Genomic DNA, 72,089 nt, shown 5'->3' on the forward strand with positions numbered 1-72,089 from the left:
AAGGATCTTAAAAATGAGATCATTCTGAATTATCCAAGTGAACTTTAAATCCAATAATAAGGGTTCTTATCAGAAGCAAACAGAGGAAAGACATATAGGAAAAAAAAGAAAGCTATGTGAAGATGGAGGAAGAGACTGGAGATAAGCAACCACAAGCCAAAGAACTCCTTGATTTACCAAAAGCTGGAAGAGGCAAGAAAGGATTCTCCCTGGAGCCTAATAGAGATTGGAGTACAGCCCTATCAACTCAAGTTCAGTCTTCTGGGCCCCAGAACTGTGAGAGCATAAATTTCTGCTGTTAGATGTCAGTTTGTTATAGCAGCCACAAGAAACTAATACTTGTGGTTAAATTACTTTATGTAAGTGAATTTACCAAAGGTTACCAGAATAGCATCTTTATTCACTGCTACATTGACTAGTGAATGCAAAAACAGAACAAAATCAGTCTTTCATGGTCATTACTAGAGAATATTTAACATATTATGGAGCATCGAGGTTGGAAAGATTTATATATTCACTATTTATTCAATAATTTTTGAGAATGTACTAAAGCATTCTTAAAAGGACATAGTAGTAAATAAACAAACATACAAGTTTCCTGCTCTTGTGAAATTTACATTTTGGGGATAAAACTAAATAGAAATTTGTCATAAGAGCACATTTGAATTTTAAAACAGATTTAAAAAATCTTTTGACAGTTGCCAGGTATCATTAAGATACAGTAGAGGAAATCCTTTCTAAACTAGTGTAATGATACCATGTGACCCCCTTTTTTTTAGTTATAAAAGGACTTTTGAAGGTCAAATCAAATTAATGTGTGCCTCTGTTTCTCAGAATGCTCCATTATGAGAAGTTGCATTATGTATTCCATTATTTTCTAATAAATTACCATATCTTCAGAAAACCAAATGGGAAAGTAAAGAATAAAAAGAAGCAGCTGACAATTAAATGTTAGAATAGATGAAAATAAATATTTAATGGTGTGACTAAGTATAAGGGTATGGGGTTATTAGAAAAATGTTGAATTGAGAGTTTTTCAGGGGGTATTTTAAGCTTTCATTTCCTTTTTGTTCATGCCAAGCAACCTCAGGCAATTGAGACTCGAGAGATTTCGTGGTATGAACTGTTAGGCCATAACTTAGTGAACTAAAACACAGCATATGGCAATTAGTGGCGTGTGGTTTCCTTTAAGCTATTCATTTGGCCAGTGTAACAGGAGCACCTACATTCCTTCAGCTTATCATAATTTGGTGCAATGGAGGGGGTCCAAGGCAAAGAAGGGCATTGCATAAAAGAAGTGTTCCAAAACGTACAGGTACTTAGGTGATAAAGAATGAGGAGCAAGAGCTAGATGCACAAAACTTTTACCACAAAATGCAAATTAGACAAAGAAGAGCAAGAGCCAGAAAAGATACATAATCCAAAGAAATAAAAGTCCTCAGGCATCAAAAACTCTTCAAAAGTTCTTTTGACCTATTACCCTTTACCATTTCAAATTTTCACTTTACGAACTATAAAAGATGTTTCTTGGTTTATGTTCTTTTGGAGGAGTTGAGTAACTGTGAACTGTTCTCTTATATTTAAATTCTAGAGGATTCCTCCTGCCATGATTTTAACTGGATCATATGAAAAAATACCATACATCAGAAACTAGAAAGACATCTTCAAGACATTGGGACAGATTCCCCAGTGGAATAATTGCCTAACAAGAGATCATATCCCACCACCTTTCACTGGAAAGTTATCTTCCTTTCATAAAATATAGTATTGTATTTTTCTCTAAAGCTTTCACAAAGGTTGGGATGTATATACCCTTTGTTAAGTTAGCAATCTAATCCTGATGAGTGTATTTCTACTTCAATATTGCTGATCAATCATATTTACTGATACTAAAAAATAAATCTTCAGCAAGTCATTTTTGTGTTCTGTAAATGTGATTGCTTCTATAACCAAAACTGTAGTCGTTATAAAGAAATGGAAGACTAAACTCCAAATGTTTTCATGCTTTCTTATTGCTAATTCATAGAAACGATCGGAAGAAGGAGTTGTTGTTACTTGTTGCCCATATGTGCTAGATAGTGTACTAAGTAATTTACATGATTATTTCCTTCTACATGGTGACCTTGGTAAGTAGATATTATTGCCTCCATTTTATAGGGAAAATTGCTCTTTCATCACCTAAAGCTGAGAGTTGTAGTGATGGACTATGTGCTCAGTATTTCCAGATATAGTTATTCAAATCTGCATTTCTTTAATGAAAAATGTTCTGATTTTAAAGTGTTTTCATATAGTTAATTTTTAAAGAAATCACATGTACAAAACAACAACAAAGCGCTCGATAGGTCTATGTTGAGCACCTGAGATTTTTGAATAATAATCATCCTTCATATGGAACATTCTATTATTAAAAACTTCTATCTCATACTATCCACATCAAAATGAGTCAGTCTATATAGCAAAGAATCATAGGACCATCCATTCTAATGGATTCATCTTATGAATGAAGAAACTGAATCCTGAGAAGGAAAGTGACTATCCCAAGGTCACACAGCAAAGAGCAAAGATGAAATTAGAACATAATTATCTTCTGAACCCATTTGCATTTTCCTACACTCTACTAAGCTGCCTCAAAAACAGGCCTGGTATGGAAGATGCAACATGTCACTAAACAGGTCATTTGTTTATGATTTTTCCTTAGCTAAAGCTAGATCATTACATAAAACCAATGTTTTTAAACTGAAGTCTATGCACATATAAAATGCATTCATTTTGTTGCTGTTTTATTTAATAATGGGGAATGTGATACCAACACAATATATAGAAAGTGATGACAACAATAGCTTGATAAAATACTATATACATATATATTGCTTGTAACTTGCTGATGGCTTTATTTCATAACTTTAGTCAAAGAAATAAAATTACTTACATACTTCAAATGAAATAAACACAGAAAGTCATTTATATTTTGTAGCACTCACAAAATTTTTGCCTATGGTTCCTATTTTATTCTTTTCTTGGTTTGGGGAGCTGACTTGCATACTAATGACACTATGAATGCAATCCTCTGGTGCCTTCTGGTTCTCATCATTCATTATTGATGCGGTATTTTTGCTATGTTTTTCTTTCATTCTCAAAGTTTATGGCCCACAAAGAGCTATGCTTTAAAGCCCCATCAATGTAATTGTATTATTACATTTATCTACTCGGAAATGCCTTGGACAGTCATTAGTCTTTTAGGGCTTAGACTTTTATGGTATCTGCTTAGATTTTTCCTCATTATTTACTGTGTATTTGTAACTTTTTCCTTTGAGTTCAGTTATAAATCAAAATATTCTAGTGTGGACATGAGCATGTCTTAAAATCTCTAGAGAACATATATCCCATTTTCTTTTACTGTATTTTAGTGAAAATATGTATTGGATTTTTTTTAAGATTTATTTATTTTAGAGAGCATGCGTGAGGGGGGAGGACAGATACGTGGGGTCGGGGGGAAGGATTCCCTCTCTGTCTGAGGGAGTAAATCTTGAGCAGACTCCCCATTGAGCATGGAGACTGATGTGGGGCTCAACCTCTTGACCCTGAGTTGACATCAAGAGACACTCAACTGACAACTATCCAGGTGCCCTTTTATTTGAATTTTTCAATGAGATATATTCAATTTTTAAAAAGATAATAATAAGTGAATTGAAAAAGGAAAAATATTAAATAGGCTTGTGTAATTAAATGTTGATATATAATATGTAATATCTATATATGTATATATATATGTTTATATATACATATACTCCAATACTTATTTCCTTGGGAAATTTAAAGTTACTTCCCTTCAGTCTTTAACTTTTCAGATTCTAGAGAATTTAAAAGTTAATCATATTTAAATTCAGCTAGTTAGAAACCTTTATAAAGGTAAGACATTGAAAACAAATTTCTATTATTTGCTCAGTAAAGCAACGTGGTGGTAAAATAAAATACATGATCTCAGACAACAAATCACTGGAAAAACAAGCCTACTATATCTGAAGTCCCTTTTCACACTGAGGAGAAATAAAGATAAGCCCTAATTAAATGTTTCTTATGTGATAAGCCCATTGTTAAGCAGCTTGCCTCTTTCATGCTATAGAATTCTCACAGCATGAGTGTCATAAAAATTTAGGGGATGGAGAGGAGTCTACTTGCTAAGGAGTAGTGGGAGGATTTGGACTAGAGAGGTAAAATGGGTCAGCAAATGATGGCCAGCTGAGGGATTTCGAACTCATGCTTGGGATAGATTCTCCTCAGCTTCAGGTGCAGAGAAAGGAACATGGTGATTTAGAAGGTATGTCCATCATTTGGAGAGCCACTGGAATGCCTAGAAACTGAAATCCATAAAACTATTTTTATAGCAAAATGGAGCTCATGGTGGGTTAATGCAAAATGGTGGGAAGAGACAGAAGACTAAAGAAAAAAATCAAGTTAAATCATGACTTTTATGTAACTTGACTCCTCTTAGTAAGGAACGATAAGAAAATGTTTCAAATTTAGCATAATCCTTTTAAAAATATTGAAATAGATGTGTTTCTGATAGCATATGTATGGCAGGTAGGTGATTATGGGCAGGGGGAGATAGGGAAAACAAACAAACCAAAAAAATGATTTAAGTTGTGGCAATGTAGAGTTTATTTTGATGGTAAAAGACTCAACAAGAGATCCAAGGGAACTTATGAAGTGTGTGTTTGTGTCTGTAATGGAAATGTGGAAGCCAAAGAGATATGCACAAAAATACAGTTTATAAAGAGCAGGGGAGGAATGACCACAGAAGCTTAAAGAATATCCACATGAGTTTGGGATGAGAAAAAAAAAAAAAAAAAGAAGGAAAGAAAGAAAGAAAAGACAGTAAAGCCTCAAATGGAATAAAAATCACAGCTCAAGAAGATGGAGCAGAATGTATATTCCTTTACTTGTTTCCTTTTCCTGTTTTTGTCATAGATTTAAACATATGTTGATTCACATAACGTTTGCTTAGAGTGTTTTCTTTGATTAAGCTATTATGTATTGAGCATCTGTAAACATTTTATAAAGTAAACAATTTTACTAGGTGCTATTGATTTTAATAGAATGGGAATAAGATCTGTCTGATATACAGACAGGCAAATGGACAACTTTATGTTTTGTGAGCACGGCCCTTTACTTTCTCTCTTCATATGTAGTATTTACAGACTTATTCACAAAGCAGTTCTGCCAAATTCTGCTCTGGTTACAAATAGAAAAAGCACCTTTTTATCTCCCATGGAGACTTTCTGTAAGTGTTGAATGTCAGAGTTTGGCCTGAATTGCACGTCCCATAAATAAGAAGATAATCTAACTAAAATGTTGGCTCAAAAAATCTTCTCACACAGATTTAAGGAATTTATTTCTCCTGCTCAGATTTATGAGATGTCATGCACTGTCCTTCCCTAAATGTTTTTGGATAAAGCCAGGCACATTTCTCTGATGACATGTCCCTTGGATAAAGGCTTAATCTTTCTGATTTCTAGAGTAGTTCTTTAAGAAGTGATTTTATAGAACATGAACATTTAAACTTATTTTTATAATTTTGTTTTTCTTCTTAGTTAAGCAATCTGTTCCCTTACTTCCTGCCTAGCTGCTTATGTGATCTTTTATTTCCTGAAAATTTAAAGCTATTAACATATTTATATATCATTATGTCTATATTTATATCTTTATAATATTCTTATTTCATCAACACATTCTAATTTATTGAGTTCACATTTTCATTCATTCCTCTCTCATTCTACTGACACATCTTTTAAAATCTACTAGTTTATCCCCTCTTCACCTCCATGTTGTTTCTTTAATTTCTCTGGGATGCCCTTTGAACCTTCCTCAGAGTGGCATTTCCTGATGCTGGTGGAGTGTGGCCTCATACCATACTGCTGGATTCGAAGTCTTGCTCCGCCATTTACTACCTCTGCAGCTGTAGAAATTTACTTAATTTTTCTCTGCCTTAATTCAGAGAATAACAATTATCTTCAGATTTTCTGCTTGGGATTAAGTGCTCCAAATCTTGGTGACTAATATTTTTTATAAGAAGCTTCAAGTGTGCTGTCCTCTTCTGATTCAGCATTAGTTTTTGCCTCCATCCAAGAAAAAAAAAATTAGTAGAGAAAAAAACATAAGTGAAGAGTGCTCATGAACAAAAGTTTGGAGTAGGCCATCCATGATTTAAAATATATATTTCCATACTCAGAATATCTAAAGTATTTCAAAATTTGTAGTATGTATATTTCACCTTTAACTAATTTTACAGAATTGAGATTGCTACATTTTTCTTTTAGTTATTTTACATCTATTCCAGGAAGAAATATTACCTTTTTCTCCAGGGGCTAGTTTTTGTTTGTTTTAGGGTGGGCTACTTTTGTCAAAAGATGTACAATATAGATTTCAAATCAATTTCTTTTAATTCATTTTGACTCCGCCTTCCCCTAGTGTAAAGTGCCATCATGTCTCAGGTATACTATTGCAGAAGGCTCCTAGCGGTGTCCTCATTGTCAACAGGATGTCAGAGTGATCTTTCAACATGAATTCTGAATCTGCCACTCAACCTGTTAATAACCCTTTCCACACAGATCTCCTAAATTCTCCCAGTGTTCCAAACACAAAGCACTTTATAAACACTGAGACTGCATGTAGGTTTTTCTTTTACCTAAAAGTATTTTCTGATCCTTATTTTCCTCATCCTTCTCCCCTTTGCCTACTATCAAATCCTGTCTCTTTCATCAAGGTCAGTTTCTGTAACTTATGTTTTTTTTGTTTTTTGTTTTTTGTTTTTTTTAAGATTTTATTTATTCATGATAGACACACAGAGAGAAAGAGAGGCAGAGACACAGGCAGAGGGAGAAGCAGCCTCCATGCGGGGAGCCTGACGCGGGACTCCATCCCGAGTCTCCAGGATCGTGCCCTGGGCCAAAGGCAGGCGCTAAACCGCTGAGCCACCCAGGGATCCCCAACATGTTTTTCTAACACTTGAACTTTTTCTTTATAGTCTTATTACAATTTTTAATATTAAATTACCTACATGATAATTTGTTTCACTCTGTCAATCCAAAAAGTCTTTAAGCTCCATGAAGGTAGGCTTCTATTCAATTTTGAAAGGATAGTATTAACATTTAATAGTTTATGACACCAAATAATTACTGAATGAATACATTTAAATATTCTAGGATTTGTATTTATCTTAGGGGTATTAATAAATTCAGAGTGTTCGGCAGACCATGATAGCTTTTTTGAGTTTCAAGATTTTTTTTTTCTACTAAAACTTCTTTGAATTTTGTCACTTATAAAGTTCCCTTAGAGCTTTGAAAGAAGGCCAAAGTAACAAGAAGGAGCATTCTGACATCATAAAAATAATACAGAGCTTTATTCTTCTTTTATCACATATTCTCTTTGTTTTTCCACATTACAAAAACATAAAGCTACTTGATTGATTCATGCTTTATGCTTTCTTAGGGTAATAAAAATTTGAAAACATCCCATTTTAAGATATTATGTAACTACTGATTTCTTTTTCCCACATTATTGAATATTTGTTTATTTTACTTCCTGTTGTGAAACTAGCTCTTGGTAAGTTACCTCCTCACCCAGCACTGAAGCTATTCCTTCCCAATATCAGGATACACACAGAATGTTGGCATCTGATACCTCTTACCTGCAACAACATTGTTATAAAATTTATCTCTGAACTAAACCATACAAATACGAAAATAAAAGAGATGGATGCTGTTTTGCAGTCTGTCTTTACATTGAAAAACAGATAAAATACTAGAAGGCTAATATATTTCAAATGCTTGATGTGCTAGTAGCTGAAAATAAAGTACAATTTGCTAAAATTAAATCCTAAGAATGTCTTATGTTGCTTTAAGAATACATATTCAAAAAACTATAATGTGGTTTAATATAACTAAGATTTCCAAACTATTTTTGCATTGTTGGTCTTTTTTTTTTTTTTTTTGCACTGTTTGTATACCTGTTGTCACCACAGTTTTCTGTTGTTTCTTCAGAAGCCATTTTATGCAAATGACAGTACTATACAGAGGTGCTTCTTTTCTCTAGTCAGCTTTATGATATTCATGTGGTTGTTTTTCTATGAAATATGTAGTTTGGCTTATTTTTAATTTGACATCAATCTTAGCTGCCCATCCCCCTGCTGGGGGATTAGATTAACCATTGTCTGTACTGGTGCCTGTTCTTCCAAAATCATTCTGGTACAGAATTACCAGAGAGATGTACATGGCCTTGGGCAAGTCATTTAGCTTCTCTGTACTCTCCTCTCCTCATTTATAAAATGAGGAGTAAATGGCCTTTCTTTACCTACCTACCAGGAGTGCTTTAGATACAATTAGATAATAAACTTGAAAATACGTGGGAAGTTTGTAATAAAGCATAAAAATTGGTGTCCATCGAAAAGAGCCTCAGTGTCCATCGAAAGATGAATGGATAAAGAAGCTGTGGTCTATGTATACAATGGAATATTACTCAGCCATTAGAAACGACAAATACCCACCATTTGCTTCGATGTGGATGGAACTGGAGGGTATTATGCTGAGTGAAATAAGTCAATCGGAGAAGGACAAACATTATATGGTCTCATTCATTTGGGGCATATAAAAAATAGTGAAAGGGAATAAAGGGGAAAGGAGAAAAAAATGAGTTGGAAATATCAGAAAGGGAGACAGAACGTGAAAGACTCCTAACCCTGGGAAATGAACTAGGGGTGGTGGAAGGGGAGGTGGGCGGGGGTGGTGGTGGGGGTGACTGGGTGGCCGGCACTAAGGGGGGCACTTGACGGGATGAGCACTGGGTGTTATTCTATATGTTGGTAAATTGAACACCAATAAAAATAAATTTATAAAAAAATAAAGCATAAAAATCTAGTGTAAGGAACGGAGTAGGAAAACATGTGCATAGAAGCTTTTAAGGAGATTTTTGTTTGTTTGGATAATTATACTCATAAATTAATTTGCTATCAAAAGAAAAAATGGTGATTTGAGAGTACAAGGAAACTATTTTCTATTTGTTATAAAATGCTGAATACCTAGTCATTATGGTTTTTTAAAAGCTATATTCTATTTTAAAGTGAGATTTTCATTAATTAAGTCTGCAGTAGAAAATAATATGTGTCAGAGGCCAGGCTGTAAACTCTAGGAGGTCTTCTGTGACTAAGAGAGGGACAGATTTTTTTTTTTTCTTTTAATAGAGGGACAGACTTTTAGTGGAAAAGAACATTAGGTAGCCATTCTGTACAGGCAGGGAAAGAAATAAGACAAAATAGGAAGACCTCATGAAAAGCTTCTAAAACAGAAAACTCAAGAAAAAGCCTTAAAAGGTCAATTCTTGGGAAACATTGTTTAATAGGAGACAAGCATCAAATTTTCAAACAACAATCCCATGCTTGCTTCTGATTTTCATTTCTATTCTTTTTCCTTTTTCTAGGTAATTAGGATAAGCTAAAGGAAAGCAAAGAAATTTACAGGATAAATGTGATCTTTGCCAAAGAGATTGTTGACACTTAATGGTTTCTTTTTCTCGATCAAGACCAAAGGTTGAAATGAAGGCTATGGCAAGGACTTTTAAGATGAAGTTCATTTGATATGCCAAAGCATACTGGATTTGTGATAAAGGGTCACTTGATGAAAATAAGGGCAAGTTAAATCCACCATGACCTGGAAGAAAATCATGGTTAAGCAATAAATGACAGTAATTAAAGATAATGAAATGGAAACACAATAATATGTAGGTATGTGTAAATGGTGTAAAACCCAATTCTGTAGAATTTAAGTATGGTGTACTTCCTTACTATGGTTTCAGTTGTTTCTTCAAGGAGTTCAACTTTTATTGAATATGCATGGAGATGTGAAAGTTGTGCTTTCGATATTTGATTAACCATACCTAGAGAAATTATTTCAGATTTATTCTAAGGATGCATAGCTGGGTCAAGCCTGTCAGCTTCCCTGCCTGAAATGCAGTAATCATTCTAGTCACATAAATAAGAAGGTGGATGCAATGGACAACTTTACCAAGACAAGGGTAATCACCTGGATTTTTAAAGAGTGAACATAGACTTTGGGATTCTAATAATAGAATTCTGAATTCCTCTCTGAAGATTATCTTCAGTATATTGGGGTTTTATTTACCTTTTCTTTTGTAATCCTGTCGTCCATTTCATTAGGCAGACCAACAATATCTGAAAATGATTTAAAATAGTTTCTTAGAACCTATTTCACTGGTCTGAAGTGTTTCCAATTTTGTGTTGTTTTTATATTAAAAACTGTATTTGCTGTAAATAGCTACAACAAACAAAAAGTAAAATAACTATAATGTAAAAGCAAGAATCTTGTATGATTTATATATGTATGCTTATCTGTCTTACACATTTGAAAACTAATTTCTAGAGAGCAGAGGTAATAATTTGCATCTTTCCTCCATAAAAATAAACAAGGTGCACTGAAGTCTTTATTTGCAAAACAAATGAAACAAAAACCAAAAGCCCTCGGATATCATGGATTGAATAAAATATGCTTTAAAGGCATAGGAAGAGGGATTTGGGGCTTGTTTTTAATCACTTGACATAGGAACAGATCATCTTCGGTGTATAACCAATTTTTGTCTGATTACAAAAAGAACTAACATTTTAAAATTCAATAGATATACAGAGATGTATACCAGGAACTCCTACAGACTGTATAAGTGATGTAAAATATACAGATGAAAACCTTTAACAAGCACTCATTTGATATATTTCTTTGTGATTACATTTAACTTTTATTGAGATGTTTCCTATCATAGAAAGATTTTATGATTATGAACCATTTGCAGTTGCAAGGAATTTTCAGGTTGTATTGCCATTAAATTTAGAATATAGAAAGGAAGAGAAAGTATCATGGTGTACAGGAAAGACAACACACAAGGAGCAAGAAAACTGTTGTAGGTGGGAAATATTTATCATTCTTTGCGTCTAAAATTTAAAAAAAAAAAAAAGGAAATCGTCAGGATGAATACTTTTAACCAAAGATGACTGAAATACCTCATTTGACACATTGTAAAAATGCTTCAGACACTTTTCTCCCTTTAATTTGACTGATTTTTTCCCTCCTAATCTGTTATTTCTCTTTCCGAAAATGTATTTAATTTCAAATAAGAATCACTATACCTGTAGTGGCAGGTACTCTTTTCTCCCTCCCAGAAATCTCCTCCTTGAGCTTCCTGCTGACAACATCATTGATAATCACTAAGGATAAAAGTTTACAAATTTCAGTCTAACTTTTGAGTGCCTTATGAACATAGATTTGTAAATGAGCCAGCTTATGACAAAAAAAAAAAAAAATCGGTAGCAGGTTTGTGAAGCAAATTAACTGGGGGCCAAATTTAGCCTTCTAAACTCATTTCATTTGCACCTCAGCTTGGACTTAAGCCATTAGCACAGCAGGAAAAAGCAATGGTTATGCACCAGGCCACCCGCACTTCCATGCATAAGATTTTGCAGAATGACAGAAATAATGAATGTAATTAAAACAGCATGTAGCCAAGAAAAAATAATTAGTATACAAGTTGGATGGCTCTGGGAGGCCCATGACATGACAAAAACATTTTTAAGGATTTTAATGATACCCTAAACTAGTTTAGTTTCCAAATACGAGCTCATGTATCATAATATTTGATGAAAGAATCTTCCTAATAATTACTTTCAAGCTGTAGACTTAAGGTGTTCTAGTTTAATAACTTCAGTTTTAATCTCAAATTTTTCCCACTTACTCTTTAAATGACACCTATGAATTATTTAATTATTATATTCAAGAGGAAGGAGTAATATAAATGCCCTACAGTCAGAAAATGATAAAAGTTAGTTGAGATTTTTGGAAGTTGTCACTAATGAAATTTGAAAGCATATTTTTTCATAATTATAAATCAAATTTAAACACCAACCCTAAATTATTTATTTTCAATCATACAGGCTATAATGTTTAAAAGCTTTTTAATCTTGAAAGAGAAAGATAGAAATCTGAACTTCCTCACGGGAGATTGTTTTGAAAAATCAAGTCAAGCACTACTGATAACAGTGCTAACTCTTTAAAATCATGAAAGTGTAGTACATTCTGGGAAGCATAAGTCTTTAAAGATAGAAGAGACATATATCTTACAACAATGCTTTTCATTACTTAGAATTAAAAAACACTAAGTTTTAAATAAAGATATATTTCCACAATGTAGGACATCTTTTATTCTCTAACTTAATTATTAACACAATATTACATCTTTTTTTTCCATATATCTGTTTTCTGGAGTAAAACCTAAAATAACTTCTGTTTTTTGGTCATACTCTTTAGAATTCTCAGAAATTACAATAGAAAATAAAGCTAAATTGGTTGGGACTATGGAAAAATGTGACAAAGTAGATAGAATTTGATCTGCTCTTTAAATATAAGTAAATTGCAGAGAGATTGCAAGGCAAGGGGAGAGTTTGTCACATGTCTGGAAGTGGAATTAGGGAAGATAAAGGAAAACTCAAGATCTGAGCCTTCGATGCCTAAGAGAATGATAACTCTCTGATAGATGTATGTACAGTACATTATATTTGTTGGGAAAATGGTGAAACTAAGATGTTGAGGTTGAAGAAATCATGAGATATTCAGGATGAAATGTTTACTAGATCTTTGAATGTAAGACACTGTATAAAATGAAGACCTCAGAGATGACAGTTGTTTGCAGAACCATTTGCTCAAAAGTATTACTCAATAATTCAAATCCTTTTTAAAATAAGAAATCATGTATAAAGGCAATTTTTCAAAGTATCACAGATAAACATATATTAAAATATTATTATTATAGTTATTACATTTTAAGTACTCTTCAACAAAATAGTACCATTGCTTCACTTTTCCTGCAAGAAATAAGTAATTTTATATTTACAAATAAAATTTAAGATTCCAGTTCAGAATAATTGTGCATAATCATACCAGCTGTAATTGTTACATTATATTTAGTGTTGGAGGAAAATCCAATTTTGAAAAAAAAATTATTTTGGGAAACAAGTCAAATATGAGAATGTGAGCCCTATGGATCACAACATGGACCCTCTTCACCAGTTTTTCCCAAATTATACTTATAGACATAGAATGTGGGTAATAAGGTGACTTGTGCTCTTTAGAGTATGAATTGCATACTGTTCTTCCTTTAAACAATGAGTGCTATAAAATATATCACGGACTCCTTGCCCTCTAGAAGATTACAGTCTATGAGAGAGCAGAATTCTGCTTAACTATGATCAAATACTATGGGAATGCATTGCAGTCACATTGAACTAAAAATTTTAAAAATAAAATTAATAGTCTCGGGGTCCTATCTAGTTCATGGATGCTTTAATTCACAAAATGTTGGTTTTCTTTGCAACTGTCTTTTTATCTGTCAACATAATTTCTGGCATTTATTCTATGCTTGTATTTAGTTTATACAAGAGAGGTTCTCTTGAGGATGTATCTGGCAAAAGAAAGTTTTTGTGATAGCTTTCATTTATGTTAAGTTATAAAATGTCTATTTGTGACTTCTATTAATTTTGCTCTATAATTCACTGCCAGGGATTTCCTACTTTGTATAATTTGGTTATTGTTTATGATCTCTTGCTATTTGACCTTGAAATTTTATGACTATCTATGTAAGAACTGAAATAGTTGAAGTGTAATAATCAGTTTGCATAAGCATAGGTACCAAAGCACCTAAATAACATGTTTTCACTGTGTCTTGTTGGAACCGGTCATTTATTTATTGTAAGTAGAGGTTTTAACTGAAACAAATTATCAGTGGCTAATGGTCTATTTGGCAGAGCTCATGGACAGCATTATTTTGGCCGCATTTGATTAGGATATGGACCATAGAAGGCCAAGGGATTCTTAATTGATTGTTATTAACAGTCTGTGCACTGTGTATAATAATGAATAAAACTGGATCAGAAGATGTTTTGAAAAAAATAAGATCTAAAGAGAATTAGGGTTATCAGCTCCTCAAATATGGCTGAGATAATTGTGGTCTAAACAACACCTGAAAGATCTATATACTTTCCTTTCAACCATATTTCTGAAATGCCTCGGGAAAAAAGAAACTGATTTAAAAAGCAAGAGCTGTAAGGATTTATTTAGGAAATCAGTTACATGGCAAATATAAATACTGAAACACACTGGAGTTCATCAAGTCATCAACTGCATACTTAATTCAACTTGAACATACTTTTTAGGATCTATGGCCTTATTAACATGTTACAATGACTTAACAAATGAGAAGAAATGTCTGGTCAAATGGACAGTACAGTTATAGGTACTTCATGATAGAGATACAAACATGATACTAAGATTAATATTTGGCTCTATAATTTGTCTTAACTCTGACAAAAATACCCATGCACTAAATGCTGGTGTGCCCTAATTTTTGAGGAAAAAGAAAGGAAGGGAAGGGAGGGGTGGGAAAGAAAAGGAAAGGAAAGAAAAACAATACAATGGCCATCTTCTTTAAACTAGTTTTGCAGCTTGGCAGGAAATGGATAGTGGAAATCAGGAATATTTGAAAATGTTTTTCTTAGTGGTAATGTTTTCCTGTTATACAAAACACCTAAAAACAACAGGGAATAACAGATTAGATACAATTTTCTCAGTTTGGCTAAACACTAGTAAAAAGTCATTAACTAATTTCTAATCAGGCTGTGAATAAGAAGGGGTTGGCATTTATGTGATTTCCAACATGAATAACATTGCCTTAGGAATAAAATATACATTATTCATTGGCCAAGACCCAACAAAGTTCTTCAAATGAAAATAAATGACTAGTTTTGTTTCAAGTAACATATCGAAAGTGCAGGTTGTTATATACCATGCTGCTCTACCTGTTTCTAATTATACTGATGTGGATGATTTAATAAACTAAAATAGTATTTCAGAAATGGCAAGCTTAAATTAAAGAAAAATTATTATAACAAATGTGCTTACAATTATCTTATTGATCTCATTCATTTATGGAAGATACTGGTAGAAAAAAATAAGGTTACTAAGTAGGCTAACAGACGTTTCTCAAAACAAAGACCAACTGACAACCTACCTCTGTACCTCTTTGTGAATCCAACTGCAGCTTTTTTTTGTTTGTTTTTTTAAGATTTTTATTTATTTATTGGAGAGAGTGAGAGTATGCATGTGATGCACACAAGCATGCTGGGGGCAGGGAAAGGGGAAGAAGGAGACAGAGAATCTCAAGCAGACTCCTCACTGAGCACATAAAACAATGTGGGGCTCAATTTCACAACCCTGAAATCATGACCTGAAATGAAATAAAGAGTTGGGTGCTTAACCAGTTGAATGACCCAGGTGCCCCCAACTGCAGCTTTTAAAAATGCTTGTTATAGGGGCACCTGCACGGCTAAGTTGGTTTAGCATTTGACTCTTGATTTTGGCTCAGGTCATGATCTCAGAGTCCTGGGACTGAGCCCTGCATCAGCCCTGTGCTCAGTGGGGAGTGTACTGGAGATTCTTTTTCTCCTTTCCTTCTGCTCCTCCCTTGAAAGTAAATAAACTTTTTTAAAAATAAAAATAAAATTGTAATTATAATTACCAGTTCTTAATTTTCTGGACTTAGAGAAATTTTAAATATTGGTACTAGTTTTTAATACTCTTATTTGCTTTATTACTTGTCATTTTTAATTTCAATAAATGTAATGATTTTTATATGTTGAATGGTACCCATCATATAGACAAACTATATCCCTAGGAATCTACATTAACTTGCAAAATTATAACAATATGAAATCAACACTTTTATTTTGAAAGCTCTCACGTTTGAAAATAGCCCAAATGAATGATGTATTGAAATACACTTAGAACTCTAAGTGGAATAGAGTACTAGTGAATCCTCAAGATTTACCAAATACATCTACTAAAGCTCTCAGAATAGATATTTGCTTACTCTATAAATATGTTTGCCATATCTGCATTAATAAAAGAATGACTCAGATGTTAAAACAGAGCATATTATTATGAACCTGGGTCTACTTGAATAAATTAGATCTGAAACTCTGTAATCTAGATCCACACAACTTCCTGGAAATTTTCCCCAATATTGCTCAAGTAGAAGGACTGCTGCTGTACTGTTTTCATAATTAAGTTGTATAAAAAGCTATGATAATGATTAGGTTGATTACAGTTTATATTTGAATTGTTTTATTCTAAAATCGACCTAGTAGGAGAAGTCATGGCATTACTACTGGCTACGAAATTGTCATTGTTAATGGCACTGATCTTTGCTATGTACTCCTCATACATATATGTTTGTCAGATTGAAAAAGTGTTTCAATGAAATCAAAAGTCTGGAAATAAAATTAGAGTAAATATAATCGAAAGGATGTCTAGGTAAGATGACAGCCTGAGTTGTCCATTTTCTCCAGGTCTGATCCTGCTCCATTATTAGAAACTGAATGAGAGCGATATTCACATGCTAAGAACCTGAGAACTTTTTTTCTGATCTGTATCAGATGTGAGCAGATCAAAGACAACCAGTAAGGCCTGGAACTGAGCTACTCTGTTTGAGAATCAGCTAAATACTGAGTAAACTGAGTAGTGGTGACCTTGGCTGAATCACATAACAGGAAATGTAAACTAATCACATGTCCTCATGGCTAATAAGGGAAAGTCAAATTATAACAATATTCTAGACAACAAAGTATCCAAGAATGATCTCCATACCCTCTTTTAGGATAAATACCAGGACAAAGAGAACTGTATTTATGCAAATATGAACATATTAGTAAAGTAGAAAGAAGAAAAAAATGCAGTGTAGGAACTGTAAAAATATTTTTCTAGATTAAAAGCAGAAATTATTCTTAAGAGTAAATATGTGCCTTTTTTAATACTCTGCTCTCAAACATGATATATTTATTAAAGTACCTACTTTGTAGTTTCAGTAGAATATGATCAAATATAGACTATGTAGAAACAAAAGGAATTTATAGTTGTGATCATGAGACAAAAGCCTAAAGCAAAAGGAGAATTAATTGACATGAGGAAAGATGATAAGTAAATTGATATTAAAATTGGAAATAACATCATGTAAATTAAAAATTTTACGTGGAGGAAGTGTTGCATATAATCTCCATTGTAGTTTAAAAAGATGAGTAATGGAGAAGCTCAACTTGATACTGTTTCTTAGAATGTAAATGAACATCCAAATGACAATAGTAAGACCAGTAAGTGAAAATGTAGCTATGAAAGAGAGCATGGAAAGATTAGATTCTATCCCTTTAGAGGATAGAAACACTAGAAAAGAAATTCAGACAACATATAAAAGAAAAACACATGAAATAAGGAAATTGAAGATAAATCACAAAATAAGAAAAATCAGAAATTTTAATAAAAGTAAATTAACACCTAGACATATTTTGGTGAATTACATTTTTTGATTTTTTGTTTTTGTTTTTGTTTTAAATGAAATCTATCCTATAAGCATTTAGGAAGACAAAATAGGATGCCTATAATGAAACAATTTCAGACTGGATAAGTGAATTCTTCCAGAAAACAATAAAAAACATAGAGACGTGAAGGAGGAAATGAAAAAGAACCAAGAAGTTTATAAGAAAGCAAGTTACAGGGGTGCCTGGATAGCTCAGTTGGTTAGGTGTCTGACTTTTGATCTCAGCTCAAGTTATGATCTCAGGGGTGTAGGATCAATTAGGCTCCATACTTAAAATTCTCTCTTTCCTTTTCCTTCTGCTCCTTCCTGACCCCATATGTGCACACTCTCTCAAATAAACAAATACATGTAAGTAAAGGAAGCAAGTTATAGTTAAGCTGTGATAGCAATAAAAACATACTCTCAAAAGTGTGTTTAGAAAAAAATCAGTAATGTCCCTTTTCTATATTTTAAAGTCTACTACAGTAGACTGAAAAATGAACAAGATGAAAAATGAAAAAAAAAAAGGCAGCATAAAAGGGCTAATTGAACACTAAATCAGGTTAAAAATAGATTCACAATATAGTAATATGGCTATATAATTCAATGGATTTAATACATTTTAAGAGAAATATAATAGCAAAATATAATTATATTATCAGAATCTAAAATATATCTCATATCAACAGAATATTAAGGTATAAAGAGATAAATTATGCCAATTTTTAATCTTTCATGTGAGGAATCAATAAAGATTAGAGTATTTAAAAGAATAATTTTGAAAAGCTTACATTGAAAGTAATAAGTATTAGAATAATGCATTTATTCTAATTTCTAGAGGACAAAATAGCAAATAAGGCATACATGGAGAGAAAAAATGTTATAGGAATGAAAAAGAAAGCATAATGAAAATCGTCATCCATTGTGATGATAAAATAAATCAGCAGTGTACATTTTTAAACTCATCATCCACTACTAGCTCTTTCATGCTATATGCCTTTACCCCCAACCCCTACCCCACTGCAAAATGTAATCCACTTTGTTAAATGGGTTTTGCTATCTCAAGTGAGTGTATTTTAGAAAGATGGGATGATTAAAAACCTTAATCTAACAATCTTACAAAGATTGTTACTATGGACACTTGGAGAAGCAGCATCCATCCTATAAGGCAGCTGACTTTCAGGGGACCCTAGATAGAGCACATGTAGTAGGTAAAGCAAGAAATGTGTTTTTCCTTGTCGCCTCTTGTGTTTTCTTTTTTTCCCCTTATCTTTCTTTTTTTTTTTAACCTTTCTTCTCTTCTCTTGTTCTTCCCTCTCCTCTCCCCTTTTCTCCTCCCCTCTTCTCTCCTCTCCTCTTCCCTCATCTTGTCTTGATTAAAGTCTATATTTCAAAAGGAGAGCCATGAGAGTAATGAACAAAGTGTGGATGAATTCTTCTCAATCTAACCCTACTTGATAGTTATTATTTTTTTCCTCCTGAAATGTGATAGGATAGTCAATCTCAGCTTTTGTGGAACAAGTTTTAATATTTTTCTTGCCTATCTTCTTAAAAAACTACCATGATAACTGCTTAATTGAGGAAAAAATAGATTTTCTTTCCATTAATTTGTAATGAATCAAAATACCAAGTATTAAAAGAAAAAAGAAGGAATGGAAAGTAGGACAGTCATCTGAAAATGATATTAAATAACTACTTTTAAATGAAGAAAATTATGTCATTAATCTACAATTGGATAGTCCTTTAAAGTATCAAGTAAAAAAGTCAAATGCTGAAAATATTAGATTTACATACACAAAATTTTATAGTAAATATAATGGTTTGCAGCTTAATGTAGAGTGTTGAAGAGTATTTTATACTTTATTTTATAGATGTGTAATTCCTATAATATTGGAAAGTAACTTTGGAGTTATTTATCTTAAATTTCTCATCATTTTCTTGCTTTTTTGTGGTATATAAAATATCTTATGCCTTAGCCATTTAAGTATACGACTGTGACTTTCACATATCTATTGTCTTCTAATTTCAAAACTGACTTTTTTCTGTTCCCCCAGCCAAGCCATTGCTGAAATTTTCATTTTCCAGGCTACTTTTCTCTAAAATCAGTGCTTCCTTTGAGTAAGCCAGTCTCCATTCTTCACAGATAAAGATCCCACACTTGCCTGGCATTTAAAATAACCTATGGCCTGACCTCACATTATCTTTCCAACTTCAATCCCTAATTCTTACATTAACAGGATCTTTTTTGGGGTCTAACTATAGGGTGTGTGTGTGTTATCAAGCACACCTTTTAAAATACCTCCTTATTTGCTTATAGCATTGATCTTCTGATCTGAGTGTCTTTCCCATTTTACCAGCCTCCTTCTGCACACATCTCTCTGTGTCTCTGTGTCTCTGTGTCTCTCTCACACACACACATGCACACACACTTAATAACCTCACAAAAAAAAAAAAAAAAGATGAAGAAGCAGCAGCAGCAGCTATTTTTACTCTTAGGAAAACTTACCAGACATTTTATGTACATTTTGATTTATTTCTTCTGTGAGAATGTATTCATCATACAATGCATTTAACAAGGAATCATGCATTATTTTACTATCTTTTTTGAACACTTGCTTCTTGCTTTTAATCATTATTTAACTATATCTGTGCTCAATTTTACTGTCTATGTTTCATTTCCCTAAGTAGAGTGTAAATTCTTTGAATAGAGGGAAAATTAAATTATACTTGTTTTATTTTTAAAAAAGTATTGAAAACACATTTGTTAATTTATTGACATTACCTAGATTTCAGAATAGCATACTACTAGTTGGGGTAGAAAAATAATTTTAAATATCCCTTTAGAATTGGTAAGCATCAGGCACTACATTTAGAAGAAACTTGAATTATTCAACTTAAAGTTACTAAACTATGAACTGCTCTGCAGAAAAGCCAAAGGTGTAAGTGCAGCCGTGTATAATGTCGCTGTAGGTTAACGATGAAATAGATCTTTTCCACATTTTCAGGGAAAGCATTTGTGAAAAGATGTATTGCTCCAAGTTGGAAATCTATATTCTGCGACAGCTGCTGACTAGTAATGAGATCTAATGAGCTGTCTCTTTATTGGAAAAAATAACATTTGCAATAACAGCCCCTTTGCAAATTGTAAAAGAGTATGGGAGTGCAGATATAACCCCAAGTTGATAGGGGTATATTCATGTCAATGTCATTTCAATTCAAATCTAAGTTTCTGTTCTCATTTAAAGTAAGGTACTGCACACTCAGTGTGAAAATCAACTCCTTTTTTCCCCTAATAGCCTGTGGCTAAAAATTTAGTTTCTTTCATGTAATATTAACATAACACTGATGCCAATATTATCATAGTAAACTTAAGGCAATTAAGTTTAAACAATGATAAGCTTTTCAGATTTCATTTCCCAGTTTAAGAGAAAGCTATTGTCCTTTCTCATTGTGTTCAGCTAATATTCAGAGTTCATTATTTATTTGAAATTATTATACTGATAAATTAATGGCCTCCCCCTTCTATCACTCCACAACCCCCAACATACATAAAGAAAGACAACTGTAATCGGTACTACATTAAATTTTTTGAAAACTGATGGTAGTTTACATTATCTTGGAATACCTCAAGGCTCAAGTTAAAATCATTTAAAGTAGCAGTGGCAGCAGAGATATAATTGATTTGGGGAATAAAAAAAATCTAATATTTTGCATAATGAAAATAGAGGTGTTATCAAAAAGTTGTCAACAAAATGCAGTGTCTTTAAAAAAATCACTTTACCATTGACTCACATTTAAATCCTAGAAATTTGAATGCACAAAATATATAGCACTGAAAAAAAATTTATAGTTTCCAATGTTCCATCATGTAATGTATTATGTGGTATTAGTATTATGTATTGGCTATGATTCCTAGACCCAATGCAACCTTCTCATTTTTCTCTCCCATTACAGGTGAAAGGGCTGTGTTATCTTTAAAGTTACTTGTTCTAGTTTCTCTCCAATTGTCATGACTTCAGCTTTTCTCTGGGCTCTTTCTCTGTACTTTACCCCTTCAGTCTTCTGCATTTTCAACATGACCATATCCACTGGCTCTCAAATCACCTTTTAGTTATACTTAAATATTTCCCATGCTTAAAAAAATAAAACAAAATAACAAAAACCTACCAAAAACCCCCCAAAAAACTGCTACTCTACCTTTCCAAATAAAAAAAAAAAAGAACCATTACAAAAAAGAAATCGCCTGCACAAAAGAAGCTCTGTATTTTCTGTTTCCCCATGTGTCTCTTCCACTTACTCTTCTACTCCTCTATACATTACCACTCCTTCCTCCAAGAAATCAATGTCTCAATTCATTTTAAATACATAATTTTTGGAATTCCTCATCAAGATTTAACATTATTGATCACTCTCTGACTTGGCTTCCGTATCATCATATTCTCCTGATTATCTGTTTCTAATTTTTTATCTTCTTCGATCACATTTTGAGTCCTTTTTGTCCCATCACCTAAATGTTGTTGCTTTTTAGGATTCTATTCTGGGCACTGTTTTCTTTTTATTCTTCAAATTCTTCCCAAAACGATTGCCTGAATTCTCACCACTTATGATCCAGCTACTGATGACCCTCATCTATCTGCCCAGATCTGATGTGTCTCCAGAGCATCAGAAACATCCAAAGTCAGTGGGGCATATTGGCAGCTCCACACTTAATATATTCAACTCTTTGTTTGTAGGCCTCCTTTCCCCTTCCCAGTTTGCTCAGGTGTTTTCTCTGTTAAGAAATGCCTTCACAGGGATGCCTGGGTGGCTCAGTGGTTGAGCGTCTGCCTTTGGCTCAGGGCATGATCCAAGGATCCTGGAATCAAGTCCCGCATCAGGCTTCCTAGAGGGAGCCTGCTTCTCCCTTTGCCTCTGTATCTGCCTCTCTCTGTATCTCTCATGAATAAATAAATAAAATCTTAAAAAATATATATATGCCTTCACAATCCAATTAGTTTCTCAAGTCAGAAGACATTGACTATTCCTTCACCTCAATATTCTCCCACATTCAATAAAATCACTTAACACTGTTGATTTAACCTTCCAGCTATCCCTCATATTTGTCAGCTTTCTTGTCCCATACCAGTGCCCTAATTTGTTTAACCAACAAATCCCACCTCTTATTCAAGTTTGTGGATCAGCATAAACTGTCATCCACTGGTCTAGTGACCACATGGGACAAAAGTGATCTACCTAAACACAAAACTGATCATATTATTTGCTTCCTTAAAGTTATTCTATTATTTTTTGTATCTTTTAGGCTAAAGTCCAGATTTTTAACTTGGTTTCATACATCTTTAGATGTCTCTCTATTTCGCTCATTTAGTTTTTGAAAGGTTACATGCTATTTTTACAAAGGTTCATGTACATCCTTTTCACTTAAGCATGAATTGCCCCTTCATATTCCCCTAGAAAAAATTAAATAAAAGTAATAAAAAACGTATTAAGTGTCTACTCTACCAGACTATGGATCGTACTTGCCTAAGCACACCTGGCTAGCATTTAAGCAGGAATTTGAGCCTAATTATTTTTTGACTCCAAATTCAGAACAATAACACTTTCTTTAGGAAGCATTTATTGGACTTCAAAGTTAGTATTACCTGGTTATGATTTTTCAGAGCAGCCAAAACTTTCATTAAAATAGCACTTACCACTTTGTACTGTAGTTATCTTTTAAATTATTTGTACCCTTGCAGGAGGCCCTACAATCACCACTGTCTGTTTTGTTCACCATTGTACTTCCATAGCACAGTGCTTTAAAAAGCATCATCACTCAATACCCAAGCTTTGAAATATACAGGAAGAAGCACAAAATCAGGCAAACCTACATGTTTCCCCCAAATCTCTAACTTGATTCTTAAGGGAAAGGGAAATTTCAAATAAGTAATTAGCCACTTTCATCATCAGGCACTATGTCAAGCATTTGTTGTCCCAATTTCTTCTAAAAACAACATCCCCCTCTCATTTGTGGAATTGCCTTTCCTTTACTATATGTGATTCTTGTGTAGCTGCCAATCATAATACTCGACCTTCCTGACCACAGGGGCAGGAGGGTGATGGAAATCTAGCCAATCATAGTGCTTATTATTCTGACCACCCATTTTGGCTCTGGGTGTGCATATAACCTATGCCACTTTAATCAAAGTCTAATAGCTAGATAATGAAATGGAAAGGCTCCTTGCATCATTCAAAGCTCTAATAGAAACACTATAATTTCCTTAAGGGGAAAATGAATCTTTTGAAGTATCTCTCTTAGGGCCAGAGAGTTCAGTTTGGAGAACATACAGCCAAGAACAATACCCAAATCATGCCACAAAACTACCCCAGCAGAGACTGCACAGAAGCCCCCTTGTCATTTCCCTAGCACAGGCTTGGAAAAGGTTGGCACTAACTAAATACTCACTAAGTGTTCATTATGCTAACCGTTGTCATAATCTACACTCTGTCTCAGAAAGCTAGAACCGATGGCCCCTGTATAACCAGAAACATATTCTGCCTAGGACCAGTTTATTCAACATCATCATCTTCTGAAGCAACTGTTCTTTCTAGAACTATACGTTCTTGATAGAACCTAGCTTTAAGGGATGTTAGGAGAAATGAATCTTCAGAGAGGTACAATTTACAAAATGGGAAGTTCCCCCTGAAAAAAGCAAAGTATTTGAATGGTTCTGAGTCGCAACTAAGCATAATAATCACTAAACCCTTTCTTTCTTATATAGGATTACTAAACTTCAGAATGATATAAACAGGTATGCTTGTTTATACATACCTGTTTATACCTGCTTTACCTGATATAAACAGGTATGTTCTTCGTCCCCAACACTCAGAGGAAACCATACATAGTAGACGATATTGACCCAATGGGCAGAAAGAAAGAGAACACAAAGCAAGCTAAAGAAATCATTTAGTGTGCTCGCTTCGGCAGCACATATACTAAAATTGGAACGATACAGAGAAGATTAGCATGGCCCCTGCGCAAGGATGACACGCAAATTCGTGAAGCGTTCCATATTTAAAAAAAAAAAAAAAAAGAAATCATTTAGTTTTGGAATCCTTAGGCTACAATATCCAAGGGTTCATACACCCTTGTACACACAACCATACATTTCTTTTATTAGTTTGAATTGATCTATCTCTTGCAGACAGGAATATCCCAACTGAAAGAATATTTGTAATGGTTAATTTTACGTGTCAAGTTGGCTGGGCTATGGTGCCCAGACCAAAAATATGTGGTCAAACATTATTCTGGATGTTCTTGTAAGACTATTTTTAGATGAGATTAACATTTAAATAGTTAGATTTTGAGTAAAATCCATAACATGAATGGGCTTCATCCAATCAGCTGAAGACCCTGAGAGAACAAAGAATAACTGTTCCTTAGAAAGAAGGAATTCTGTAAAATGTTACCCGTAGACTTGGAATGCATTAATCTTTGGATCTTTGGTCTGCTGGTCTAGTCCATCATATTTTGGACTCACCAGGTCTTCACAATTACATGAGTCAATTTCTTAAAATACATCCCTTTCTTCATATTTTGTGATGGTTAATTTAATGTGTCAACTTGACTGTACCATGGGTTGTTTAGATATATGATAAAATATTATTCTGGGTTGGCCAGTGTGTATATTTTTAGATGAGATTAACAGTTAACTTTGTAGACTGAGTAAAGCAGAGTACCCTTCATAATGCAAGTGTATGTGGGGGGAGGGGCACTCATTTAATTAATTGAAGACCTGAATTGACCGCAAATGCTTACTTTCCTCACAGAGAGAATTCTTTCTGCCTCATGGCCTTTGAACTGAGACAATGGCTTTTTCCTACCTTTGTACTTGAATTAAAACATTAGCTCTTCCTGGGTCTCAAGCCTTCTGGCCTTTGAAGTGGAACTAAAGCATTGGCATATACATGTGTATGCATTTAAACATATATATCTTATTATATATTTGTGTGTGTATATATATGTACATACACACACATATATATATACACATGCTGTTATATGTATGGTACATACATATATGTGTACACACACACTATTCTATTTCTTTCTCTGGAGATCCTCAAGTAATACAATATTCTACTAAGGAAATTGTTAATGGCAGAGATGGGAATGTTTGAAGCAAGTATTACTTCATATTTTATAGAAAAGTAATGCCTTCTGCATGGAAAACATGGAAACCTTACTCGTCTTCTGTTTCCCTACAATACAACAGCAATTTCAGCAGCAGGTTTGGTGTTTAAGTATACTCAAAAGGAAAGGCCTTGTTTTAGGGAAAGTTAATTCTATGGATCAGCTTTGGTCTTAGTTCATTTAGGCTGCTATAACAAAAATATATATTGAGTAGTTTAGCAACAAACCCTTATTTTTTACAGTTCAGGAGGCTAGACAGCCCAAGATCAAAGCACTGGCAGATTTGGTAGCTGGTGAGAGCCCACTTTTTGGTTCATAAACAATTGTCTTTTTGCTGTGTCCTCACATAGTATAACAGGTGAGGGAGCTCTTTGGGGTCTCTTTTATAAGAGCATGGGTTCCATTCATAAGGGCTCCATCCTCAAGCCCTCCTAAAGGCCCCACTCTCCTCCTGTTAGGTCACCAAAGGCTCCTAATATGATTACACTGGGGATGAGGTTTCAACATACGAATTTGGTGGGAGACACTATAGTCTACAGCAAGCTTCTCTTCATATGTCGCTAATTGGTTCACTGCGACACACAACAAAATTTATATTTCTAGTCAAAGAGCAAATGTCATCAAGTACATCTATTCTAGGCTACTAATCAGATATGTTGATCATGAGCTATCAAAATGTAGGGTCTAGCTTAATGGTGATCATAGAACTAATGCAAACTGTTTGAGAAATAAATGAATACCTCAGGATTTCTAAATTTTTGTACTTCAGAATAGTTCAACTTTTCTAGTTGTATAAGAGCTCTTGCACTTGGGGCTGTGACCTCAGGACGTGCCATTTGAAGTGAAGCTGATGGAAAGTTTGGAGTACAGTGCATGGAAATAGAAGTAATTCTTGGATAATGTACTCTACCATTTACTACTTTAAACAGTATTTATTAAGACAAGTATCAATGTTTATGTTAAATTTTGGCTCTCATTTTTTTCTTTATGCACTTACTTATTTTTTTATTCGACAGATATTTGGGGGGAAGCCACTTAGTGTCTACAGCTTTTTTGGAAACAATCATTTTAATCCCAGGGAAAGCTTATGAACTAATCATCTTTAATTAGAGCATTCAATAAAATCATCAGAGTAAAAATTTTTACCAGAGTAAAACTTATTTCTCTAATTCCAAAATTCAATCTCATTCTGCTACAAGGATTTGTTGAAACCTTTAAAATATATTGAAAATATTCTTTTTTTAAAAGATTTTTTAAAATTAATTAATTAACTAATTAATCAATTAATTTAACAGAGAGAGAGAGCCAGAGAGCACTAGCAGGGGGAACAGTAGTGGGAGAGGGAGAAGCAGGCTCCCCGCTGAACAGAGAAACTTATACAGGGCTCGATCCCAGGGTCCTGCTATCATGACCAGAGCCCAAGGCTGAGACTTAACTGACTGAGCCACCCAGACACCCCTATTGAAAATTTTCTAAAGCCAAATATCTAATGATCAGCTTTAATTTAATAGTTCAGGTTTCTTATAGGTATAAAATAGTAGTTTATACAGAGTATAAACAAGCATATTTAATTTATATTCAGCTTTATGATATATACATATTGGGAAACTTGGCAGTTTATCAGATTACCAATATGCCCATGAATTTAAATGTTAAAATCTGAATTTAAAAAAAAAAACACATTGCTACCATGAAATAATTCATTTTCTTCCTTATCACTACCCTAATCAATAAATGATTGAAGGGAATTTTGATTACTCCTGACATAATAATATAAATTTTGTTAATAACAAAAAAATATTGAGACTTCATTATGAACAAGTGACACTTTTTAAAATAGTGACACTTTTTAAATTATTTTCCCCAGTTTACAGAAGGAAAATCTAAGGATTGGAAAAATTAAGTAACGTCTCCTCAGCTATATAGTTTGTTATTGTCAGAACCAAGATTGAAACTCATTCTGTCTATAGAGCCTTGGCCAATGTCTTGTCGCCTACCCACTTGATCTTGAAAGTGAGTCAGACTATTTGTGGAGACTAGCATCAAGATCCAACTGTGGTAGCATCAAAAGCAATAGCAACATTTACAAAGCTAAGCAACTCAACATCACAAGTGCTCAGTACATGCAGTCTGTGGTTGACACAACTGCTTGGTTCTGAGCACTATTTGGAGTTGGAAGGATAAAATGGAAGAAAACGTCTCTTTCTCCTGAATGGAGATTCAAAAGATAATACTTGAGAATTATTTTTTTCCTTTTCCTCCCCCAAATACCTCGTTCATGGGAGAAACTTGATTTAAAAAATAAAATCATGAGAATGGAGAGATTTTCAGGACTGGGAAGTTACTGGTTTTCAATTTAGCTTAATTCCCAGCACAGTGAATAATCAAAAGGAAAGAACTATTTAGGAAATTCAGTAGATTGCCCAATTAGGATATGGCATTAACAGTGATTTGGGAGGGGCACCTGAGTAGCTCAGTTGGTTAAGCCTCCAACTCTTGCTTTCGACTCAGGTCCTGATTGATCTCAGGGTCCTTAGATTGAGCTTCGTGTCAGGCTCCATGCTCAGTGCAGAGTCTGCTTAAGACTGTCTCTCCTTCTCTCTCTGTCCCTCATCACCACCCCACAATAAATAAATAAATAAATAAATAAATAAATAAATAAATAAATAAATAAATAAATAGATTTGGAACTTCATGGTGCCCTATTACATGAAAGGTTTGGGTAATTTGCATGTGACATCCAAACTGCTAGAATGGAGACATATTAATTTGTTCACTTCCCCTGTGTTTAGGCTAGGGTTTAGAATCATGGAGGTGGGTAAGTCTTGAATTCTACCCTCAGTTCATGGAATGGTGACAGAGTTCAGCACATAAATAAACGATTACAGAATAATATGATTATGTGCTAGAAAGTTTGAAAAAAGCATTATTAAAGCCAAATCCAAAGGAGAACTTATTTGGCTTGAGGTGTTATGCTTTAGCAGAGCTGAAAGAAAAGTTTGTGCAGAGAGATAATATAAACAAGATCTGTCTGATATGTGTTCTCTCTTTTCTAAGCTTAAGATTTAGAGTAAAAAATGTCAGAAAAATTTACTCATAGAACTTTCTTTAATTTATTCCATTATCTACTTCTATTACTTCCATCAGGTGATAGAATTAGGGAAGGAAAGAGAAAAAGATGAGATCTTTGGGTACTTGGTTTTGATTATGTTTTTATTAATTGACTTAATGAATCTTGTTTAATCCCTAGAATAGGCAAACATGCTAGTATAAGCATGTTATTTTAGGATTGAGAACACATCAGAGAACCAAAAAAAAACTGCTTCTCTTCAAGGAACTTCATTCTAATATAGAGGAAAGAAAAGAAAAAATATATAAAATAAATGCTATGATAAATAAACATGATGATTATTTCTATGGAGAAAAATAGTGTTATTTTATATGACATTATTTTATATAGGTGGTATTTGAACAGATACCTGAAAACAAATGAAGGAGACTGAGTATGAGGATTTCCAGGGAAGAGCATTTCAGAGATAGGGAACAGCATGTGCAAAGCCTGTGAGTGGGAAGTTTACCTTTGTTCCAAGAACAGCAGATGGTCAGTGTGGCTGGGACAGAGGTACTGGGTAAATAGTAGGAAGTGAGGTTAAGGATATGAGGGTGAAGGTCATGCTAGGCCTGGAAGGCCACTGTAGGGATTTTCGCTATTGCTCTTGAGTAGGATATTAGTAATGTAACATTTTAATGATTAAAAACCGCTAATTCTACTGTAGGTTGCATAGCCCAACAAGCAACTATAACTTTAATCATCTCCATAAAAAGCTTTTCTTTTAGATTGATTGGTTACAAATCCTGCAACAGGAAGCAATCTCCAGAGTAAGCCATTCTCATTGAAATCAGTAAGAAACACTTTTAATTTTACTACCTGGAGCTATTATACTGAATATTTAAAGGGCAGATTAAAACTCAAGAAATCAGTAATTAGTAATTAATTGGGTTACAGAAACATCAACACCAAGGTCATCAGTTCAAATCAAAATTGTGGAAACATAATTGTTAACATCTGAAAGCACTTCACTGGAAATTATGGAACTGAGGTCTGTCTCAATCTTTTTTTCTTGTCAAGAACCATTCATATGCACAAGGCAAGAATGACCCTGCTTTTGATATTCAATGGTATGCCTGCAGGAAACCTTTTTTTAGATGCTAAGGTTAAATGAATCTGGAAACTGGCCTATTGGGTCAGGGTAAAACACTTTAGCACAGCACATAATCAAACATTTTCTAAAATGGCATTAGAATGTGTGCTCCCTAGTTGATTCTAACCCTCATTATGCAAAATGCACTGAAAAATGTAATGCAGAACATGATGATTTGATTATGTAACAAAACTAGTTAAATGTTTTCATTAGCTGCATAATATTTTTGCACAATAAAGATAATTGAGTGTTGAAAATGTACTAATTCATTTAATCCCATGAGGCAAAAAATAATATTGAGGGAAATAATGATATTGCTAGGGACTCTGATTAGCAGAGAACAAAGCACAAATTCTTCTTGCTAATAGGTGTTGTTTCAATTTGAAGCACAATATGGAAAAAAAGTCAGGCATTTTACTTGTTGAATTATTTAAAGTTAATAAAGTGGTTAGACTTTGCCATCTTAAAAAGCTCAGACAGATTTACCAATTGGGTGGGATGGCAGGAAATATTCTTTGCCCATATATATTACATAAATAAGTTTGTATATGCTAGTTTTCAGGCCCCTGTGGAGGAGAAGAAATGAAGAGTGTATTGTCGAGTCTCTCCTGATTGGATGGGGGCCCTCAAGTGTGGGGAAACTCAACCTGGTGAAAGCCAGCAATGTGTATGTGTGTTTGTGAGGGAAGCTGGGCCATAAAAATTCACCCAGGCAGAATAAAGAAGAAAGGAAATAGAAGTTTGCTGAAGACACCACATGGAAGTGGCAGGGAGGACAGAGAAGCAGAGACTGTCTGCAAGGATGGAGTGGTGAGGGACCACAGCTATAGGGTGGAAAAAGGAAGTATGTGGATTTCTGGAATTCTTCCTGTTTTGGTAATCTTAGAAATTGGGCCTGGTTGTAAGTGATCAGTTAAGACCATGGCTATTTCTAGTTGGGTTGCTTAACGAGCTTGTTTGCATTCAGCTGGAGTATCGATGTGGACCCTTCTGTTTTGATCAAGTTTCCACTGCTCAAGCCAGTCGCCTAAAAGCTATCTCTACACTCTCCTGACAGATTGACAATAACAAATCTTTGGTATTTGGGCAGAGGTCTCATCTTCAATAGCTTCTTCCTGCTAAATGAGGGACGTAGAGATATCCCTACCTATGTTAGGACATATTTACCAATTGTGTGGGATGGGTCAACTCTGGCCTGTTGGGTCAATTCTGGCCCGTTGGGAATATATATGCAGGCATTTTGGCAGAAGCAGATGAATCCAGGGAAGACTACCTGTATGAATTTCCCTGAATAAAAAGGATCCTCTGTTGGCTTGAAGTTATGGCAGTGAAGGAACCTCAGCATCAGGTGGAGAGACATTAGAAAAAACAAAGTAAGATTTATATTATTATGAGAAAGAGAAGCCTGAATAAAAGACCTTTCATAGTTGATCTTCCTCCAGTCTGAGTTTAACCAATCATTAAAGGAAAGCAAAGGATTGTGTAGAGTGCCAATTTGAGGATTCATGCTTTCTAGTAACCCTTTCATATTTTTGTGGTAATCATAATATGGTTTTAATAAAGCATAGGTTTCTCATTGAGCTGCAGTCAAGATATCAAGGCCCACTCAGTTTTGGAGGTCCACTTTTTGAATTTCTCGGTGATTGCATGTCAAGCTTAAATAATGGCGGCCACTGTATGCTTGGCTAAAGCTTCTATTTGCAATTTTATATCAATAGAGGCAGCTCCTGGTACAAATATACTAAGAGATAAAATCATCAAGAATCCCTCTTTGATGTCTAGCCTTAACAATAGCCTAATTACAAGTAATCACTGATAGTTGAGTTATACAATTGTTGGGGAATCCATCTCATTTTCCAGCTGTTCAACTAATCATATGCCCAGTGGGTCCTGCTATTATCCTCATAGAATAACAAGCATGAAGATTGTCTATACATGGGATATTGTGGCAGTTTCTCTGACATTCACCTCAAGTTAGGCAAACAACAAACATTCAAAGACAAAACTAGAATTTAATACCTGCAAAGGTGTGTTATTACTAATATCTGTAAAAGTGTGTTACTGAAACCATTTACTCTCTAAAATCACTGTCATTTTTAATCAGAGATAGCCAAATCAAGACTAATTCATTCAAAAAACAAGTCCAATTTTAACAAACTTGGCCTACTTATTCACATAAGTCCAAAAATAGTGATTAATCATACAGATCTTTAAAATCTGCTTTGCTGACACTTTTTATAAGGAATCTCCAGATTGAACTTTTAGTAGATTCTCAAAGCCAGAAGCCAAGCCAAATAAATGCCATCACATATGCCTGCAATACCTGTAGATTTGGGTGAATTCCTCTTCTTGAGTCCCCAAATATTCTGAGGTTCCTGAACCTGCCAGGAAGTGACATTCTTTACTCATCCATAAGGCTGCTGGGAACTCTGTAAACAAGGTATTAGGCCAACATTTCCAAGGGGCTTTATTGGTCTCATAAAGTCAACTTTAGTTCCTTAAACTTCTCTGGTCATATCTGAATCTATGCCTGTCTCTCAAATATGACATTCCAGAAAACCTTGGTAAAATAACCAAGGTTTTCCAATGGCGTCCTGTTATAAGGAGAAGAGGTTCTTGTTGAACTTATGCAAATCACTATAATTTCCATGAAAAAAAGAATACTCATTGAGAGTTTCTGAATTTCAAAGGCTTCAGGTAGGGAGAAAAGCTAAATGCTACAATTTGTTCACAAAGGAATGTTTTATCATACTTCTGTATATCATGGATACCTAAAGACAAAATCTCCTTAATCTGGAAGAGCAAACATTAGATAACAGCAATGTTTCAAACAGGAGTCACAAAAACTATAATAATCTTCCTCAGTTTATTTAGTTCCATATTGTTAATTCTTATTCTGTTTGACATAACTTTTTCTGTTAGTTCTGGATATTCTTACCCAGTTGAGTTTAATGTTCTTAAAAATATCAAATACCTGAAAACAAAAAACAAATACCTGTATTTGTAAAAAAAAAAAAAAAAAAAAAAAAAAAATCATTTTCATGAATCTCTTTGAAAACGACTCATTTTATAAGAACATCAGAACAATAACTATAAATGACAAAAAGGTCAGAAATGGACAATTTAAATATCTGATATGAGAGGGACACTTTGGTGGCCCAATTGGTTAAATGTCTGCCTTCAGCTCAGGTCTTGATCTCAGGTATGTGTATCTCTGCTCAGAGGGGAGTCTGCTTCTCTCTCTCCCACTCCCCCTCCACCATGTTCCTGCAATCTCTCAAATAAATGAATAAAATCTTAAAAAAAAAAGAAAGTCTGATATGAGATTTCATTATAATGCAATTGACAAAGAAATTAATTTACTTCTGTGACACATCAGATCTCAGGAAGTTTGTTAAAAACCTTAGAAAGTTTTAAAGTACATGCCTAAAAAGGATTACAGATCATCAAAGACCTGATAACAACAAAACATAGAAACTTGGTTTTCTAGGTACCCAAAGAAAAAAAAAACAAAACTTTGTTTTCATTTTCTTATCAAAAGGGGCATCCCGCCAAAGGGAATGGAGCTCCACCTCATGGTCATGATTCAGTCAGGGAGTCTAGTGACCTGAGAAAGGAACAGGTCTTATACCAGGTGACTGACTCTTTTGGAGCATCCACCAAGGAGAGGGTTACAGCAAATAGTGATGGTGCTTCCTATTGGGTCCTCTATAAAAGAAAGAGCCAGACACTAGTTGGCCAAACTGAGTGAGAAAAAGGAGGAGGGGCAGGACTCACCACTCAGATCCATCTGAATGTATTTTGCCCACAGATCAAATGGTACCTGGACCCATGGGAACAAAGCAGATAAACCTTATGTTCAAGTCATATATATATAGATTAGAGTAAAGGTTTTTGTACATTATCTGTTATATGTAGATCTCAATAGTTTATATACTTGGGTGCTATAATAAATGTTTTAAAATAAAATTTTATTTAAAATTATTTACTAACAATATAGAGCAATTCTAGAATTTGATTTCTTTGTTAAATTTAGTTCTATAAGGCATAGATGCCTTATTCTTCTATTTAAATACACATGGAAACTTGAACAGAGATTTTCTTCTTTCTTGCCAATCTTTATGTCTTTTAAATTTTTTTCTAGCCTTCTTGCATTATCTGGGCCCTCCACACAGTGTGAAATGAAAATAATGAGAGTGGACATCTCTACCTTGTTCCCACTGTTGGAGGGAACACTTACCATATAAGTATGGTGTTAGCTATGGTTTTCATAGAAATCCTTTATCAGACAGAGATTTTTGTAATCATAAATGTGTGCTGCATTTGGCCAAGGGCTTTTTCTGCATGCAATCATAAAATTTTTCTCCTTTGCTTTGTTAATGTGATGAAATACATTAATTGGTCTTTGAATGTTAAACTAACCTTTCCTTCCTAAAAGAAATTGCACCTGCTCATGACATTAATCTGCTATTTCTGGATTTAACTTGTTAATTTTTGTTAAGAATTTTTTATGTTTTCTTAATTTTATTTTCCTGTAATACCATTTTCTGCTTTTGATGTGAGGTCTATGAGGGTTATGCTTCCTCATAAAATGATCACTTATCTTCTATTTTTCTGAAGGATTGTTTTTGTCAGCTTTAAAATTACTTTTTCTTAGATGTTTGATATAATTCATGAAGAAAGCCTTTTGGCACCAGTGTTTTGTTTTTAGGGAGGTTAGTGGTTAGTTACCAATGCCTTTGACAGATACAGAGCTCTTTAGGTTTTCCATGTAGTCTTTTGCCAAAGTTGGGAGGCTGTGTTTCCAAAGAATTTGTAAACTTCACCCAAACTGTCAGAGTTATTGGCATAAAGTTCCTCATATTCTGTGTTCACAATATTTCCATACACTTAGACATATATATATGTACAATCTATAGTGATAGGCTTCTTTCATTCTTGGTATTGGACTTTTGGCTTTTTTTCTCCCTTGTTTTTCTTAAATTACTGTTTGCCTATCAATTTCATTATTTTTTTTCTAAGAACCACTCTTTCTTTTTTTTATTTTCCTTTGTCTACATTCTATTACAATGATTTCTACTTAACTTATTATCTACTTTCTTCTTATTTTATTTTGATTTGCTTTCCTTTTTTCTAAAATTTGTTGGTAGAAACATGATTACTTGATTATGTGCCTTTGTTTCCTCATAATAAAGTTACTGAATTCTATAAAGTTCTCTTATGGACTACTATATAGGCATCTTACAAATTTAATATATTGTATTGAATTTTTCCATTAATTAGAAATATTTTCTAATTTCAGCTGTGACTTCTTTTTGGAAATATTTTTTAGCAGCATATTGTTTAATTTCCAAATATTTGGGATTTTTAAATATATCACTACTACTGTTTTTGCATGTAACTCAGTTGTGGTCAGAAAATATACTTTGTAATAATTTTAAATCTTTAAAAGTTAGCAAGAATTGCTTTATGCCACTGAATATCATCTACAGTCATACCTTGGAAGATATTGGTGGGTTCAGTTCTGGACTGCTGCAATAAGGCAAATATTGCTATAAAGCAAGCCAAATGATTTGTTTGGCTTCCAGTGCATATAAAACTTATGTTTACACTATGCTTATGTTATGTTTAAGTATACAATAGCATCATGTCTAAAAAAAACAATGTATGTACCTTAATTAGAAAATACTTTGTTGTTAAAATGCTAATGAAAATCAAAAAGTAAAACCATAAAATAATTCTTATATATGTAGGTTGGGGTAGGGAAGGCTCATGACATGCAGGAGCACAACATAAAGAGACAAGTTTGAAGTAAAATCTGGCAAACATATAGATAGCAGGGAAACACTAAGCATAAACAAGCTGCTGTGGCTGTATTCATCATATCAGAAAAAGTTGAATTCAAGGCAAAGAATATTACCAGAAATAGCTATTTCATAATGATAAAGGGCCAATTTGTCAAGAAAACGCACACATTTAAAATTATGTATAATAAATAACAAAGGGCAGCCCTGGTGGCAGCCCTGGAGCCGCCTGCAGCCTGGGGTGTGATCCTGGAGACTCGGGATCAAGTCCCACGTCGGGCTCCCTGTGTGGAGCCTGCTTCTCCCTTTCCCTGTGTCTCTGCCTCTCTCTCTCTGTGTGTCTATGAATAAATAAATAAAAATCTTTAAAATAAAATAAAATAATAAAATAAAATAAAATAAAATAAAATAAAAAATAAAATAAAAATAAATAACAAAGCATCAAAAACATATGAGGTAAAAATTGACAAGCCTAAAGGAAGACATTGACAAATGCCAATCATATTTAGCACCTTAAATACCACATTTTAAATAATAGAAAAACTAGATTAAAATTATCAAGAAAGCTATAAAATATTCAAACACTATCCTAAGTAACATTTATAAGATACTGCACCAAACAACTACAGACTACACATTCTTCTCAAGTGCATGTGGATATTCAGCAAGATACAGACATAACTCATTTTACTATGCTTCACAGATACTGTTTTTTTTTGTTTGTTTTTTGTTTTTTGTTTTTTACAACCTCAAAGTTTCTGGCAACCCTGTGTCAAGTAAATCTATTGGTTCCACTTTTCCAACAGCATTTGCTTACTTCTTGTCTCTTTTTCCATCTCTTTCCATCTACTTTCTTTTTTAAAAAATTTTGCTATGTATTGGGAATTTCTTTTGACCTATTGTCACATTGATGTCATATTTTTTCATATTTTTATTCTAATATTTCTGTTTAGTTCTTTCTTACAATCTCTACTTTTCTACTGAAATTTTCCATATGTTTAAACACATTTTCTACCTTTCTCCTAGACTCTTTAAAATATTCATCACAGTTATTTTGAAGTCTCTGCCAGATAATTCAATATTTGAGCCCTCACTAGGTCTGCTCCTATGGATTGGTTTCATTGTGGACATTTTATTGCTTTATCTATTTCTTTATTTTTATTGTACACTAGATGTCTTCTGGAAAAGAACAGTAGTGATGAAGTTAATTTCAAAATAATTTTTGCTCAGAGAGAAGCCTACTCCTTCATCTGTAACTGCTAGCCATGGAGACCATCTCATCTGCATTTGAGACGGTTCTATTGCTCCTTTGGTTAGATTCAGTTCACCACTGACTTCAGTGATTCGAGTACATGATCAAAACTTTCCTTTGGCCTGGTATTGGAGCACCAGGGCGAGTCCAAGGATCCCTTTGTGCCCTTATATTCCAGCCATCAATCTTCCAAACTATTTGAGATCTTATTAACTATTATTATTATTATTATCATTATCATTATCATTATCATTATTATTATTTTATTCACAGCCTAGCTCCCAGGTTTATTTAGTCGGTTTATTGGGGATTTCTCTTTGCTCATGGTATTGTATCTAGTTTTCTGTCCCCCGGGCACTGTATCTCTGCTCTGGTTTCCGGCATCCTGGCTTACAAGGCTTTGGTAACATGCACAGTAAAGGTCTCCAGCATCTGTGGAGGGTTTATCTCAGGTCCGCACCCCTCTCTTACTGGGTACCAGGCAACAACAGTGAATTTTGAGGTGGGTCAAAAGTGTTTCTTTCAATTCTCCTGTTCTGTCTTTTCAGCCTTCCTCTCCTTTGCTTCTCTGTACTCAGGAGTCTTCTCTCTCACCTATTCCTCTCTGCTCCAAATATATTATGTGAATATTCAGTGATAATGTGTGGGGAAGTTAGTGACTAGCTGCAGGATCTCTTGGTGGCTGTGGCTCCTTGGTTTTTGAAACCATTTGACCAGACGGTGTTTGGTTAAGAGAAACATGCATAGGAAAAGTTTCACCAGTTCCTTCATACCTCTGCCAATGGTTGCTTACTCACCCTCCTGTGTCTCCATCAGAAAGCCACCATAAATCTCTTTTCTCCCCGAATGGGGTTTACCATTTTCTAGTTTGTAATCAGTTTGAATTTTTTTGTGTTTTCTCCTGATTACGGAAAAAAAAAAAAAAAAACCCTTTACTTTTATAAATTCTCCAATTGCCCTCGTTGCTGAGTGGGAGTGATGTTATGTTGTTACTTTCTTCATCTCCAGTAGAAGCAGGAATTTTAAAATTATATTTCATAGAAAAAAGATACCCAACAATTATAGGTTTAAATAAATACTGATAAAAATGATCGTATCTGCTACTCTACACAGAGGTGCTGCTGTATCTAAATTGATTCTCTGAGTTCCACTTGGAGATACGTAGGAAGGAGAATCTGGTTTGTCAGCTCATGGAAAGTTCTTTTGGGTTCAACAAGTTTTGACAGGGAAATGGGTTATGATATACTAACAGGGAGGTTGGGAGCCTTTATTTTTCAGTGTCATCATCATTATTGTTTAAATGTTTATCATCTTGCTTTTTTGTTAGTGAACAACTCTTTTAAGATCAAAGACCTGACTGGTTTATTGTATGTTATATTCAGTATGGAAGGATGTGTCTTGTACCTGGTATGTATTCAAGAAACATTTTAAATAACAATACCAAGCTCTTTTCCTACCGCAGGCAATAGTGTATTCTTGATACACTTTATTTCTGTTATTTGTGAAATATACTATCTGGTGCAATGGTTCTTATAGAACTTAACTAAAGTAATACGTATGAAATTTAAAATGGTATACCAAACCCTACTATCTAAAGGATTATATAAAATATGAATAGAAATTAGTACTACTAAAAAAAAAAAAAAAAAAAAAAAAAAAAAAAAAAAAGAAATTAGTACTACTGAATCACAACAATTAAGAATGAGTTGAGGTTTAAGAAAAAAATGTGACCATGCAGTATGAGAACAGACTTAAGCTAAAGGGTTATTAGTTCAGTGACTAATTAGTTCAGTGACTAATTAGTTCAGTGACTATTAGATGGTCAATATGATATAGGGTAAAAGAAAGGGAATTTATGGAAGGCAGAGTTATGGATATTTCTTCTGAGGTGAGTATTGATTGTTGAATATATTTCATAAGGCAAATATAGTAAAAAGATTGGAGAACATTTGAAGTTTCATTTTGGAGTGCTACTAACAAGTTCTTTCATTTGTTCTTTCTTTCCACCCTTCTTTTCCTTCTTTCCCTTAACAAAATTGTATTGGGTGTCTACTATGTATGAGGTTAGGCACCTTTTCTCAGAGCTACAGAGAAGAATGAACAAAACAAAGACCACCCCTTATACAGCTTGCATTTTATGGGGAAAGACAAACAATGAACAAATAGATTCATAAAGATGTGTGTATGTGCGTGCATGCTCGTGTGTGGGAATGTGTAGGTAGTGAAAGTGCGATGATGAAGAGTTAGTGGTAGGGAGTGCTCTTAACTGCTGTTTTAGATTGACTGCCCTCTGGTCAAAGGCTACATCTTTGTACCTGAATGAAAAGAGAGACAGTGCTGTACAGGTACAGGAACCGTGCATTGGGTACAGTATAAGTCACGTGACAACACTTGGAGGTGGGAGCCCACTTGTTACATTCACCTAAGTTCAAAGAACAGCTGGAGTGGAATGAAGAGAGCGCTGAGTGATAGAAAATAAATTTGGAGTGGCAACTGGGAGCCAGATGATATAATGTATCACAGACCATGAAAAGGACTTGGGGTTTTATTCTAATAAGACAAATTATTGGAGGCTTTGGAGCAGAAAAAGAAGATACGATCTTAAAAGGATCAGTCTGGCTGCTGTGTAAAGAATAATCTGGATAGAACCGAAATGAATTTGTTTTACTTTTGATACTAAGATATTTAGATAGAAAAAAGAAATGAAAATATCATTAGGTCTTTTAAGTCTCCAAGTAGTTGAATGCATTATGAGGCTGAGTGTGCTTTTTGTGATCATGTAAGACCAGGTAGCAACTATAAAAAATAATTTAATGTCAAAATTATAATTTTAAACCACCATTCAAGATATTAAAGAGCATAAAATCACTGATGTAATCATGTGAGTGTAAATGTATATAAAAATTAATTTTCCATATTGGATTCTAAGATAAATAATTTGTCAGAGACCATTACCAAAAGGAAGATTTACAAAGATACATTTGAAATATATATTTAAATATATTTTAAAAGCATTGTTAAAAATTGCATTGTAAATAGCAACATAAAGGGCAGCCCGGGATCCCTGGGTGGCTCAGCTGTTTAGTGCCTGCCTTTGGCCCAGGGCCTGATCCTGGAGTCCCGGGATCTAGTCCTGCGTCGGGCTCCCTGCATGGAGCCTGCTTCTCCCTCTGCCTGTGTCTCTGCCTTTCTCTCTCTCTCTCTCTCTCTTTGTGTCTCTCATGAATAAATAAATGCAATCTTTTTTTTAAAAAATAGCAACATAGTTAAGTGAATTTCAAGAAGGCCTGGATTGGATAATATGGGGATCTCTCTGGGAGGTGCTGATGCACTTAAAGAGAAGATGTTATTTTAAATCAAATGTGATATAATGGCTACCTTTTTTGGACTGACTGCTCTTTGCCAGGCATTGGGCTAAGTGTATTATACGGGTAAGTTATTTTAGTATCTTGTCAATTCACTACTAAAGAGAATAAATTGTGGTCACTGAAAAATAAGGCCTTTTGTTACATATCTATTTTAGGTTACATAGCCAATTCTTAGTTGAGAAAGCCAAAATATGATTGCATCAGGTTGGTATTGAGATCATTGGTGAAATAATAGAATCTCAGGTCTTCTTACTGTCCTGGAAAGAAAGAGCTGAAAAATATCTAGCTGTAATGGTACAGAAAGAACTAATACACTACAGCTTTATATTTCATTTGTTTATTTCCTGCAGCTGCCTTGCAGGAAATGTGTGTATCATCTAATTGGGAAGGTGTCCACCAGCAATTACATCAGATGGAATCCATGGGATCCAGCAATTATGGCAGATTGGATGAAGACCAAATGGATACTTAGTACTTCTTAATGATGATGATGACGATGACCGTACTAAGAATATTGGTGTGACATTAACAGTGAATAAAAGACTATTTCCATTCTCTCTCTATCTCTTTCTTTTTTTTTTTTTTTACTACATTTGAAACATGCCTACTTGCGTTCCAATTTCTCAGTGAGAACATATCTTTTTCAAGGTCTCTCATATGACAATATACCAGATATTGATGAATGAACTCAACAAGGTAAAGTAGCATACTTTACCTAGATGTCATACAAAGGGCAACTAGTAATAATCATAGTTTTCTTGTGCATAGTACATTTATCCAGCAATCTAAAATTAAATTATAAACATTGAATAACTTCACCCCTTGGAGTCAAGGAAAAGGTCATTACTTCCAGAACTGAACCTCAACTGTATCTTACCCAATAAATATCCACCATTCAGTTTACGCTGACTGTCGGTAGAGAAAGAACAATTGGTACAGAATGCAGAAAATCAAAAGAATATCTAAGTGAGGTTTTGAATATTTCTCTTAGAAATCAAAAGATAATTTGCCATGTTAAACTAAAAATGACCAATTTAATCACATGTTCAATTGCAAATAGTTTTTAAAGTGTAATAAATGTTATTCTTTTGATGCTATAAACTTTGATGGGTAATGTGATATTGTATACTTCTAATAAACAGAGATCACATATAGAATTGCCTACGAAGCCTAACCTAGTACTAAGAACTGTGGAGAAAAAAGGAACTGATACTTCAAAACTGATAACTATAAACAAAATGCTAAATTTAACAAGACATTCTAATTAGATTGAAAAGTGATCAGGTTAAAACAATAATCTAACAGAGTTCAGGCTTTTTCTTTTTTTTTTTAATTTTTTTATTTATTTATGATAGTCACAGAGAGAGAGAGAGATAGAGAGAGAGAGAGCAGCAGAGACATAGGCAGAGGGAGAAGCAGGCTCCATGTACCGGGAGCCTGACGTGGGATTCGATCCCAGGTCTCCAGGATCATGCCCTGGACCAAAAGCAGGCACTAAACTGCTGCGCCACCCAGGGATCCCCAAGCTTTTTCATGTTTTATAAGAAAGTATGGGAAAATGTATCGTAGAGTTAATATCTGGGAAAAATTAACTTGATCTTTTTTTTTATTCAGAATACAAACTTTTAGAAATGTACATAGAATCTATGGAAATGGGTATTTGCAACTGTTGTGTATGTTAGGTGTGTGCTGTGTTTCTTTGAATTTTTCTTTGATGTGCTAGTTCCCTTTGGGTATTTTGGAGTATGCATTTGCAAAGAATTTCTTTTTTCCATTCTAGTCAATAGGAAATAAAATTAAGTTTGGTATTTAAACATACCTAGACTAGGAAATAGGGGCTTAAGAGACTCACAGTTTTTGGAGAGAACACTCATATTGTATTTACTTATGTAAGCATTTTACTTGTTATGAATTCATGAAAGAACTTAATATGTAATCTCTCTATAAAACTTATTTTTGTGCAATTTATAGCAAAATTTATTTCTTGTCTAACTCCACTGTCAAAATTATTGTTGCTATGTAAGATAACTTCTTTATATATTACAGTATTATAGAAAGCTGTGTTCTAGCACTGCTGGCCATTTTTTTTTCATTCATTTCTATAATCTCTCACAGGAGTTGCTGGCTTTGCATTTGCATGTAGTCTTCTTTAACATTCCTATTGTAAACATAACCTTTATGGTCTATAACATTTATTTTGCTTTAATAACTGAAGTAAATCCCAGGGATCTTCAAGGCCATGGATGGGGTCTCAGATTATCACTTCAATTAAATCTCAACTCCTCATTATGATAGCAGGACACTTAGGACTTTCTGCCTTTATAGAACTTCTTTTGTGTCATCATGATACCACTTAGTTTTGCCATTGATCTGCACAGTGTAAGATTTTCAATGATAAATCCATACTGTGACCGAATATTCTTTTAGTTTTATGCTTGGGGAAGCAGTGCAGTCTATGTAAATAACTTTCTAGTCAATGAGAGAGAAAGGCAAGTGAAAAGGGGGAGGAGATGAGATCTATCAAAGTTCAGTCTATGTACTTTGAAAAGACATATTCAAATCACCTTATGTCTATGCATGTGACATCTTAATATAAGAGGGTCATTGGCTGAGTACAATCTATAGAAAAAAATTCAACTGAATTTTCTGGCTCAGTTTGGATAAACATGAAGGGAAAGTCCATGTTCTGTGATTCAGTTATTTCTCTTTGGGGATGGCTATAGAAGAATCTGTACATATAGGCCTACATTTTTATTATTATTGAAAGAGCAGTCATGGGTTTAAAAGATTACCAGTGGACTAGCACTGGGCTGTGGCACAGAACATCAACTATCTAGCCTCTGTCCAACAGTTAGAAAATATCACTAAGTATTTATGCTCCCATTTCAGATTACAGGCAGACGTATATTTGGGAGCACCTTATATAATGCCTATCTCACCTGACCTTCCCACCTCCCAAGAGAGTCAGCTTTCTGCTGGAAAGTGTCTAGGCAGCCCATTTTATACTGAAATTGCTCCAATCCTTCTCCTTTTTGAGCTAAATTTGCTTCTCTAACTTCCCCTGCACCAGTCCCAGTCTTCTGGATCTGTACAGAATTATCTAATTCTATTCTCTGACAACTCTTGACATAGCTAAAAACAGTTATCAAGTCTCCCTAATATTTTATTTTCCAGGCTATTTACCCATCACTAAAATAAGATTAACTCTCCCTGATGTGCCTTGTCTCAAGATGGCGATGGAAATAAGGTGAAATAATAGATGTGAATATGCGTCAAGAATAGAAATAAAAATACCTGAAATTTATTATTGTCATATTTTAAAACTAATAGGTATGAAACTCTAAGCCTTCAGCTAAAATATTCTTTGCCATGGTACTTTAATAAAATTTCAATTGTTTAGACTTCTTCATTCTTAAGATTGAACTAAATTGATGCTGATATAAGCAATAATTAGGACAGATAAGGCAAGTTAATGCAACCTCCAGGAAGAATTAAAGATGTAGCTGAAGAGACTTTTCCAGTTTTGCAAGCTCAAAGAAGTTAAGGAGCTGAGCCAAGGAGGCCTCTTTGTTTAGGACAATGTCTCTTACAATATGAGAACTTCAAACATAGGCTCAGTCATCCAGTAACTGGAAATAACTTATTAGAAAAATGCACACCCAGGAGCACCTGGGGGGCTCAGTGGTTGAGCATCTGCCTTCAACTCAGGGTGTGATTCCATGGTCCTGAGATTGAGTCTGGCATTAAGCTCCCTGCAGGGAGCTTACTTTTCCCTCTGCCTTTGTCTTTGACTCTCTATGTCCCTCATGAACAAATACAAATCTTAAAAAAAAAAAAAAAAAAAAAAAAGAGGAAAAGTAAATGCATGCCCAAAATTAACTTACAGGGCTGTGCTATAGATAATGTTGATGACTTGTTACAATCTGACCACCATCCTTCAATGGGAGGGGGGGGGCGGGGTGGTGGTAAATCTACCTGTGGTATCTGCATAGTTATTCAGACTTTGGACTCTGGGATCAGATCAAGCTTACATCTGGCTATACCACTTGTTAACTGTGTGAACTGTTGCAAGTTATTTTAACTTTTGGCCTCCAATTCCTTGCCTAAAAATGGGGCTAATAGTGGTGTCATTGTAAGGATTGCATGAGTCAAAACATAGAAAGTTCATAGAACAATGACTATGTCAAAGCTCAATAAATGTCAGTGACAATGATGATGAATTAATTACTTATTACTGGGGCAAGAATGGATATCTTTTCCTGAATTTGTGCATAAGATTGTGTATTGTGGCTGCATCTTTAAGCCAATGGGCAAGAGTTGTTCTTTTATTCTTTCTCCTATTCTTAGTCTCTGTCACAGAGAGAGAGATCTGAGATATTATGCACTGTAAAGAACATATTCATTAGAAAAATGCATGCCCAATAGTTAACAGACAGGGCTGTGCTGTAGATAATGTTGATGACTTGTTCCAATCTGATCATCCAATCTAAACAGACCCATATCCTTCTACTTCTGCCCAAAGAGTAACATCATTGTTCCAAGTGCTCAATTGAAAGCCAAATAATAAGGGTCAGTCCTATCTCAGTCCAAAGAGCATTCCAGTGATATCATTGACCTGAACAGGAGAGAATAAATTTAGATGCAGCTACCAGATTATTATTCTCACTAATGCTAAGCAAATTGGGAGGGAAAGACAAAGCAAATGCACCATGTGTGTAAGTTTCAATAAGCGCACAGGCTCAAGTTAGCACCTTTATTAAGAATTTGTTTGGTTCCTCTTGACCTTACTTTTTTGCTGTGTAAGTCCCTTCTAAATGTCTTTCCAAAGTGGAAGAAGCAAACCAGACCAACAAAAATTCTGTCCCTGACTACTGTTACTTCATTTTCCTATGGATTTCTCAATCCAGTAGAGTCAGATGGAGGAGTAGTTCCCCTTTGCAGGCCACATGGAGTGATGCCTGTTCACTGCAACCCTTCCTGTGAGAGCCAGAGGCAATTTGGCTCAGCTACAGTGTGTTATTGGCTCATAAGGCTATACTAGTTTTGCAGTTTCTCCATTTTATTCTGTTTTTTTTTTCATAAGTCTTGCTGACTGATACAATTTCTTCTGAATTTTCAACTTAAATTATTCTATTTCCCCCATACATTGGTGCCTTTCTGATTTCTTCTCTTATCTACTTTTCTAATAAATACTGCCCACTCAAAATATAATAAATAGAGTTTGAGAAGTACACTCTCGAATTTTCATGTCTTGATTTTCTTTCCTTTTCTTTTTTCTTTTCTTTCCTTTTCTTTCCTTTCTTCTTTTATTTTTCTTTTCTTTTCTTTTTCTTCCTTCTTTCCTTTCCTTTCCTTTCCTTTCCTTTCCTTTCCTTTCCTTTCCTTTCCTTTCCTTTCCTTTCCTTTCCTTTCCTTTCCTTTCCTTTCCTTTCTTTTTTTCCTATTAGGAAACTTCCCTTTCTCTCATATTTCTAAAAATCTGGCTTCCACAGGCTACAGGAGTAGACAATTTTGTTGCCCACTGGTATGATCTAGAATTCATCTGTATTCTGTAATCAGGCTTTGAGGTAGTTAGCTCAGAAAGTCCAGCAGCTAGAAGCCTTCCACAGGAGCTTAGTGGGGACAGGGCCCCTTTATCTCTTTCTCTTGGAGGTTAGACCAACCTTACCTGGCTCTTCTTCCCTTAAAATTCCACGGTTGTGGTTAAGACGTTGGCCAGGGTATTCCATTTACTTCTGGTCTTTCTTCCATACCTCTTCTGTATCCATGCATTTACTTGATGTTTTGTAGATAACTACAACCTCACTGCATTGATGGTTTCTGTGGGCAGAAAATTTCCTCAGCAGATAAAATACCAATAAATGGTAAATAATTGGCTCATCTGTTAATCAGAGAAGTGTAAATTAAATAGGTCAAATTTCAAGGATGTTAAAATTACTTTTTTATACAAATAACACTTTTATGCCTCTGTAGGATAAATTAAGTTATATTAGATATATAATTTGACATACTATTACCAGGACCTGAAAGCTTACATGAATCTGAATAAATATGACCCCATAGATGCTGAAAAATACATCTAATGAAACTAGCTTGTTACAAAAATTTATTCTAAAACCAAAGCTGACAGGATATTTTAAAACAAATATCAAAATAATTCTAGGACCAAAGAAGAAATCAAAATTACATTTATAAACTATTTATAAAATAAAGAAAACAAGAACTTAGTATGTTAAAGCCTATAGAGTGTTTTGAAGCTATACTCAAGAAAATATTCTTATCATAAAGCACTAATTTCTAAAAATTAAATCACTTCAAAACCTTTGAAAATAATTGAAAATGAACATAAGGAAATTATTTAGATAGAAGCAAAAAAAATGGTTAATTAAAAATAGATAAGTAGTAAAGTTGATTTACAAATCCAAAAACTGGTTATTTTTAACTTTTAAACTGGTTGTTTTTAAATACAATAAAATAAGTACATAGATAATCAATTTAAGAATAAGAAAAATAGGGATGCCTGGGCGGCTCTGCAGTTGAAATCCAAATCCAAATCCAAATCCAAAAACTGGTTATTTTTAACTTTTAAACTGGTTGTTTTTATTTTTTATTTTTTTTTATTTTTTTTTTTTTAAATTTTTTTTAATTTTTTTTTTTTATTTATTTATGATAGTCTCACAGAGAGAGAGAGAGAGGCAGAGACACAGGCAGAGGGAGAAGCAGGCTCCATGCAGGGAGCCCGATGTGGGATTCGATCCCGGGTCTCCAGGATCGCGCCCTGGGCCAAAGGCAGGCGCCAAACCGCTGCGCCACCCAGGGATCCCATAAACTGGTTGTTTTTAAATACAATAAAATAAGTACATAGATAATCAATTTAAGAATAAGAAAAATAGGGATGCCTGGGCGGCTCTGCAGTTGAACATCTGCCTTTGGCTCAGGGTGTGATATCGGGGTCCTAGATCGAGTTCTGCATCAGGCTTCCTGCAGGGAGCCTGCTTCTCCCTCTGCCTGTGTCTCTGCTTCTCTCTCTCATGAATAAATAAATAAAATATTTTGTTTTAAAAAAGGACTTGCTTTAAGTCTCAGTATGCAAATTGCCAATTGGTAGGCATTTAGTGAGACACTTTCAAGCAAATAAAACCCAAATCAGTGATAGGTCAAATTCAAGGGGCATACTAAGCCCCAATTTAAATGAGACTCCTAGTGGTCTCATTTCAAAGGCCAACTTCAAAATTTCTTCTCTCTTTTCACTAGGTTGGCTCTCATGCTGTCGGGAACTTACATAAACAGGACATGGGCAGAGAGAGACCTCTTTCTCAGACTTGTCTGGGTTTAGATCCTATGTTTTGTATCAGCTGCTGAAGCTCTCATTATCCACTTTCTTGACAAAGAAAATATCATTTATAACTCAGGCAGATTCACTTTTATTTTTTTCTGTTTAGCTCTTCTGGCATTGGTGATCATCTAGAAGGGTGTTCAAGCCACCCCATTCCCTTGCAAGTATAGAAGTGCCCTGCTGTCACATCAATGTAGCTGCCAAGTCTTGGAGATCCAGAAGACAAAAGTGAAGTCCACTTTCATTTCCTCTCATTCAGGGCAGAACTGCCAAGGATACGCAGGCTAGTACCTGCTAACCTGCCTTCCCTCAGATTCTTCTGGTAGAGCTGATATTTCTTACCACTCCTCACTTGGCCTTTCCTTCATCTGAACTCTTTTTTATTCAAGTTCCAAGCGCTTTACTAAGTGTGATGTGGGTGAGGAAGGAGTAGTGTTGATTAAGCAGATCATGCCTTATTTCAAATCCATGAGCTATCAACTGAAACCCATCTTCAAATGCTTTAAACTGACGTCAGAGGGAGGTGTTTCTTCATACTTGGTGGAGAAAGAAGTTGCCACAGAGAAACAGAAAGTTTAGTGTGAGTGGAAAATAGTACACAGGTCAGAATAAAGGGAATTAAATCATAAAAAAGGGTAAGACTCAGGATATGTATGATCTCAGGGATCATAATAAAGAATTTGGATTGCATTCTGATTGTAATGATAGACAATAGAAGAGTTGTATGGGGGGAAAGTCATGATTTGGTTTATGCTACTAACTATGTGCACCATTTCACATTTCACAGATGACAAAAGAGGTGGGGAGGCATCAGAGGATATTGTTGAACAAATTCAGATGAAAAATGAGATAGTGGTGAGGTCTAATGCTGTTACAGTACAAAGGATGGCAAATTAGATGTAGAATGGAAAGAAAATGAGAAGAATCAAAGATGAGTCCTTCTTTAAAGACCTGAGAAACTGAGTCGTTGGTAGGGCCATGTAATGAAATGGGACATTTATTCTGCTCAGAGCCTTGAGATATGTGAAGGAAGGGAGAAAAAGTAGTTTCCATTTGAGAATGATGTACTTAAGGAGATGGAGGTAACCTTCAAAGGAGGGAGCGAAGATCCAGAGAAGTCTTTAATGACAAAATAGCTATTGTCTCTGCTGGGGGCAGGATTTGTCTGACTAGGGAAGGATATGAGTGAAATTCCTGTGGTAATGGAAAAGTTCTATCATGTGGTACATATAGGTGTATGCATTTATCGAAACTCATGGAACCTTCGTTGTGTGTTTATCATATCTCAAAAATAAAAGCTTGTGTTATAAAAACAGAAGTAATTTTGCTTGAATATAAAGAGGGTTGGTGAGAATAAAAATCAATTTAAGTAAGACAGCTGTCCACGGAACTAAGAGTGCAGAATAGCTTTAAGTCTCTGAGGAAACTATTTCTACCTAGAACTACCAAACTTATTGTAGACATAAGTTTGACAACCTCGACTATAAAGAATCCATCATAGTTACTTGAAGAGGTGAGTTATAAAGAACTCCCTCTGCTGTAATGATATCTTGTCAGTTAACCTTACTCATATGATCAGATATATGAAGGCTTGTATCCATCACCACCTGACCCTAAATTTCTCAATGAAGAATAAGGAACAATGATTCATGGATATCTTGTGTTCCTGTACGGTGGAAGTCTTTTTAAAGAACAAACATGTCTTGAGAGCTATTGAGAATGTCTCCCTAAAGATAAAAACACCTAGAGACATTTTAGGACAGTGAAGTGTGATGGTTAATACCATGAGTCAATTGAAGTCTCCTTCCCCTTGTTGGTGGTGGCATTTGCTTGCTTTCTGGGGTAATGAGCACTCATTCTCCCTCTGGAGAGAAGGGTAAGCAGATGTGCTAATAGCCATAAAAGTGTTGCATCTTTTAATTTGGGGGGTCTTCCACTGTGATGCGACCCACTGCATGCAGAAGTAAACATTTTGTCCTCATCATCTTGCCCTGTGGGGTTTGGGTCATGGGGATTCAATACTAAGATATTGCTCTGGCTACTGCTTTTGCTGCAAGTAACAAATTATCTGTGCCTCTGGCTTTGGGCTTTATGTTCCTGGCATTACATGCGAACAAAAAAGCAAACTAATTTGGTAGCTTGCAAGTGGGGTAATCTCAGACCCTTCACAGTTCTGGAACTAAATTGGAGATTCACTGGTAATTACGTTAATAGTTTCTCACGCTATAGGTCAGATCCTTGGATCAAGGCCTTAGCTCTAAAGCCAGGTGGACCACAGAGGCCAGCAAAATATAATTGGACCTATGAAATATAACATAGCAAATATAATGGAATCTATGAAAAATAAGAGCTACATGCCTTTGAAGAAAAAAGAATACACAACTCTGCAACAGTCTTTACCATGTTCCCAAGCTCCAAATACACCATTAGTAACCCTCATTATTGTTTGAGCCTAGTCATTTGCTATCAGTTGTCGCTGTGACTCTGTTTTCTAAGATTCTGGGTACAAGCAGTAAGCAATAGGCACTCCTCCATCACAGCTACCACAGGAGAAAAATTTTGCATTTAACTTGCATTTAAACTGAGCAAGCTGACTTATACTTTCATTGAATAAAACCTTCCCTTGATTTCAAACATATACCTTCTCAGTTCTTTTTTTTTTTTTTTTTTTTTTTTTTCCTTCTCAGTTCTTTTAACAGAAGGCTCAGTTCCTAGAGTTACTGAAAGTGGAATATACAGACAACAATGGACTTCTGTTCAGATGTTCTGCCACTATCTTCCTAGATCAAACTCACATGAGCATCTCTATAGCAGCTTGTAGGAAGGTTAGAAAATCTGAAATCTGCTACGTTGTAATACTCCTCTTGATACTACATCTTCCCAGGATACTGAGGTCTCTCTTCACAGCTCACTTCTTCTGGCCTGACACTCCTAACTTCAAGACCCAGCCCTCTTGTGAGGAGAGCTCTTTTACTGACACGTTGCACACCTCTGGTCCTGCTCCAAAGACATGAAACTTGTCCTTCAGTCTCATTCTTAGGCAGCAAGAGCATACGATTCCAGTACATGCTCTCGCATTGCCAGTCTCTGGCACTCAACTCCTCTAGTCTAGGATTCCAGGGGCTTAATAAAACACGTTAGTTTTATGAATCTGCCTGCAGCAAAAACTCCTCTGTAGGTTTAGGAGAGTAGATAAAACAAAAAAGGTACTTAGAAAATTCTATGAGTGTGAATACATCTTGAAATGTAGATGAAATTGACTTTAATCCTGACATTATAATAACATTTATGGTTATATCATTAGCAGTTGAATAGTGGCAATGGGAAAAATATTTGACACATTGTGTAAGCCATTACTTTGTGTGATTGACCACTCTAACCAGGTAATCATCTTAATGCTTTATTGAGAGACAGAATCTGATAGTGTGTCTGCTACACCTTGGTGGGTTATTTCTTCTTAGGTTATAAACACATGCTATGCGATATACAAGATTTTGGATTTTAGATTTCAATCAATGATCTTATGCTAGTTTCTATTCACTTTGTTTTGTTAGGGGGAAACTTTAAGAAGTTTCAGATCTATTATGTAATTCTGAGGGTATTTAAGACCCAAAACGGTATCCTTTATAGCAGAAATTGTTTCATATCTCTTTTCTTAATGTCAGTTCTTTATATATCTAGGATTATTATATATCTCCTACAAAACTCCGATCTTTTATGAAAGAATGAAGTGTGAGCACAATCTATTTATAAGAACAAAAGCTCTGAATATCTTTCTTTTCAGCAAGGCAAAATAATCTTAAATTGTCTTAAATTCTAAGTGATATTATCTGGACTTGGAACACAAAGATAATGTCATTGTGTCCTTTATAACATTCACCAACCCACACTCTGGAACTAATTAACTGAAAGATTCATAGCAAACAATGAGATAATAAAAGAAAAGTATATTTTCATTTGTCTTAATTCTTATATCTATACATGCACTTAAAATATCTAGAGAAAGTCAACTTATCTTCAATTACAACTGCCAGTGAGATATTTCAATTACCTTTGAGCCACCAAGATTATCTACTGAAAAACATGGACTATTTTTGTTTTTTTCTTACAATCCACTAGACAGTCTGCAACTTAGAAAACTGTTCCCAAACCAGAGCACATTCATTCAGAGTCCTCCTGGGAGGTAGCACATAACTTGCTCTGACTGTAGATCCCCTTTCTCTCAGTAACCAAATAGTGGGATGTGCCCCTTTCCCTCCCAGTAATTAGCCATAGTGTGACAGCCATGGTGTGGAGCTGGGACACCAGACATAGAGGATAAGTTGAGTGGGCTGAAAAGACTGACCTGATAGCATTGAAAAGATGCTTCTCAACTTGGCTGATGTCTTTTTGAAATTTCCTTATTAGGGTCCTAGGAGCCAACCTTCATGCTTCAATATCCTCCTGACTCATTACATCTGGTGAGTCCCATCCCTAGTCCCTTGATTGACAGCAGAACAGAACAGATTCTCAGTATTTCTTCCCTATTCTCTTCACCTTTTAGGAAACATACAATACTTCTAGAGGTTTTCTCTGCTCACATACATTGTCTGAACACTCATCTTTTACAATATTTAGACAATAACTGAGAAGATGTATGCAGTAAAAGTCTCTTCCTCCCTAAACCTCCTTTGGTCCTATAAGGTGTGGTCTGCGCACTCAGTAGCCCAGCTCTGATGATTTGAGGTGAATTCCCTGCTGACTGCTACTAGTGAGAGTACAGGTTCAGGACAGGAAGATACCCTTTTCATTTAAATATTCATATAATATAGAATCTCAATATTATTAAATATTGAAAATTAATTTTCTAAAATCCCTGTATTACTTTGCCACACCAACACCAAACCGAGCATCTTTAGGCTAAATACCACCCACAGGGCTATCATCTTATGGTGTCAGCTGCAGAGAAGGAAAAAAGCATAAACATGCTGATATGGACTGGTCTTTGCCTATAACATAATGGAATCCAGAGTCATCTATTTTGGAACGTATCCTCAGAGGTAGCTATAAAGGGTTTCACATATGTTGAGGTGGAGTTAGCATGTATTATATTCCTTTATGTTTCTAAATGTAACTAGACTGCTTATTTCTTCATTTGTCAAACTCTCGGGGAGTTTATCATCACACTTTTAAGATTTTTTTCTCTCTCTTGAAAATTACTCAAGAAATCCATAGGATTAAAGTTTTTTTTTTTTTTTTTTTTTTTTTGTTTTTTAATGAGAGGTTCACCTGAACTCCATTGCTAGAGGGAGAAAAGATATGGGTATCTCCCATCTGTTCCTGCCATCACTGCTATTAATCCTCACTACCACAAAATGCCTACCCATAGTGTGATGCAGAAGATCAAGTCTGAGTTCTCTCAATTCCCTTCTTCAGCTCCCCAGTCGTGGTTAACCTCATAGGCATCTGCCATTCTGTCTTCTTGCTTAGCACCCATTCTATTTAGGAGATATCTTGACTAGATAGATCTCTATTGACCTGACTTATAATAATTCACACAACCTCATTGTGCCAAATGAACAGAGTATATACTACTCCATTGCTCTCCCCTCCCCGTGCTCTCCTTCAATTCTTCATTCTTCTGTTTAAAGTATGGGGCAGATGAATCTGTCTACTGCTCACATAGACATCAATCCAGAGAGGCATGTCAGTGTACCCTTTCTCCAGCCCACTGCATCTGTATGAATGATTCTTTTAATGGACCCTTCAACTGGCCAGGAATGGAGAGAAGCATGCTTTTCATACCAGGGAGCAAATGAGAAAGTTCCAGCATTCACAAACAGATTGACAATTTCAGATTCTATAGATTCCTTCCTCCCCTCCCAGCTCTGATTGTTTGCTTATAGATTATATAGCCTGATTTGGGGGTAAACAACTTGAGTGATGTTTGAAGGGACTGAGTCTATTATATTCAGTTCTTAATGAACTTCAACAGGAATTATCTAGCTATTGTGTACTGTTCTCTACTTGATGTCTTTTCCTTCCCTTCCTTCCTTCCTTTCCTCCTCCCTCACTTCCTTTCTTCCTTCCTTCCTTTCCTCATCCTCCTCGTCGTCATCCTCCTCCTCCATTCTGAGGGCTGAGAACTCAGTGAGGTAACCCCATGTCAGCATGACATGAAAACATTGATGATGTGCCAGTGTAGGCAGAGAGAAAACTGCTCTCATCCTGTATAAACAAATGTTTCTTGGAGGTCAAGGAATAAGGGAGGAAAAAGTCTTCTGATTCCCAGTGCAGATCACAGGAGTCTTTAGCTAGACGTCCTTGACACTAAGCAGTAGAGCTAGTGGTCAGGGACCTAGAGGTGAAGGTGGACCAATGGGCTGAGGGAAAATATGATAGTCCTGGATGGTGTAAGAGATCTAGCTGACACTTGCCTAGATTCCTTGGGAGGAAGCAAACACTGTCAATGAAGGCCCTGTTGGAAGGAAGGATAGGAGCCTGCATACTTTCTCTTTCCATCATGTCCTTTCTTGTGTAAGCACCCTTTTCTTGTTGCTATCTTCTCTGGAGTATAAGTGCAAGACAGAGAATGGCAGTGATCAGCCCTTGAGGACTACATCAGATGTGAATGTAATACTCTTTCTGAGCCTATGACCCTGTGTAAGCCACCTGGAAGGTAGTTGAGTGGTGGTAGCAGCAGTGATGGCAGCGGTGAGGGGTGTTTGGGGCGGGGTGGAACTTGAGAGAAAGACTTGCATTGGATAGTGAGAGCCTAATGGTAAATTCTACTCACAAACATACACACTTGGTAGTAGTATCTTTCACCCTCAACTAGCCTCACAAAAGAGACTAGAATTAGGGTTAATACAATAAATTCCCGTGTGCAAATATAGGATTTGTGACCTTCATTCATACCCACTGGAGGGAGAATCCCTGCAAGCAAATCTCTCTTCCCTTATTCCAGCCTAGTCACAGAGGGACCCTCCCCACCTTTGGCCCTGGTCCAGTACCCTTGGATGGAAGACTTCTGAACTTAAGCAGGGGAGAATTTCAGTCTCCATGGTAGCCAGCTCAATGAGAACAGAGAAAACTTGTTTTTCAAAAAAAAAAAAAAGAAAACTTGTTTTTCCTCCTCCTTCTTATCATCTGTTATAGTTTGATCTTAGTTAAATATTAAAATCCAGTTAAGGTTCCCAATTTCTAGTTCTTTTCTCTAGGGCTGGATTTCTAACTTGATGCTGCATTGAAGAAAAGGTGGATCAGTTCAGTCAAGAGGGAACTTAGAGCTGAAATCCCATGTGTTGTAGGGTGTGGACAAAGGCACATCTCTGGTTTGAGGTGGAGAAGGCTCAGGGAAGGGTTGAGGTAATTCTCTGGCTGGCTGTAAAGACCAAGAAGTGAAGCCTGCGGTAAAGAAACTGTACTTGAATGTGTGACTCTGTCCCCTGGAATCTGTGAGGCTCAGTAGTAACTGGCAAAGCTGCTCATTTCAAAGGACACAAAGTGGGTCACACCTAAAGTTGGCCAACAGCAGTGGTCTGAGCAAAGTGGGAAAGAGAACCACCCTAGGAGAGTTCAGCATAGGGATGAGGAGGGGTGCCAAAGGCTTGCCCATATTGTCAGTGGCTGGGAACTTGTGGGTACAAATCAGAAATACAAACACATGGGGAAAAGGGAGTTTACTGGTTTCATACACCAACCTCTGAATGACTGCTATTCTTTATTATATAAAGAAAATAATGTTTTCTGAAATTATAATCTCCTTTGAGGTGAGCCTTACAAAAAAAAATTCTATGTGGCTCAAATAGTTGAAGCCTATTTTAGCTTAGCTAAGAACCTATGTAGGTCTTGAATGCATAAAATAGGCCTTGGAGCTGAGTGTAGGAATAGCCATTGGAAATAGCTGAACACTGCTCAGTGGAGTGAGAGGAATTCGAGTTCTGAAGGCAATGTGAGGGTAAAGAGAGGAGAGGAGAGACAAGAGTAGGATAGTCTAGAAGGTGCAGGGAGAGAGCCTCAGCGAGGAGATTCATCTTGCGGGCAGCAGGTAAGAGACTGAAAAATGACCCTTGATTCAGCAAGTTTGGCAGAAACTGGAGCTAAGGCCCTGCACAACAAACTTTGGATTTTCCATACATTGCCAAATGAGATCAGAGTGACTTAGCCTCTACCTTAGAAGCAGGAAGCTTCCAAACAATTAAACATACCAAAAGAATTAAGTGACCAGAATGCCTTTCCCAGTTCAGATATTTTTAGGAGTGCTGGGTGACAGGAAGGGTGATTACCTCAAAAGAGTCTAGGAAACAAATTACAGGAATGCTTTAAGCAAGGATAACTCACTAAAGATATTTACCTACATACTCCTCCAGAACATGAATCTGCCAAGGGACAGGATTTAATTCATTCTAGTTATTTCAGTGACTGGAATAGCACATACATAACAGATGTTCAACAAAGGTTTGTGAAATGAAGAAATAAATAAAAGGAGGAAGAAAGTAAAGTAGGATGCAGGGCAGATACCAGTCATTAGTTAGAAGTAAACATCACAGCAAAAGTTTTAGCTCAGTAACTTCAACATTGCCTTTCCTTCTATCTCGAACATACATCCCCTCCACATGCATCACATGTGGGGACACACACACATGCAGTCACAGGGCACGGTTCCCCCACCCCTAAAAGTTTATATTCCTTTATCATTTTATTTAAAAGTGTAACTCTCCTGGGACACCTGGGTGGCTCAGTCAGTTGGGTGTCTGACTCTTGGTTTTGGCTTGAGTCATGATCTCCAGGTCACAGGATCCACCCCACATCAGGCTCTGTGCTCCCCACAGTCTGCTTGTCCCTCTCCTTCCCCCTCTGCCTCTCCCCCTACTTGCATGTGTGCATGCATTCTCTCGCTCTCATTTTCGCTCAAATAAATAAATAAGTAAATAAATAAAATCTTAAAAGAAAAAAAAAAGTGTAACTCTCCCCTAATGCCAGTTGGCATTCCCTATCTATTTCCTGTTTTACTTTACTTTTCCATGGCCTGCATACCATCTGGTCCATTATATATTTTATGCATATTTATTTTCTGTCACCACAGTTTGGTAGTAAGCTCCAGGAAAGCAGGAACATCTGTCTGTTTTGGTCACTGACATCTTCCTAGCAATTAAATAGTACCTGGTCCATAGTAGGTATTTTTGAAAGAATATATATATATATATGTATATATACACACACACACACACACACACACACACACATATGCATACATACAAATATATGTATATATATACATATATATTCACATATATACATGAGTCATGAAACTGGTTATTTGAAAAATAGAAATGATTCTTTTTTTTCCAGCCGGACTGAAAGAGTCACATTGAAGAAGTTAAAAAGGAAAAAAGAAAAAAGAAAAAAAAATGAAAGGGAAACCCATTACCAGATATGAATTAAAGTCTGTCTGCTTTTATGTATTCAAAACCCCAACCAACACAGAACAGTAGTCAGAAGCTGGACCTAATTTCTAGGAAGGAAATTAGAAGCTTATTTTCTGTCTTTCCATGGCTTTTGAGCCCTTGTCCTGATACAAGCCAAATGTTGTCTGTCAGCCTGTTACAGCATGTGCTCTCATGTGCTGCCACACTTTTCATTGCTGTCCCCCCGAGTTAAACTGCTCTGTTCTGCTGCCTCGCTGTCTAGGGCTTGAGATAAAAATGCTCGGTTGCTGATGCTACGCTGCCTGTCTCCAGTGTTTAAATGCTTCCGTATCATGGCATTTGCATCTGACTACAGCTTGGCAGCTTCCAAATAAGACTTAGAGAAACCAAGCAATCTCTGGGATGATGACTAATCATTTCACGGAGCAGTGAGAGGAAAAGAAAGGTATGGTTCTCATAGCTCTCAGTTTTCCTTCAGAGAAGGAAAACTCACTATGTAGAGAAGACAGGTTACCAGTGGGCACCATCATGGACAGAGCTGTAAGTGGTCACAGACGTAGCTCTCTGACTTTTGGCATTCCATAGGAGTATGAAATTGGATGAAGTTAAAATAAAAATGTAAAGAAATTGAGGCTTTCTTCAAATAAGATGTATACAGATGCCAAAAAGTCATCCTGGTCTTTGTTTTCGACCTTTCCAAGACGTGCAGATGTTGTAAATTCTACCAAATTAAAAAAAAAATGCAAATGTCCACCAAAGCCTGAGTGGTCCTTAATGCAAAACTGCAGCAATGTTGAAATTCAGAATTTCCAGCAAGTTATATTTATTAATATTGTTCACATCTGCTTGCTTTTTTTTTTTTTTTTGGTCTTAAGGGTGTTCTTTGATGTAAGTCCAAGTGGATGTACAAAGGGTGTGGAGCGATATGCATGATATTCTTATTTATTGAAGAGGAATGTGCCACATCAGGTAAATGCCAGTTGCCGTTAGCATGTAAGCCTTGTCCCTGGAAAGGTGTAGTGCAGCATGAAATAACATAGAATGTGCCCTTTTTTAGATTATGTATATCTACCGTTTATCTAAAATACCCTTCCACTGGTATGGCTACATTTTAGATTCCTTTTGTAACTTTCTGAAATTCAATTCCATTCAGGACATTTTCTTGAACATTCCACTGAATGTTTTTTTCTAAATGTCTTCATAAAATTTATAAAGTTAGGGGGCAAAAAAGAAAAGTTGTCATTAGAGACTATTTCTCAGTATTTGTTTGGGGTGTATTTATTTCAATATAGAAACCACGTTACAAACATGGTTTATAACATAAACGGGGCTCTTGGAAAGGATATTTAAATAATGGTCTGAACTTTTCAATATTCAAGAAATATTATCACTCTTAGAAAATACCCCCGCCCCAATTTTGATTCACATCTTCAGCAATTAAATTTAGAAGAGAATATTGAAGGCCATAAATCATTTAATCTCTCCTCCCCTTTCAACAGGAACCAATGGGAATTGATGAAAACAATGTAAACTGAATATTGCAATCATGTTACAGGAATTTGGTTCCCTTTACTGACTGTTGAGGGAACACATTATGACAAGCAATCTTAATTTTAAAAGTTAAACTTTGAAAACAAAAGTAATGACAATTTCACATTGCATTTGAAGAATAAATGTCAAACCTTACAGATTAATGTGTGCTAAGAAAAAAAAAATCTTTCCATGTTTCTTTATCTAAAACATCTACCTGTCATCATTTGAAGATAGGAAACTGATCCTATATTGCAGGACTGCCTTTCTAGTGCCCTCTACTGGACACTACAGCTGATGAATATGTGTATCTACTTTACGTTAGCCTGATTTTATTTCTAATTCATAGAATCAAAGGGCAGAGCTGGAAGGAATTTGAGAGTACCTTCTCTGCTTTCCACCAGGGTCATATCCAAGCCACCTAAGAGACATGGAAATCTCTTCTGTTTTTCAAGACTGGTAGAAAAGCAAAGTGGTTCAAAACTACTTTGCTTGGTATTTTCACCCACGTGGCCTCATACCGTGGCTGCCTTGGTGAGCATTTTAGGATGACTTAAATTACTGCACCTGCCACAAGTGCCTTCAGGGTGCTGTAATCTATAACACTACCTTTATCCCTTAAACACAAAAGATGTGACTTTCCTACCAAGTGAGTGGATGGAATTTATCAGTGTAACATCAAAATCACAAATGTGTTTATCTCCATCACTCCTTTTCTCTCCGTAGTAATGGGTACATATGCACAATGGGAGGTGTCACACTGTTGTTGTTTTTAAATTTTTTTTCATAGAAGATATCTAGAAGAATACATATTCACAAGTAAGCAGCCCACGTTACCTTCTAATGAAATTCATTTTGCTACATTTTCATGTGAAGGACAAAATATCCTTTATTATTAGATTGGAATTTATCATCTATCAGTATTAAGCATGTGTCCATAATGCAGCCTTTAGTATGTTTTGGTGTATGCAATTGATCTCCAAAATCTTATTAGCAGGATTTAGAACAAAATGAGTCAAATACTCTGGTTAAAGGGACCCTACAAGCTCTCCCTGTTCTTTGTCTCCTTTGGTTAGTGATAGAATTTGTTAATTGAAAGCATTAAAGGGGATGAAATTTGGTACATTTAAGAGCTGCTTTTGATTGAGTTTTGACTCCCTGAACATTAAGTGCATATGAATATTTATAACGTATCAATGCATGGAAAACCTATTCTATCTCTTTTCTTTTTGAAATTCACTGAGGCTGCTTGATATCTCCTGACTGTGGTCGAAAAATGCTACCACCCCTATCCTCAGCAACCTTCCAGCGGGTTCATCACTGCAGAACTCTAACAGCATAAACTTTCTGATGGTTATAACACCTTTCAGTTTCCTGAACTCTATTATTTTTTTGAAAGGCCTCAGATAATCAACTGGTACAGTGACGAATAAAAAAGTGCCTTAGCAGTCTCAGTAAAATACCCATCCACCATAGTTAAAAATAATTGTAAAGAGAACCACAAAGATTATGCCATATTTCTGCAGAAATGTTACAAATATGTAAAATATATGTGCATATTATAAATAATATTGCTTTGCATCATTTTCTGTAGTCATGTTTTTTTTTACAAATATTCTATTGCAAAATGAAAATAATGCAGTGGGAAAGTGCAGGAATCTTGAACTTGAAAAAGAAAAATGAAACTTTGCTCAAAGCCAGCAGAAGACCAGCACACTGATCATATCTTTCAAAACCTCTTGAAGTTAGTCAGAGGGCCAAATATAGAAAGTTGATCTCAACCAAATCTTCAAATGGACAAAACATTTTATTTGCCTCAACAGGGACTGAGTCAGCTGCCAGGTAACACAAGTGAGCAGGAGGGTTGGATACCTGATTCTGTTCCTTTGCTTCAAGGTAACAGAGTCTCAGCATCATGGATTAGAGCCCCCAAAATTTAGTAGGGGCAAAAGGAATCTATTCAACTTCTTGAATTATTCTAGCTTGTGATATTTTTGACCATATTATCGTGTTTATCAATTTTGTGATACTATATTGGAGAACAAAGACCTCAAGCTGGAAATTTTGTCACCCAACTGCTGGGGCTCAGAATTATAATTATTTACATTTTTGTTGTATTTGGCTACCAACTGTTGCCTACTAACTGCACGTGAACTAAAACATGTTGATGGAAGCCTGGTACGATAATGGAGAAAGTGTTGGATTGGGAATCAAAAGAATCGAGTTTTGTTTCTTTACCTACAATATGTTTCAGTGGTCTGAAACAAGGCCTTTTATATTAGTTTTAAATAAACTTTATAAAATATGCTGACCTCCTCATCTGTAACAAGCATTGGTTGGAATAAGATGATTATGTGTTGTGTAGCTATAAAATGTCATAAGCCAGACTTGTATATCGAAGTGTTTTGCCAATATCTTTGCTTAGAAATCTAACCCAATATCAATGGTAGCATGCCAACATGTCAAAAAAACAAATTTTAGACTTTCCTTCACACATCTGCTTCTCACTTAGTCTTCTCAATGTCAGAACACAGCTATTATTCGGGCCAAAAAAACTGACGTGTCCCTTTCTTCCCTCTATGCCTTATACCCAACACCCAATTAATCTGCCAAATCTGTTCATTCCACCTTCAAAAGAATCCTTATACTGACCACTTCTCTCTCCCTCCAGTGTTTGGCTCTGGCCTAAGCCTCTATTATCTCTGGACAGGTTTATTTCCTTAGGGCACTGGTATGAGTTGAATTGTTTTCCTAAAAAAGATAAATTGAAGTCCTAACTCTGAGCCCCTCAGAATGTGACCTTATTTGGAAATAGTCTTTGTAGATGTAGTTGAATGAAGATGAGGTCCTTAGGATGGACCCTAATCCAGGATGACTACCGTCCTTATAAAAAAGAAGAAATGTAGATACAGAGAGACAAGCACACAGGAGAATGTCATGTGAAATGAAGGTAGAGATCACAGTGATGTATCTACAAGCCAAAGAATGCCAAAGATTGCCAGAAAACCATCAGAAGGTAGGAGAGGGACACAGAACAGTTGCTCCTTCATCATCCTCAGAAGGAACCAACCCTGCAGACCCCCTGATCTCTCACCTCTAGCCTCCTGAACTTTGAGACAATATTTTTTGTTGTTGTTGTTATTATTTAAGTAACTCAGACTACAGTGCTTTGTTACAGCAGCCCTCACAAACTAATCTATATGTTGAGTGGTCTTTCTGCACTTACCCCTCTACAATGACCTACTCCCCACACAGCAGGGAATAAATAAATCTTTTCTAAAATATTAGTAAACTCATATTGCTTTTTTTGTTAAAAACCCTCCCATAGTATCCCATAGTCTCCTGAACTATAGTAACATTCACTTGCCAGTGTTTCTTCTCTGACCCCCTCTGCAATTGCTGTCCTTCAAAACCAGTTGGGTCACACCAGATTGGTCTCCTTGCTTTACTTCCAGAGCATCAAGCACTCCCGATTTCAGGGCATTTACAATTATTGTTTCCACTTTTCAGCATGTTCTTTCTCAATATATCCACTTAACTACTGCTCTCACTTTCAGTTTCTGTTCAACTGTCATCTTGGTAATGAGTTCATCTGTTATCTTTTGTATAAAATAACATTCCACCCTTCTATTCCCATAGTGGCTTTTTTCCTTTATTCTTTATAGCCCCTATCACAGTCTAAGCATACAATATATTTGATTACTTGCATACTGTTTGAGTTTCATGAGAGCATGTTTGCTGTTTTTTTTTTTTTTTTTTTTTTAATTACTAGTAGCCCTAGTACCTAGAAGAATCCCTAGGATGTAATAAGTGCCTAATTAGTATCTGTTGATTGACAGAGTAATTTAATTTTGAATCAACCAAACATACTTTTTGAGATTAAAAAAAGATGAAATATGGAGGGAATAATGCTGAGTACATAGGAGTCAATTATATACAAATTGGTATGAACTTGCAACATTTCACTCATGCAATTGATACACCTATGTTACCGTCTGGTGTGAGCCAAGTGCCATTTTTGGCAGTGGAGTTTTAAAGATGGAGAGGACATGGCCCCTAAACATCTGGCATGGACGAAGTATTGACTACAATGCATGAAGATAAAGGTAAGAACTCTGGAAGTGAGATCAAAGTCCTATGGTGTCACAAGTCAATTATTTCTGCACCAAGTAATTACTGGAGGTTTCACAAAAAAAAAAAAAAAAAAAAAAAAAATGGACACTTAAGCCAGGTAGTTTGGAAAATTTGGTGGTGGTGGTTCTGATGTGAAGTTATCAATGGGTAGGTAACATATAGTGAGGCGAATAATTCAAGCTGTGAACACAAGTGCAAATACACAGTAGAATCATGCATTTAGAAGAGGTGCCAATAAGTTTCAGCAGGTTTCCCTAAAGCTGTGTATTGCTGGCTTGCCATTTCACTGCTCAGCAGCCAATCCACTGCAGAATGCTATGGAAACACTAGAATCTCTGATGTCCGGGAAGCAAGGCTTCCTTTATTTATATGTTCCACAGGCCAATAGGAAAGACAAATGAAGTGGGAGCTGGATTCTGACTCTGTCTTCAATTGAGCAGCTGGGTTATAAAGGGGCCTGGAATAGAGTCTGGCTTTCACATCTAAGATCTGACATATATATTCAAGTGGGTTTTTTCCCCCTATTTTTGTAATTCCTAATATTTCACAACATTAATATTTTATCATCTGTTTCTTATGTTGCAAATGTATGAAGCAGAAATGGAAAAAAAAAAAAAGAAGCAGGTATTTTTTGATAGGCTGGTCAACACCTACCCTAGGGTTCAGGGTATTTAAACATCTTGTTGGGCAGCCCTGGTGGCCAAGCAGTTTAGCGGCACTTTCGGCCTGGGGCGTGATCCTGGAGACCTGGGATCAAGTCCCACATCAGGCTCCCTGCATGGGCCCTGCTTCTCCCTCTGCCTGTGTCTCTGCTTCTCTCTCTGTTTCTCTCTCTGTGTGTTTGTCATAAATAAATTAAAAATCTTTAAAAAAAAATGTCCGTGTTGATATTTAATGCAACGTTAGCCATCATAACTGCATTGTCTAGAGTGGTAAAATTGAGTTAAATATATATGATGAACTAGGAAACTGCATTGCTTCTGGGTTCTAATCCCAGGTCTACAATTAATCACCGTGTATCATACAACAGGACGTGTAAACCTTTCCCTTAGTGTCCACGTTCATCCAACACAGAGATGGGACTGCAACAGTTGCTGAGATTCAGCATTCCCTGATTCTAGAAAGTAAAAAACAAACACACAAAACCTCCAAATAAAATTAGAAACGGTCTGAAATCATCATCAGTAGTTATCTGAAAGGCATCGAGGTTGGTTGGTTGTCCACTTTAAATGCTGACTTCTCTAATGTGTGATTCCTTCCTATGACTTCTTGATCTATGTGTCTATTACTCTGCAACCATCTGGTCATGGTTAGAATGCTGAACTTAAAGAATTTGTTATTTTACACATAGTGTTAATGGCATCTGTGTGTGTATGTCTGTGTCTGTGTTTTGCTGTGTGTGTCTCTATATGTGTCTGTTGTATTTATCTTCCCCTAAATGTCTCAGGTAGGGGTTATTTAAATCAACTAGGGACTGCTTTGCAATAAATCAGGGCAGGTTTTGCTCTTTCATCATAACTACTAGGTAGTATGAGCATGACTTAAATGGGTAGCTGGTGGTCATTTCACATCATTGCTACATTTACTTGCTTTTATAGATCTTAGAAGTGTTAAAGAAATTCCCTGGGCATGACACATCATTTTTTTGCCCTGTGCCTGAAATGATAGGTAATACTGACTACAAACCTTCACTCTCATTTACTCGATGGGATCTTGTGCCTCTGGATCCCATTTTGACCCCAGGAAGCTTACCTGACTCTTCAATCCCACACAATATTCCTCCACTCCCCCACTTCCCTGGAGGGATAATATCTCTATCCAAGGCTTAGATTAATTTAGGGAAGATTTCTATGGGAACTATGTATAGCATATTTTCCTAGTAAAATACAAGTTTATTTTAAAAAGAGAGTTGTTAGAAAAAAACAGAACTTGGGGTGAAAGAATATGATTGAAAAACAAAAACAATGGTAGCCATTACTAGTTTAAAAAGAGGGCAGGTATATATTAATGTAATTTTTTTTAAGAAAACAGGCTTTAATTTTTTATTTATTTATTTATTTATTTATTTATTTATTTATTTACTTATTTATTTATTTGAGAGAGAGTACAAACTAGAGGAGGGACAGAGGGAGAGGGACAAACAGACTCCACACTGAGTGTGGATCCCAGTGTGGCATTCAGTCCCACAACACTGAAATCATGACCTGAGCCAAAATTAAGAGTTGGATGCTTAACCCACTGAGTCACCCAGGCGCCCCACTTTATTTTTATTATTTTGTCTCTTGTTGCTACCTTCCATCACATGGCATATGAATGTAATATCTAATGAATATTTTAGAATACAGGGATTAATTCCTTTAAATTCAAAAATTAGTAAATAAAATATTTTTAAATGGTGCTTGCCAATGTCTGATATTATTACTAAGCTCATATGATTTCAAAGAAGAATCTTTACACATTAAGAAACTAAATTTTGAGGGCAGCCCGGGTGGCTCAGGGCGTGATCCTGAAGTCCTGTGTCAAGTCCCACATCAGGCTCCCTGCATGGAGCCTGCTTCTCCCTCTGCCTGTCTCTGCCTCTCTCACTCTCTCTCTCTGTCTCTCATAGATAAATAAATAAAATCTTAAAAAAAAAAAAAAGAGAAACTAAGCTTTGAATGTAATCATTTGATGATATTTCTGTGTATGCTGTATTCATCTTCACATGATCTGATAATCTTATTGCTACTAGATCAAAACCTAATTTATATGATTTTAGGGCAGAAACCTGTTTTATTTCCTTTTTTACAAAACTTTATGTAAGTCAGTCTTGTCTTTGATGATATTAATATCCTTGGTTTCTATTTCAAATATATTTTCAGAAGAATACTATTCTGACAAGCATTTAAAGGACATATGATCATAATGAGCCAGATATTATAGCTCTATGTGAAAGGATTAAGTAGCTTACAATACACTGTCACAGATCCTGGATTCTCGCCTCTTTCTTGACAGCTAAGGTCATATTCACCTGACTACTTGTTTTCAAGCAGTTTTGCAGACCCAGTGTTATACACTCACAATTAGTGTACTCTCTTGGAATTGGGGAGGGGGATCACTTTTGTAGTGATGTTTATGTTAAAACAAATACAATTTTTGTAAATTCTGAAAAACATACCTGCATTTATTTGCCACTGTTGATGAAAAAAAAATCACCAAAAACAGCTTCCCTTTATTCCTGCTTAGTTGAAAATCAGCAAAAACTCGTCTAGCCACAATTAGGATGACAGGACGTGTATGTTCTTCATCTCATATTCTGCTCTCTCACCCCCTTTTTTGGCCCTGCTGTGCCATCTCCTGCCTCAAGAATCTGGTGCTCCCTCCTTCATACTCCTGTTTCACAAGGCTCAGATGCCCATCAGGACCCTTTTGAATTGATTGACTAACCTTTACACAAAAAGATTTCAGGTATGCTCCTCACCCAGCCTCACAATCTTCAGACTTTTATCCCTAATTGTGAAACAAATGTTATAAATTCATGAACAGGTGGCTCATAAAGTTGTTAAAATACCTGAAATCACAAAATACAGTCAGTTCTGCCATAATACTTGTTTTGAGAACAGAATTTGTTCCAATGTGATTGATAAACTAGGAAACAATTTAAGCATAATGCAAATTTCGCATTTGCTTATGTGCAAATTCCTCTTCCAGAAACATCAGGTAAACTCAGAAAACTGCACCCAGCTGAATCGAGCTGCACAGGGATGCGCAAAGCTCAGACACGAACACTACACAGTCATTTACCAGCTACCTCAGGTCACCATGCATGTTATGAGCTACACCCATCCACATCTGGTATCACAAATTGACCCCCATTCCCAGAACTCTTCTCTAATGTCTCACAAGAATATAGAAGCTACTACACTTCTGTTTCTCACTTCCACAAGCAAACTCCAGGTCTTTTTAAAAGTAAAGTGCCATATGTATTATGATATTTATATATTTCTAAAGCAGGTAGTATTTGTAAAACTGTGTTATCCTTTTTATTACATTTGTATTTTTTTAATGTGCCACTGACAATGTTTTTGAGTGCTGAGTATCTGTGGATCTTATTGCGTGACTTTGTGTAGTGTGATGATTTTTAGGGACATATACATATACATTGCAAGATAGCAGAACTGACTGTATAAAACCTCCTCTATTCCCAAGACGGCATTTTATTTTTTTTAGGAAGGCATCTAACAATGCCTTGTTTGTACCTATTCTAAGAGCTTCTCATCCTTGATTCCTGTTCATGTCAACTTCCATTTGTCAACTGCCAACTAAAGACACTTTTCCCCCCTTTTCAGAGCAGATATGAAACTTCTTGAACATTATTCCAAAGGTTTTGGTTTATATTAGGACAGCAAAAGTTATTCCTGAACAAGTCTAAGCTGGATAATGGCCAAGTTAATGATCGGAATCAAGCCCATTTAGGTGAGAGGGTTTCTGTACAAGTTTCTGTCAGGAAAATCTGATTCTGGGTCAGAAGCCTGTGAACTCCTGGAGAATATGGTTTTATCATCACTGACACCTCAATACTAGGGATCCCTCTTGACCTGGAAGGGCCCAAAGTGCTACTGAACTGAATTCCAACAGCACAAATGCAGATTAAGCTTAGTCACAAAGAGACACTAGAAAAGTCTTAATAATGATGCAGATAACCAATTTCTCCACTGAGGCAAGAAAGCATCCCCACCCATTTTAGAGGAAAAAAAAAAAAGTTTTACAGTAAGAATTGAAACAAAAATGATTTTTCATTTATCCTAACTAAATATTATATTCTTTGAGCTCCTGTTTTATGCTTTTTTTTTTTTTTAAGATTTATTTATTCATTCATAGAGAGTGAAGAGAGAGACAGAGACACAGGCAGAGGGAGAAGCAGGCTCCACGCAGGGAGCCCGATGTGGGACTCAATCCCGGATCTCCAGGATCACACCCCAGGCTGCAGGCGGCGCTAAACCGCTCCGCCACCCGGGCTGCCCTGTTTTATGCTTGATAATGCTGGGCACAGTGCCTTTCCCACCAGGATATGATTGATAATCATTCAGTTCATCAGAAAATCAATTAATCAGAAAATTCCACTTCCTTATAACCATTCTGTCCAAGCACTTGCTGTGTACGGCTTAATGTCTTTACACTTTGGATATTTTAATTGTTTTAAATAATTTTGGAATTTTGGAGATGAAAATATGAAAAATCCAACCTTATGAAACATGCATACAGTTAAAGCTAAGGAAGAGAATGAAAATCAGAAGTAAAACCATAGGGAATATGGGAATCATGAAGACAGCCTACTCTAAATGTGGCCTTTACTGGTTGACTCTGACTTCATTCCAATTAAGTGCATGTTAAAACTCCCCAGGTGGGTAGCCCATCTGCCTCTCATGGAAGGCAATGCCACCCAAGCTCCTGGCTCTCTTCCCTGCCAATTAGTCCCCTATATGCATTTTATATGAGTATTGCAAAGGCTTCAATAGGTGTGAAGATTTGAACCTTCTACACAGTTTTGCTGAAATCTGGTTTAAACATGTATAGACACAAGGATTGGAAGAGCAAATATCAATATGAGAAATTAGAAATGCCTATAAATGTACATTTTTATTTCCTAAGTAGTTATATACATTTGAAATGATATTCTTCAGGCTTAAAATAGATGAGTCACCCAATAATAGATTCATTTTTAGTAAAAATGTCATCTTTCTCTACCCTACTTATCATTGAAATTCAAATACAAGACAGTTTTCCAAAATAGTTTAAATACATATGCCTCGCCATAGTCCTCTTGTGCACATCGGCCTCACTGTGTGTTCTACATGTTTGCCAGTTGCTCTAAGTGATTGCATTTGACCCCAAATATTTTTTATTGCCTCATAGAATTATTCCGTATGGCAAAAATAAAACCAACCTGGAATTATTTAGGCCAAATGATATAGTGGGTTTCTAGGAAGCCTGAGGCAGAGTGGGTGTTTTGCATTCAGAAGAAGCCACTGGAGAGTGACAGTTCAAGTAAAATATTGTTGTGAAATAGTTGATTGGGGAAACAGAATTTGGGGAAGCTCACTTTAGCACATTAAGACACTGTTTTGTGCCCCCAAAATAGATATCCTGGAGATAGTCTGCCACTTTCAATATACTTACCCTAGTTTCTACCTACAAGTTCAGTTGTCGTGGAATAGACCTAACCTAAATTAAAAGTATAATGCTTGGGATCCCTGGGTGGCGCAGCGGTTTAGCGCCTGCCTTTGGCCCAGGGCGCGATCCTGGAGACCCGGGATCGAATCCCACGTCGGACTCCCGGTGCATGGAGCCTGCTTCTCCCTCTGCCTATGTCTCTGCCTCTCTCTCTCTCTCTCTCTCTCTGTGTGACTATCATAAATAAATAAAAAAAAAAAATTAAAAAAAAAAAAAAAAAAAAAAAAAAAAAAAGTATAATGCTTTAAATAATAATCTAAGGAAATCAGAACTGAAATAATAAGCTTTAGTACTATCAGAGGTAGTATTAAAGTAAAAGTTAATCAGAATCCCCGATTAGTAATTGTCTCTGTTTTGATTTTTCAGAACAGTTATTTTAGGTTACTGTTATAAACTAAGCTGTTGTCATAAAAAGACACGAAATAGTAGTGATTTGAGAAAAACAATAGAATTTTATATCTCTTGCCTGTGACAATCCAGAGTCCCGGGTCTGGTAGGCAATTCTGATCCATGAGCAGGTTTTTCTTCTTTGTCCGCATGGTTGAAGCTGACCACCATTAAGAAAGAAATAAGGAGATGGGCACAATTTCTTGTCTAAAAAATTAGAATTTCTTTCTAAAAGATGTGATCCTGTAGTTGAACACACTATTTCTCATACCAGCTTCAAGTGAGGCTGAGAAATAAGAAATTGTGTCATGCAAAGGAAGAAGGGGAGAATGGATATGGAGCAATCCTGCCCGGCCTACAGATTAACCATTTCTTAATTTTGTTTTTTACTACTAATAAAAATACTTTCCTACTAATATAACATAGAAGCTTTTCTTTTTTCTTTTTCTTTCTTTCTTTCTTTCTTTCTTTCTTTCTTTCTTTCTTTCTTTCTTTCTTTTTTTTTTTTTAGGGGTAAGTAGAGGGGGAAGAAGAGAGATAATCTTAAGCAGGCTCCACACCCAGTGCATTGTTCTATGCAGGGGTCAATCTCACCGCCCTGAGATCATGACCTGAACTAAAATCAAGAGTTGGATGCTCAATTGACTGAGCCACCCAGGAGCATCTCCCTTTTTTTTTATTTTATTTCATTTTATTTTATTTTATTTTATTTTATTATTTTATTTTATTTTATTTTTATTTTTATTTTTTAAAAGATTTTTAAAATTTATTTATTCATGAGAGACACAGAGAGAGAGAGAGGCAGAGACACAGGCAGAGGGAGAAGCAGACTCCATCCATGCAGGGAGCCCAATGTGGGACTTGATCCTGGGACTCCAGGATCACACTCTGGGCCAAAGGCAGGCACTAAATCGCTGAGCCACCCAGGGATCCCCCCCCCCTTTTTTTAGAGAGAGAGAGAGAAAGAGAACATAGAAACTTTTAAAATAAGTCATGCCAAGTTGTCTTCTGTTTACAATTATTCAATGAGTGTTCTATATTTCATTGTCCTTAATATCACTTACCAGGTCCTGTAGACACTGGCCCTGGCCTATAACTCCCAACATTGCCTTATACATTCCCTTCCTATTTTCCAATACAAAGACCTATTTTCCCTTTCGTGGATATCTCTACCTAATATTTCTGTTTCTCTGTTCTTGTGATTCACCCTTTAAGATATCTTCTTCCTATAATTCTATATTCAGTTGGCAACTGTGTCTCCTCAAGAGTCCAGTTCAAATATCACTTCTTGGCAGCTCTTTTCACTACCTGCTTTCTTTGTATCTATCTTACCATCATTTTATTTTATTATTATTTTTTTTTACCATCATTTTATTATTTACTTCATAGTTCTTATACTATCAATTATTATCTTGTTTGTTTACTTCCTATGTGATCTCATCTGTTTTGTTTCTGACACAAACCAAACCCTCTGATGCAGTTACTGAAACATAGTAGATACTCAAGAAATATTTTTGAAATGAGCAGATGAATTTATAATTATCAACACATAATGGGCATATACATAAATAATGCTTGCAGTGTATTTTTGGAATGTTATGTTGTCAGGTTAATGTCTGCTGTTTTCTTACTCTCTTATCAAGGATTAAAAAAATAATGTAAAGAGTTGAAATACAGTTTATCACTTACTTCATCTGAGATGTAGACAGCCTACTGACCCTCATAGGTTTTACATAATCTGACCTGAAATAATAATACACTTAGTTACAGCCTTACATTATATTTTTTGCTAAGATTGTATTACCAGTGCATTTTCACTCACTTTGTATCATGGCCATAGACCTCTATTGACTAAATCCTGAACAAACATTCTGAAATAAAATCAAATATTTTTGGTCTGCAAACAAATGACCAATCTGCAGTATTGATCAGAAATAAATAGCTACTCCTGAATCATACTAAAAAAAAAATCTTCAAATCACAAAAGCAAGACTATCTTAGGAGACATGTAATAAATATAGTCACAAAAGTCTTAGAGGTAAAAGAAATAACATATAGTTTGAACATATATTTATACAAACATTTATAGTTTACAAAAATGCTTTTAAATAGTCTATTTTATATTTTACTCCTTATCTTTTAAGCAGTGCTATGAAATGACTCAACAGAGTGAGACTGAACATTGGTTTCCTACTATTGTTTTATATCATTAATTTAAATTCCTTGAAGACTACACACAAAGAGTTAATCACCGTACGATGATATAAATGGTCAATAGATCTTCTCAGAGTCAGTAGACAGGACCACAAAATAGTAGCAGGAGGTTTTTAACATGTAGCCCAAGTTCATTAATTTGACCTAAAAATTTTAGACTTTAGAAACTTTTTAAATTCATTTCTTAGTTGGCTGTATTATAGTCACATAGCAGAATCAACATTAGATGGAGATTGCTGGAACCATGTTCAATGTAATATATCATTTTATTAAATGGGTTTTCCAAGTAAAAGCCTTGAGATAAATAAATAAGGAGATCTCTGTGAATCTTGTGATAATTACAGTGATACTTTCAGAGACTCAATGGTGATTCTACTAAAAACAACCAACAACTGCATTGTTACTGTGCTAATATTAATAAGCTACATTTCATAAAATTATATTTTCTTTTTTCTATGCTAATATAAATGGCAAATATCCTATAACTATACCTAAGTGAATTCAGTGAAACTAAATAATAAAATACTCTTCAAATTTAACTATTAGTTTTTTCTTTTAAAAAAGATTCACTTTAATTCACATGGACTGTCCAGACACTGTTCTACATTCTGTTCT

At 35.4% G+C, this 72,089-nt stretch overlaps 1 non-coding gene across 1 annotated transcript; it reads left to right on the top strand.

Moving 5' to 3' along the window:
• Positions 1-24,402: 24,402 nt before the first annotated feature.
• On the top strand, positions 24,403-24,509 carry LOC144317963 (U6 spliceosomal RNA). The gene has a single exon (XR_013383826.1). It is a non-coding gene; the product is annotated as a U6 spliceosomal RNA (small nuclear RNA).
• Positions 24,510-72,089: the final 47,580 nt, after the last annotated feature.

This window comes from Canis aureus, chromosome 7, assembly GCF_053574225.1.
Source record: "Canis aureus isolate CA01 chromosome 7, VMU_Caureus_v.1.0, whole genome shotgun sequence".
Lineage (NCBI taxonomy): Eukaryota > Metazoa > Chordata > Mammalia > Carnivora > Canidae > Canis > Canis aureus.